Below are 66,250 nucleotides of genomic sequence, written 5' to 3' on the forward strand. Positions count from 1 at the left end.
ATTTACCTGCCCATATAAAAACCAGGGCTCAGCATCTCTTTCCTGGCCAAACGCATCATCCAAGCATTTGCTAGCTGCCATGCTGCTGCCTGGATATTAACAAGATTCCGGATTTGCTAAGGAGAGAAATGGGGAAATCATATACCAAAGGAATATGTGGGGGGGACATGGGCAGTGTTTCCTGTAGGCTCTGGGGGTTCTGGGACCCATCCTTCTTATGCTGCTATCAAGTGAGCCAAGAATGCAAAATTGGATATAGGAGCACTCACTGGCATAGAGCCTTGTCATGCTGCCTGGGATTAACACTGTCAAGGACCTGGAGATGATGCCAAGGACCTTGGCTCCTAGGAGCTTGGAGAAGGCAGTGGCCCATACTAAGTGAAGCAGAAAGAAGTACCAGAACTATCATGGATGGATCAAGGCACTGCCTGGGACAGAAGTCCCTCAAGGTGACAGTGGTTCACAGGAGCATCTGGGGACCATTCTCCTTACCCAGGTGATAAAGAACCACTCTTCTCAGTGAGAGGCTCCGCGAGGGCTGGGTGCAGATGCTGCAATGGACTCCTGTTCCTCGCACCGATGGGGTGATAGAATCCCGTGACACGGAGACCAGAGGACAGCACTTTCTTGACAGATGCAAGGCGGACGAGGTTCTCACAGGCCACAGCAGAAGGGCACGTGCAATCCACCAGTAGGCTCTGTCCCACAGAGAATCACAGCTGCTAACAGAAGAGGAACAAATTGAGGCTTGACTCATACAGGCAGAGAAAACCAGCAAGGAAGAGAAAAACTTTGGATACTCACTGCCAATGAAAAACTCTCAACTCTTATAGACTGGAGCCAGTGACCTTGGGCCAGTACCTATCTAACAGGTAGGTAAGATCTCAAAACAAACAAACAAACAAACAAACAAAACCCCCGAAAGATCCTGGGGCACCATTCATGGCAAACATATAGAGTGACCATTTCCCTTTATTTTTTCATAGCAGGACTTGCAGTCAAATATTCACCTAACGATATCCTGAGGGAAGGAAAATCGTGAGAACTTTCCAGGACTATTGGACACAGAGTCTGAGTTAACCCTGAAATAATAGACTCCGACCTTGTCGGTATAGGGTCGGATAATAACTGGGGCCTGGGCCAGGAAGGACTCTTGGTTTTTTGTTTTGTTTTGTTTTTCAAGACAGGGTTTCTTTGTATAGTCTTGACTATCCTGGACTCACTTTGTAGACCAGGCTGGCCTTGAACTCACGGAGGCCCTCCAACCTCTGCCTCCCAGAGTGCCAGGATCACAGGCATGCGCCACTGCGCCTGGCCAGAGGGACTCTTAGTGAGCCCACTGTGACCCATCCACATGATGGTCATCTCACTAATCTATGAGTGTGTAAAGGATATGGATATGCTGGACTGTTAGAACATGGTGAAAAACACCCAGAAACCTCAGAAACAGCTTCCTATGGCTGGACGAGTGAATAAAAGTTACCGTCATAGGGCCGATTGCCGATTGCCGCCCCTAAAATGAGAGGATGCAGAGAAGGAGTCGACCCCCCCACACACACTTAAGCTACATGTGTTTTGTAACCTAGAAGACAGTAAACTGTTGCCAGTACAATAGAAACAGAGGGTACAATTGATTTGCCTGAGGAGGTAACCATGTCCGTTCCTTGACACAGACTAACAGGGAATCAAGTACGCGCCTGCTCTCAAGCAGATGCCACTTCTGTAACTCGTTAGGAAGCCGAAAGGACGAAGTTACAACCATCACATCCTTTGCCCTCCTTTGCCCTGAGTCAGAACCCCAGGAGGCTCCGGTCAAAGAGAGCACAGCAGGGGCTTAGAGAAGAATTCAGACTCCTGAGAGCAAGCTTGGGTTAGGTTTTTGTTTTTGTATGTTTGCTTGTTTTGTTTTATCCCCCTTTTAATCTTGTGTCCTTAGGGACAACGAAACAACCATTAATGAACCATTTTCATCATCATCATCATCATCATCATCATCATCATCATCATTATTATTATTATTATTTATTATCTCTCTGTGTAGCCTTGGCTGTCCTGGACTCACTTCGTAGACCAGGCTGGCCTTGAACTCACAGAGATCCGCTTGCCTCTGCCTCCCAGGCATGAACAATTTCACCTGGCTAATGAACCCAAGGAACTGGATTCACTGGTGGCATGGTGAGCTGGGGATCCTTTCTAGAACACAAGCTCTGAGGGCTGTGGCACGTGAGCTGAAACAGGACATCCCGGACATGAAGAAGGTAGCTGACTAATTTTGTTCTCAGACTCTTGGGTCCACATACTTGCTGCCACAGTTCCCTGTGCTTCAGAAGAAGTGAAAAGACAGACGCTGATAAGGAAAATGAATTTATGTGGCACTTTAACCAAAAGGGAGAAAAAAACCTCCAAGTTTCTCTCTGCCTTCACTGCACAAGTGTTAAACATGTTTTGTTTTGTTTTGTTTTGTTTTGTTTTGTTTTGTTTTGTTTTGTTTAAAGACAAAACAGGTCAGCTGGGTGCAGTGGCACAGGCCTATGATCCCAGTATTCAAGGAGGCAGCGTAGACGGGTCTCTGTGAGTTCGAGGCCAGCCTGGTCTACAAAGTGAATCCAGGACAGCCAAGGCTCCACAGAGAAACCCTGTCTTGAAAACAAAACGAAAAGATAAAACAAGTCAAGCATGGTAGCACATGCTTTTAATCTAGCACCCGGGAGGCAGAGACAGGTAGATCACTGTGAGTTTAAAGCCAGCCTGGGCTACAGAGTGAGCGCTAGGACAGCTAAGAGACCCTGTCCCAAAGCAATAACAAAGATGAAACAAAAGGCAAAGATATGCATACGTGTAAACTGTGAGGTAAACTCTCCGGCCTATAGGGAACCTCCCTGCAAGGCTTCCTCTGGCTGGAGCGGGTGCTTTTGCCTTTCTCTTCCCCAGCACTAGACCCCCAGGAATATGCAATTCTTCAGGGTCCATGATACATGCTTTAGGGCCCCTGACATACCTCATAAGCCTTTCAGCTTCTCCTCCAAAACTCAACTACCTCTCTGCCATGAGACTGTTAAATATGAGGAGGAGGAGGAGGAGGAAAGGGAGATAGGGGGAGGGGGATGGGCAACCAGCCACATTGTTAAGAGCCCTACTAGTTCTTGGGATGATTCCAGTTCAGTTTCTGGGAACTTTACAACTGCCTGTAACTCCAACTCCAGGGGATCCGACCTGATCTCCTGGCCACCTTGGCCCCTGCACTCATGCACAAAGCCACACCCTACACACATCATTTGAAGAAGAGAGAAAGACTGACAGCCAATCCAGCTGAGAGGAGAAAGCATTAGAAGGGAAACAATACAATTACAGGAATCATCTTCACAGGGCCTTAAAGGGCAAGAGAGATTTCCCTTTAAATCCCAGACAGGTACTTCATTAAGTGTGAGAATAAGAAAGGTAGGGATGGATGGAGGAGGGGAGGGAGGGAAGACGGGGAGCGAGAGGGAGCACTGCCTGGTGGGCAGAGAAGCAGCTTTCCGAGGAACTCCCAGAGTGGAGAAACTACCTGACTTTTATCACCTTTCTGGGGTTGGTGGGAAGCTTTTCATCACACCATTTAGTTCAGAGTAGCCCATGTAACAAAGAGCACAAAAGAACTGTACTGGTTCGGAACATAGGAGCTGTTTCGACACAGCACAGAGGAGCTTTTTAACTCTCTGTCCCAGGGAGAAAACAGCAGAGGGTGGATCTAGATCTGGCTCTTTTTAAAACAATATTTCTTGTGTGTGTGTGTGTGTGTGTGTGTGTGTGTGTGTGTGTGTGTGTGTCAAGGTTTTGCTAAGTATTCTTTCCCTCTCAGGGAGACCTACCTGCCTCTACCTTTCCAATACTGGGCTTATAGGAGTGTACCACCACACCCACTGATCTGGCCCTTTAAAAGTGATCACTGATTTAAAGGCGCAGGTGTGTGTTCTAAAAGAGGCCTAATGTCACCCTTCAGCTATTTTCACTTAGTGTAGAGCTTTTCTCCGTCATGAATCTGCTCTGACTTTTCTGGAACTGTCAGAAGCCTTTTCCTGCACTTCCACCTGTAGGCTCTGAAAGCTGCTCCACAACCACCACCCACCTAGCCCTAACATCCCAGGAATCCTTGATCTCTACTCAGTCTCCAAGGCTCTTCTTACCTTTCACCTCCCCTGACGCATTCATGTGAGTCCGGCAGACACACACAGCTGGTTCGGGATTGCCTAACTTCTTTTAAAAGGCTGTACTAACCTTTCTTCCTGGGATAATGTAATGTTTTCTTTAATCTTTTTATGAGATAAGTTCTTGGCTCAATTTTATGCCTAAGTAAGCCTTCAGGCAGTCCTGGTCATGAGTTAGAGTGAGTCTCTGGTTATCTAACAATCTATGTGTATCTTTCTGTGTGCCATACAAAACAGCATTTTGGAAGGCCAGCGCTACAAACAATAAAAAGAATTTAACATGATACAAAAACTTTATTTTGAATAAATGCAATAAAAATATATATGTATCGAAATATACAGTAAGAGGGGTGATGGGCAAGTTCAGAAGAGGGGACCACCGCACTGAGGAGGGAGGGGTTCTTTTGCAATAGCGAAGGCTGGAACTGTCTCCTGTAGCGTTGGTAGACAGGCGCTGGAATCAAGCACCGAGTGATTGTAACTTGATTGTTAAAGTCTTGAGAATTAGTTGTTTTTTGTTTTTGTTTTTTTTTTTTTCTGTTGCTGTTTGTCTTTTGTATCTACACCATCTCCTCACCAACACACATATAACAGATCAACAAGGTCAAATCACTGACAAAGGGCAAATTAAGGTAGGCATTAGTGATTTATTGGTAAGTATGAAAATATATAAAATAGAGGCAGGAGGGTAAAATGTAATCAGTCAAAAGATTCAGATAAAAATAAAAATAGGAGAAAAATGTAGGTATATTGCAAAAGTAAAATGACCAAAACAAGTTATTTATTTTTTTTAATTTAATATTTTATTTAAATTTTACTTGGAGAAGGGAAATGGGAGAGGAGGACGAGGAGCATGACTTTTTCATGTCAGAAAAGAAACAAATTGTCAGAATAGATTATAGAAAATGCGATTTTATTTATATATAATATATAAATTTAAATATATACTATATTTATATAATTAGGCCATTCCAAAGCTTTATCTGAATAGCTGCTCCAGCCGAGATGACATATGAGATAAAATCAGTGGGTCTGTTTTAAGATATCCATTATTAAATCTCATCCATACTCAAATAACCTTTATTCTGAGTTGATACCATACAAGGATCTATGTTTAGAAACTACAAAGGAAGAAAATCGAGCTTCTGTAAGCTTTCACAGAGGAGCCAGGAAAGACATTGTAGGCAGTGAAGTTCATCTACTGTGGAGGAGATGCCAATTTTAGCATGAATCATTGTCCTCCCCTTGATAGAAGAGGCCATTAGAATCAATTTGTCACCAGAAGACTGGCTGGAAGCTCCTGGGATGGCGCCGTGCTGCATTGAGATGGCCCCACAGGTTGGCCGTTGGTTTAGATCAGCTTGGGAAAAGAAGGCAGGCTGTTGGACCACGCACACACTGCATCTCTGCCACCGTGGCCCCTCTTCCAAGCATCAGTAGAACAAGCTTGGGGTTCCAAGAGACGGAAGCGAGGTGATGTCTGCCAAGGAGTCCTCCTGTCTACATGGCTGTTGACTGCATGCTCTGAGGTGAATGCCCTCTGGCAGCCAATGACTTGAGACACAAAGATACCTACAACTTGTGCAAGTTCGTCCAAATGCTCCCCACTTAAGCCTCTTTATCTCCAGCTCTCTTATCCTGCACTTGGTACATGCTTTTATATCATATAAACACACAAAATGTTATAACTGGAGGTAGAGTCATCCAAAGGTCCAGACGAGACAGGCATGATCCCCAGGATGGTGCCTTTGGGAATAGTGGGAACTTTAAAAGGAGATGCCTAGTTGGTGGGCCTTGGGTTACTATGGCCATAATATTTGGGCTCTCAGAAGTTCTTGAGATCTCTGAAGTTCCCAAGAAAGAGTTGTCATGAAAGAAGCAAGCGCGGTCCCTACTGTTCTCCCTCAGCTACTAGTGCAAGATACAAATTGCTTGTTTCTTTATGCTCTCTGCCATCTATCATTCCTAGGAGGTCATCACTAGAAATGACCCTGTGTAAGCCATAAACCTCCAACACATAAGCTGCATAACCCTCCTTGCGTTTAGAAGTAGCCTTGTCGAGTATTTCAACAGGGCAATGAAAAGCTGCCTGACATCTATACAGCATGCCTCTTCTTCCTCCATACCAAGTTAGTCAAACACCCTGTTGTATGAGTTCATCTCTGTGACCGAATGCCTGATGAGAAGCAGCTGGAAGAAAGAAGCATCTATGTTGGCTCAGAGTTCAATAGAGAACAAGATGTGACGGCTGGGGCTGGGTCCAGGGTAGTGGGAGCTTCGGCAGCCTCAGCGTCTTGGCGGACCAGGAAGCAGAGATCTCAGCCTGGAATGGAGGTTGGCTACAACCTCTACAGCTGTGTGTCTTCCAATTAGACCCATACCTGAAAGGGTCCACAACCTCCTGACAGAGCCAAGTGCTGAACAGATGAGCCTGGTGGGGAGGGTGGGATTTCACACTCAAACCACAACACCGATTCACAGAGCTGGTCACTGGCAAGATGTTCCCATGCTACTGTTTGGGAGCCCAGTATGATGTGACTGAAGTTTATTCTAGATAATTCCAAGGTACGAGATTTTTCCTCCCCAGTTTATCATGCAAAGACGAGGCTATGACATGAGTTGAGAGACAGCTCTGATGCAGCAGGGGAGGGAGAGGCTGGGATCCCGGCCATATGTCTATTTAATTTCCTTGTGTTCTTTGGACTTACTCCCAGTGACCACTTCCATCATACTTGAAAGGCAGCTCCAGCTTCAAAGTCATTTGATGTTTCATGGTCAATTTTGAGATGTCCTTTAAGTGGCTATTTTTCAAATGACTAGTTAAGTCTCATTTGTTACCAAGGGAATACCCTTGTTCCAGGTTTTCACGGCCCTGTCCCAGTTCCAATAACAAACCTTCCATAGGCTCCACACAATAGCCTGCCTCCACAGAATAACTTGCCTGCATAAAGGGTGTTTTGACCTACAGCATAGATTTGCTACAAAGTCTCCCCTTATACTTGGCATTATTTGAACTACAAAATGGATGAATCACTGTTGTATTGTCAGCATGATATAGGATACTCCAAAACCCAAGGCTATGCTCATTTCTCAGCAAGAACGGGTAACTGAGACACAGCACCCTATCTCAGACCAGTGGATCCCCAAAACGTTTTTACCAATATGACAGACCTCTAAACATCAGGGGTAAGGGAGCCTTATCTCTCATCTACTTTACTGGCTATATTTTGTTTAGATCCAATTAGCAACGTGCTTGTAGATTGCCAGAATGATCAAAGACCCTGGAGGCTGTATTGTGGTAGGGGAGCTAGCACTACACAGGGCAAAGCAATAAATACACTTTGCTGTGTTTCCCATTCGTGAACAGAATAACTCTGAATTTCCTTACCTGGTGGAGGGGAAGCAAGACAAGGTTTCTCTATGTAACTTTGGCTGGCCTTGACCTCTAGGAGATCCACCGGCCTCTGCTTTCTGAGCACTGGGATTAAAGGTATGCGCCACCATACCTGGCCCTAATGGGGACGTAAGACTGTACTCACCAGCTCAGCAGCTTCACACCAAGTGTCAAAGCCGTATCCATCTGTTAATAGAGAGTGCCCCAGATGCATCTGGAGTTTGGCTTGGCCAAACTGATGGAAAGCCACTGTCATCCAGCAGAATCTTTGCAGTTCCTTATAACCATGAACCCGATGGCCATGTGATAGGGATTGACATGGTTGCACCTTTACCATTTGGTGGAGGAGCTGACCTCTGTAGTTCTTTACCCAGCATGGCTTTGCCTTTTAATTTATTGTCTTAGTATTTAATACTAGAACCCTCCTAATATAATTTGTGAGGTATCCAGCATGCCATTCTGCTACCTGTTAAATATAGTCATCCCAATGAGGAAACACACAGAAATTAACTGCAAAACAAATGTTTGGGCCCATTAGACCCATGGTGGAAGAAATGTGAGCAGGGCGCTTTCTTTACCTTGCCTTCATTGTCCTGAGCAGGGAGCCTTAACAGTTTTCAGGTCCTCTGGCATTGGTGTTAGGTCAGAAGTCAGTATCAAAGGCCCTTGACAAACTTAGACATTCCTTTCTCTGTGGTGAACACTGAGTCTAAAACATGGCCATGGGTTCCTAAAGGAAGAGCTAGAGGACCTTACACGCATATGCACGCACGAGATGCCCTTCTCCTCATGGGATCTGAGTCTGAGGACTGACGCAGATGTTAAAGTACACAAGGACTCCTGGTTCTCAGTGTGGTGGATGCCATCTGGCTTTGCTCCTCTTTTTTTCCAGTTATGCAACCACCTGCTACTTAGTCAGCTTTCTTCTTATCTCTCCCCGCAAAGGATGCAGTGATCTTTAGCCGTCACAGATACCTCTGTCAGGGCACCGTGGCTCCCACTCCAGGCTTGCTGTCTGCTCTGGGAAGTGTGACCCCTTATCTCTAAGTAAGTGCCTCCCCCTGCTGTTATGGAATCTTCACCCCCATTTACGCGAGGAGGTCCAGTTCAACGGCAGCATACCTTACTGTCACCCTTGGGCCGCGTGAACCCTCACCTCTCAGTTTCCTGCTGACTTCAGTGTCTCCCTCACTAGTGTGCTCTGCCTTGCATCCAGAGTAAAGGGTCATGGTGTGTTCTACATATTCTCAGATTGTTCAGGTAAGACAGATGCTGGGAGCAGAGAGAGACAAAAGGCAGAAGCAGAAACACATCAATAACAGGAAAATCTGAAGCAGTTTTCACTCTCAGAGAACAGAGCCACAGCACTAAATCTTCTGCTTATTTAACAGTGAATTTGAATCTTACTTACTCTTTCTTTTTTGTTGTTGCTTTTGTCTTTTGGTTCTTTGAGACAGGCTCCCCATATTTAGCTCAGAATGGCCTGAAACTTGAGATCCCCCTGCCTCAGCTGCCAGAATGCTGTGATCACAGGTGTGTACCGCCACACTTACCATTTAATTCTCTTCTACCGTTCATGGGCATCAGGGGCTCAGACTTGGACCAGGCAAAAGAAATCTTCTACAGTACAACTTGATTGTGGCCCACCCTCATTTTGTTGTACTTAAAATAACAACAACCACTCAGTAAAACATTTGTGTAGTCATTGCACAATGCCTGAACTAGAAACAAACTGTCACATCATGTGCAGTTACACTACTTCTTCAGTGGAACAACTTTGACCCAAACAAGTAAAGAAGTAAACATACTGTGATACTTAACCTTAGGTGCTTTTGTGACTGGTAACAGAAGGCAATTTGTCTCCATGCAAAACATCTTTGGCATTCCTTGTGCCAGTCCTTGTTCTGGGAGCCCCATGATTTAGCCTCAGTTCAGCTCCACAGTCTTTGGGTGCTTTGTTTACTTCATAAATGTCATAGAAATATAGTTACTGCACTGTTGTTTAGGGAATAATGACAAGAAAAATATTTGCATAAATATTCTTTTGTTCTAAATATTTTTGCTTTATGACTGGGTCCATGGATGGACTGAGACCTGTAAACATGTGGGACCAACTGTAATATCCTGTTAAGATCGTCTCACTGCCATGATTGCACTGTACTCTACAGAGATGTACCCAAACCCATTCAGCTAGTACTATGTTTTACACTAATGCTGTTACTTTCTTTCCCAGCCCACAGTTACGCTGAAGCCTTTGTAGCCAAATCTTTGCTGATTTTTAAAATATTCTTTCCTGAGCAAGATTAGGTGACACATGTGTGTAACCCTAGCACTTGGGAAGCTGAAGCAGGGATCATCAGTAGAGGGTGAGCAGGAACCTGTCAAGAAAGGGAGGGAAGGGAAGGAAGAGGAGGAAAAAGAAGGAAGAGCAGAAATTTGTTTCCTGATTTTGTTTTCCAGACTGAATTGCTAGGTTAGGATGCTAATATTTTTCCAGGTCTTTTAAGCCTTGCTGTTTCATTATCCAGAAATGCTTTCCTCGTTTACTTAATAGCTATTGTCTAAGCACAGTTCCCTACCCCTGAAGCAATACTGAACACAGTAATTTGCTAAATTAAACACCGCAACATTGTGTTTAAAATACAAGTTCATTTCTACCGATCATCATTTGACAATCAGGGGCAAGTAATTTATATTCTCCGAGCTTTAGTATAAATAACCTCAGCCTACTTCCAAGAAATATTATGAATAATTAAATGATGTAGAACACTTGAAAGTATTTTAGGAAAATCAAGAGCACTATAGAATTCAAGTTCTTAAAATATTGATAAAGGGCTGGCACTACGGTTTGTGGTCTCTTTCCAAAAGAAATAGGCAGCATTGGTGGTGTTTATGCTGTGTAGCAGGAAGAGTGTGAGGTGCTGGATGCCTGTAGTCTTTCCGTAGCCCTGCAGTGTTTAGATGGGTATTTTAGCTTCATTTGACAACTGAACAAACAGCCTCAGTGACATTAAAGAATGCTCTCTTCCCTTAAAGGGAAAACCAAAAAAAACAGAAAACCAGGATCATCTTTTTAACTATCTTACTGTTTTTTTTTTAGTGGGTTCTTTTTTTTTGGGGGGGGGGTGTTAAGGAGATGGCTCAGCAGTTAAGAGCACATACTTCTTTTTCAGCGGAATCCAAGTTACTGAACTCAAAGAGTCACTCCTCATCCATATCGGGTGGCATATAGCTGCCTGTGAGTCCAGCTCAACAAGAGCCAAACCCTCTTCTGGCATTCCTGGGCACAGGCACTCACGTGCACACACCGCACACCGATATAAGTACACATAACTAAAAAATAAAATACTACATTTATTTAGGCGTGTATGTGTTCACATGCACTCCTGGAGGACAACTCTCAGGAGTCAGTTCTCTCCCTCCACCGTCTGGGTCTCAGGGATTGAACTCAGGTTGTCAGGATTGGCAGCAGATACCCTTATCAATCAAGCCGTCTCGACAGCACATGGCTCATCTTTGTTTTGTCAAAGCCATGCTCATGCATTAGCGGTCACATCGTGGATTCTGAATCGTATGCACAGTGGAGAGCCGAAGTGCTTCCAGGGTCTACCGGAGAAAGATGGGGTGGCAGAGGTCAATAGATAGAGTCTGGGCCAGAGGCCCTCTCACAGTAGGTCAAGAGGAACCCCAGACTAATCCTGTGATTGTGCTTCATTCAGCCACATCTTGAGGCCAAAACATTGCGTGACTGGAAGGCGCTCCCTCCCCCCCACCTCTTCTCTGACCCTCAAATAACAGCTATTATGATGTGACAGGCCACATGGAAGCTCTAACTCTTCCACTGAGATGCCAACACACAGTTGTTCCCTGTCCCTGGGGAGTCCCTGTCCCTTTGGTGCTGTCACAGAAGATTTTAAAGGTTCAGACATAATGACTCTAATCGCATCGCCATTTGACTCTCATGCATGAACAAAACACAATGAGACACTTTTACAAACGCAGTCAGAGAGCAGTGGCACTGTTCAGTTGGGCCCATGGATAAGTGGATAGAACATATGTGGAAGAGGCCACGTGAGAGATGACCTGGCCATAGTGGACGCGATAGAGTCTGTGCGTGAGTGCGGCAGGATGGATGGCCTTCCCCTCACCAAGGCTGCTACGGACACAATCCTGAAGAATGTCCAACCCACTGTCAATAGAGGCCAATACCGAGCAACGGACTCCTTGGGAATGCAGGTCAGTCTAGCTAAGTTATGACACAACACAGTATCAGGCCCATTGGCCAAACTGCTTTACTAAGACAAATGGCCTGGAAGGAGCTGAGAGGGGACATTATAAAAGCTCTATAGTGTGTGTGTGTGTGTGTGTGTGTGTGTGTGTGTGTGTGTGTGTATGAGAGAGACAGACAGACACAGAGAGAGACAGAGAGAGAGACAGGCTTTTGCTCTGTAGCCACAGCTGACCTAAACTATGTAGACTACTCTGGTCTCCAGATCGCAGTGATCCTCCTGCCTTTGCCTTTGAGTTCTGGGATTACAGGTTAGTTGAATATCTCAACTCACAGTCTATTGCTCAGGATCTCGGTTTTATTTCAAAAGATACACCAATGCAAAGCTAGTAATGGTCCGGAAGGCAGGCATGCGATAGTTTAGTTTCAGGGGCCACAGCTGCGTGCCCAGAGTGAGTTGATAAGAACAGAACAACACTAGAACATGAAGAGAGGATGTCAAAGGCAAGACAGCATTGCTGCAAAAGTTGGCGGCCAAGGGCCCAGTGTGCTAAGTATGCCTGGGACTGGTGAAGCCAATGCCCCAGTTAAGAGACTTCTTTCCCTGTGTGACACACAGGAATTAACTCTTGGCAGAAGTCATAAGTCTGGCATTCAGTACAGTCCTCTGCAACAGGGTCATTTATTTTGTGCCCAGTGCATGATGGGAGAGACAGTATCCTGCTTAGTGGGATGACAGAGAGCACAGCTTGCTCAGGGCTTGGCTCTAACCAGTCTTCATTTTCTCTTCCAACCCATCACCTTCCCCAGGACAGAGATTTTGTCTGTTTTTGTAATTTCCAAACTTAAAATGGATAAATAGATGCTTTTGTTCATTTTCTGTTTTAACTTTTTTTTAACTAATAAAAAAAAAACCCATAAAATTTTATATATACTAACAGGGTACTAATGTAAAAAAATGTACATATATGTGTGTGTGTGTGTGTGTGTGTGTGTGTGTGTGTAGTGGAATATTTAAATAAGATTGAACATATCTGCCTCCTCAATGATTTATCATTGCTCTATGGCAAAAACTAAAATCTTGCTGTCTGGACTATTGAAATATAATATATTACTATGGGCTAGCACACCAAAATGTTTGCTACTGTCTAACTGTAGAGTGATACCCATCAGTCAGCCTTCCCTCATCCATGTTTAAATCTTTGAAGAACTGCCAGCTTGGTTTCAAAGCAGTAACACCAATCATCTTCTATTCCCAACAGCCAGATATGCCACTGCAGACACCATGGGCTCTTGACTGTTTCCCAGTTTCCAATACTGCCAAACGCCTACTTTCTCATTTTTTCACAGATTACAGGAAAGTCTTGATTTTCCAAAAAGTTAAGCGGTTTTGTTGAAACCAAGGGGAAAAGACCTTAATGAAATATATATTGTGAGTTCTATTGTGTTCATTTTAGAACTCATTCAACCATCACAAATCTCACAGACCTGAACAGCAAATGTTCAATGCAAACATTTTAATAAGTTGCCAATTTTTATCATATAAAAAGCTTTAGCTTAATACGTTTTTCAATTTTGTTCATGTGAAATTATATTTGTCACAGCAGGAGGGTAGCACTCGTTTCTCTTAGCAGCTTGTTAACGTATTACGTTGGAATATTGGATATGTTGGTGTGAGAGCTCTGTTTGCATTGAGGACTTGGCTGCAAAAGATGGGGCCCAGCTGGGAGCTGCTGTCTGTGCTTTGAGATCTAGGCAGCCAATCTAGGAATTTTTTCTTGCCAGACCTGATAGATATTGAAAAGAAAATGAATGTGATGAAGGAAATATGAGGGAGGACAGAGAGCTTTTCCCAAAGGAAGCTGGTGGGCCCAAGTCAGCACCTAATTGATGTGGACCTTTGTTGTCTGTCCAGGGCTATTGGATAGTACCAAGACAACCACTTTAATACGTTTAAAAGCAATAGGCAGGGGCTCAGTTTACACAGTGCTTGCTCATATGCACAAAGCCTGAGCTTGATTCCCAGCACTGCATGAAACCAGGTGCGAACGTATGCCCGAAATCCCAGCACCTGCGAGGTGGTGAACACACGATCAGAAGTTCCAGCTCATCCTAAGTCGTGCTGAGTTGAAGGCCAGGCTAAGATTTATGGGACCCTGTCTCAAAACAAAAACAAATACAAAAGGCAGACTTGCTCTTGCTGGGACTTGTCATGTAGCAACAGCACAAACCTTGTTTGGAGGGGATTCCATTTGGTGTCATTTATTTCTTCCATAAACAAACGTTAATACAAAGTGTCCCCCCTCTGAATGGAGCATCGCTCAAAGACTCTGATCATAGGAAAATGTGTACGACACAAACAGGGCTGGCTGAAGCTTCCACCCCTGATATGTTCCCAGTGTTAACCCTGGTGCCTAAGAAAGCCACGAGAAGCTTTCCCTGGGAGGGGAGAGCAAGCTCAGAAAGCCAGATCTCTCCCAGGAAGAGGAGCCACAGTTTTCTCCTGTGTACAATACAGATTCATATATTGTTATGGGATAGGAGACCATATCCTGCAGAAGGAGTCTGCAGGAGGACAGTAACAGAAACCAACAAAATGCATTGATCATCTCCAGTTTCTCAAGGAAAATGTAAGAAGCAAAACATACATGCTCATGGATGACTAGAAGATGAACATGTGGTCAGAAAAGTCAAAAGATGCAAGATTTTATTTTATTTGCTCATTGATTTTCTCTTTTTACCCTATCTTGCCTCATTTCCTATCTGGTGGAAGACAGGATCAAGATCAGGGGCTGCATACCTTAGGAGGTAGGAAGTAATTCCTTCAGAATGAAGATCCCGGGGCAGAAAACCACAGGGCCCGTGGGTGAGTCCTGAGATGCACACAAAGGCCTTTCCTTCGTCTACTGTACGGATGCAAGCGACAGGGCCACCACCTTACCAAATGGCTCAGTCTATGGAATTCAGCATTGACATGAAGGAGGAGAGCGAAAGTAAAGATCACTTCATCAGGGAAGAGGGACTGACAGCAAAATTGACTGAGATTGTTTCACGACTGCTGTAAAGTGAAAGCGTAACTGTATAGAGGGCCAGAGTTCAGATGCGAATCAGAGAGCTTTAGGGGGAAAACAGCAACAGCAATAAAGATGAACCTTATTTTCATTGTCTTTTTTTTTTTTTTTTCATCCATCCTGTGGCTGACCCTTGAATTTTTTTTTTCCACTTAAAAATGCATACTTGCTGGGAGCAGAATTATCCTCCCACTCTGTTTTAACGCCTTTCCTAAGGGGGAAAAGCCATATATTTTAATTAACTTATGGGTTTCCATAAGTCTTTCCATGCATCCTTAGTTTTTGTTAAACTTCCCTCCATCCCTTCCTCTCCTCCACTCCCCCATTGCCATCTCCCCATAAACCTTTTCAGCCCAGTATTCCCAGACTCTGCTTTCATGTGCTCCACCAGCCCCCTCTCCTCTCAACACCTTTTCCCTTTTGCCCTTTGCTCTTTCTAGATTCCTGATCTCTCCAGTTTGTAGAAAACACACAAATCTAAACATTTAAAGCTAGGATGTGTATATGAGAGAAAACATATTTCAGGGGCCTGGGTAACCACACTTACTATATTTCCAAATTCCACTGATTTTCCTGCAAATTTTATAATTCCATTTTCATGACAGCTGAACAAAATCCTATTGGAGTATGTGCAGCATTTCCATTATTCATTCATCATTCGGTGGACATCTCGCCTGATTCCATTTCCTGGCTTTTATAAATAGAGCAGCAATAAAATTGGCTAAGCAAGCATCTCTGTGACAGAGAACAGGTCCATCTGAGTGTGTGTCCAATAGTGGTATGGCTGTCGCATATCATATTAAAAAATCTATTTTTAGATTTTTAAGAAACCTCCAAACGGGTTTTCCCAGTGACTGTACCAGTCTGTACTCCCACCAGGGGTGCATGCGGGTACCCCTTTCCCACATTTGTGGCCATTTGTCGTCTTGATAGCCATCCTGAGTGGGATGAAATGGGGTCTCAAAGTCATTTTAGCTTGCATTTCCTTGATGGCTAAAAAATAATGGACACTTAAAATATTTATTTACTATTTGTATTTTGTCTTTTGGGAACTTTATTCACTGTCAGATCCCATCCTTTCACTGGGCTGTTTTCGGAGTTCTTTGCATATTCTAGGTATTAATCTTCAGTCTGATGTATAACTGGCAAAAGTTTTGTCCCGATCCTGTAGGCTGCCTCTTCAATTAATTGGCATGTTCTTCTTCTTTCAAATTTCTTGAGGTCCTGTTTGTCAGTTACCAGCCTTATCTCCTGAGTGAGTGGAAGTCCTATTCAGAAAGTCTGTGTTTCTTTGCCTCAATCTTAACGGTCCTGTGCCCAAATCTTTCCTCTAGCAGTTCCAGAGTTTCAGGTCTTGTATTGAAGGCCTAGATCCATTTGCAGTTGATTTATGCTCAGGGTAAGAAACAGTGATTTGGTTTCATTCTTCTACACGCAGCCATCCAGTTTCCCGGCACTGTTGAAGACGCTGTCTTTTCTCTAATGTATACCTCTGGCATCTTTGTCAAAAACCAGATGGCTGTGTTTGTGCATACATGTACATAGATGTGTTTGTAGATACATGAATACTAAGTATGGATATCTGTCCTCTTAGCATCTCTTTTTGTCTCTGTGTCCCTTTCCTCTCTATACAGAACTCTACAGACATTCACATTTTTCTTTTCTAAACTTTTAAAAATGAGTTGCATTTCTTATGAGTCTTTATTCCTAAACAATTCTATGTTGCTATGTTAATATTCATTTTTCTGTTATGGTTTAGGAATAGTCACATAAGCCTTTAGACATTGATTTCAGTCATATATGGATGGTTTATTGAATGTATACCCCAAGATTGATGGATCAGGGATGCAGTTCAGATGCGGAGCTGAGACTGTGAAATGGAATGTTCTTCAGAGTCAGCTTATAAAGGCAAAAACCAAAATTAGCTCATACAGGGTGGAAGTGGACAGTGGGACAGGGTGGTCAGCTCGGACTCAAGTTACTTTTGCTAACTAGACAAGCAGTTCTCGGTAACCTTGAAAGTGTGTCTCACAGCTGGGGCCAGCTGTGCTTATAGTTGGCGAATTTCCAGAAACAAGAGAGTTTCTCATTGAACATACTCATAATTTATAGTCAACCAGACTTTGCACAGAAATTTTTAATGTCAACAAGTGAGATGATAGGGCGGGTGGGCCTGAAACAAAAATGGCTACAGTTATGCTAAGGGAGCAGTGGGTCTGAACATGTCTGCTTGACAGGCTCCAGAATCTTTTCAGAGATAAGCTTCTGCGCTTGTCTGTGAGGGGTTGTCTATACTGGGGTAAGGTGGGAAGGCCCATCCTAAGTGTAAATGACAGCACTATGTGAGCTGGTGTCTCGATTAACAAGGGGAAGGAGAGAAGAGCACCAATACTCCTCACTTTCTGCTTCCTGCAAAATGCAATGTGACCCATTCTCCAGCCACAGTGCCTTTCCCACCGTGAATGACTAAACCCTCAAACTGTGAGCCACAACAAACCTTTAAAAAAAAAAAGTTTTATTTATTTAGTGTATGAGTGCTCTATCTGCATGTATACCACCTCCATGCCAGAAGAGGGCATCAGATCCCATTATAGATGATTGTAAGCCCCCTGTGGTTGCTAGGAATTGAACTCAGGATCTCTGGAAAAGCAGACAGTGCTCTTAACCACTGAGCCATCTCTCCAGCTCCCAAACCTTTCACTCTTATCAAGTATTTTGCCATAGCAATGAGAAAAGTAACTAATGCAAGTGTAAATCTTGAGAATGAAGACATGCGTTTAGATGAACAAATAGCATTCTCAAGCTAAAGACACTTAACACCGACCCATGACTACTGTCCACTACACAGTCCGTGCCATGCATCCCCAGGAGTCTCTCTTAGTTGAGGACTGTTCCCTGGGATTTCTCTGTCTTTCACGACACTGGCATTTTTCTTTTTTAAGATTATTTATTTATTATTTATACACTGTTCTGCCTGCATGTGCACCTGTGCACCAGCAGAGGGCACCAGATCTCATTATAGATGGTTGTGAGCCACCAAGTGGTTGCTGGGAATTGAACTCAGGACCTTTGGAAGAACAACCAGTGCTCTTAACCTCTGAGCCATCTCTCCAGCCTGACATTTTTTAAGAACCCACAACAGTCACTCACAGTGTCTTTCAATATTGCATTTCCTCATTCAAGTGGGACCCCAAGTGGAGAGTTTTTAGTACTGCTGTGAAAATATATACGAGTGAAAGCTTGGCCTCTGCAGTGATCAGGAAGGGAAGGATCTCAAAGGCGCTTTTCACTGCTCTGGGGACTGAGCAATGAAGCAGGACTTACCTGAGCACACTGTGTCGTTGAAAGCAGGAGCATTCCAGGCAAAGCCGTGGTGGTGAGAGACAGCCTGGCAGCCAGAAGGAAAGCTAAGCTAGGAAGAGAGTGGCTTCCATTCTGCTCTTTCTGTGAAATCCATGAAGATAACCTCATAGGCAGGTGGAGCTCAAGCCCTTGGCTAGGGGTGGCCACTCACAGGCCAATGCTTTGTTGGATAGTTCTTCATGGCAGAGCTCACTATTCTGAGAAGAGAAAAAGAAAAGGTTTGGCCACAGCCTTGAAAATCTCTACCATGTAATACCAGGGTGGAGGCAGTGGAGGAACGGCCTAATATGTGGAGTGTATGTAAACAAAACAACCAAAAACAAAAAACAAGCAGGAGCAAAAAAAGCTTCGGCGAACTCTAAGGGGTATTAAAGACAAATTGCTCTGAAATAGTAAAGAAGACTATTCAGGATAATTGAAACAGAAATACTATAGGAGGAGAGAGATGGGACTGTTACAACAGAAAGAGAAGGGACAGAGATTTAATAACCACTGGGCAAGATGAGAGGCAAATGGATGGGAAAGTCCTAAGGGGGGTTCAAAGCTGGGGTGAGCCTAACTTTACTAACCCAGCAAGGCAGGTGAAGGCCATAAATATCAAAGGTAGAGGAGGAGGAAGTTGATCAAGGGTTAGGAGATCTAACTATACTAAGCCTGGCATGGGCAAGCCAAAGAACACAGGCTGAGACTGAGGTCTAGCCTTAGAGGGGGCCCAGAGGAGCCTGCCTGAAGTTGGGTCTGTGAGTGACTCTCTTGTGGGTTGGTCTGGTGCTGTGTATTCTGGCTAATTGCTGCCCTGCCCCCCATTCTCCCATACATCTATCTTTGTTGTGTAAACTTTGCTCTGCCTAATTCAAAGTTAATTGGTTAATAAAGCTGTTGAAGCCTGTGATTTGGCAGAACACATTACGTTTGGGGTCAGAGAGACTACGAGACGGGGGAGGGAGCAGGAGGAGAGGAAGAAGTTGCCACGCGGCAATATGGACCATGAGCATGTGGCCATGAGGGCTGGCCTGAACAGCAGCAGCCCTGACAGAAACGATTAAGGCAAGTAACTTGGGGTGTATAGTTGGGAAACAGCAAAATAGCTTAGAGGGTTGATCCCTGCCCAGCTACTGTGCTTTAAAGCTTTTATAAATCCAAGAGGTCTCTGTCTTGATTATTTGGGAACTAGCCAGGGTAGAGGAGCCATTGAGAGTCTAATACCCATCTGGGGCAGGTATTGACCGGTGAAGAGCTACAGAGAGGAGAACTGAAAAGTGCAGCCACATGGAGGTCATTTGTGGATAAATGCTCAGAGTCTGAGGATATTTTCCATGTAAAACTGTGAATATACTAAAAGTACTAATTTTAGACATAATTCCTTTCCTGTACCTATATAAGGAATTATTATGTAGCCATAATGAGAATTACTTGTTTATATATAATGTGGAATGATTGCAAGTTAAACTTCTAGGTGAAAAAAAAGGAAAGGATAGAACAGTATATATAGTAAGGTAGCATTTTTATAAAAAGAAGGGCATAAAAATACGCATTTATATCTGTCTGCACACGCATGCATTTGCTGATATATGCATAAAATGTTTCTAAAAGGCTAAAAAAGAAACTGGTAACCTTGGTTACCTAAGAGAGAACATAGACCCAGAGCAGAGGTGAAAGCAATCTTTTCAACACAAACTTTCTGTACCTTTTAAGTTCTATGTTACATGCAGCTATCACTTATTTTTAAAATTGAAAGATGCATATGTAATTCTTTCTGAGATCACACACTCGTGGTTTACATCTTAGTGGGCATCTGTTCAAAACGGTAGTGTAAGAGTTCTCGTACTCTTTCAAACTGCTCTGTGCATCTCGTGTTATAGACCAAACATTGTGCAAGGTTTCCAGTTCCTCGCGTACTGCAGGAATTGCCCTTGGACAGTCTAGTCCACGCCCACATCAATTTCTGCAGCGTAACTTCCCACAAGTGGGGCAACACACACTTCTCCATTGCTTTCCACAGGGCTGTTCCAGGACACACCATGCTGCCTCACTCTCACTGGAGCTCAGGGCATCCCCCAAACTGTGGGGGTGTTCTACCTTCCTTCCTGTTGTGGTAAGTCACCCAGACCAAAGACAACCTGGGGAGGAATGGGTGCATTTGGCTTATACATACTCCCAGGTCACAGTCCATCACTGAGGGAAGTCAGGGCAGGAGCTCAGGGTGGAAACTGAAGCAGGCTGCTGCTTGCTGCCTCATTCTCTGCCTGGGTTGCTCATTCTTTCTCAGCTAGCTTTTTTTTTTTTTTTTTTTTTTTTCCAATACAGCCTCGGATGACTTGCCTAGGGATGATGATACAGTGAACCAGGCCCTCCTATATAAATTAATAATCAAGACAATCCTTTACAGATATGCTCACAGACCAATCTGATCTAGGCAACTCCATCTGATATTTCTCCTTCACTGCCAACCTGACAACTAAGGCTAACCAGTCTGTCTGTGGGTCATGAAAAGCATGGGACCAAGTGCTCTCCTGCATTCCCTCCAAAGATATAGCTGGGCTGCTTTTCCTCGCAAGCCTTCCAATGAGGTAGGGCTGAGCAATGAGGCAGGAGAGCAGCAGTGATGAGCTCCCAGAAGCACTTCTAGAACTAGCCCCAATAAATGTCCCCTGAGCTTTGAGCCCCACCTTCTCTTTTGTCTGCTTGATGTGTGAGGTGTGAGCACCGTGGCACCACAGAGCTTACTGATGCTTGGCCTAAGTCCTTGACCCTTCCTGCCATGGGCAACGAGCCCATTCTTGATGAACCTGCTGGTACTACTGGCAGAAAATGAGAGAAGGCAGAAGCTCACCATCAGGCCCCAGGCCCTCTGCCTATCTTCTTGCCCTACCCCAAGGCAGACCATGTTCCACATTGGGACCTGAAGAGGATGTGGTGATCACCTCCTTCACTCGTTCAAAATGTTTTCTGCCAAACATTTGGCAGAAATGTTAGGTTTGATGGTGCACACCTGTAATCCACGCACTCAGGAGGATGAAGCCAGAGAGTAAAGAGCTCAAGGCCAGCCTGGGTTACCTGGCAATACCTTGTCTCAAAACGCTAGGAGGAGGAGGAGGAGGAGGAGGAGGAGGAGGAGGAGGAGGAGGAGGAGGAGGAAGAAGAAGACGACTCTGAACACTTACTGGGACATACACTATTGTAAATGCCTTTAGTATACCGCCAAGCAAACAAACAAGAAAAAGATTCCTGCCCTGTGCCCCCTGCTGCTAGGGAAGATGGATAGTGAAGCTAATATTGTAAAATGTCGGAGGCATGAAGCAGGGTGAAGCCCAGCGTGTTCTAAGAGTCATGTGGCTGGGGAGCTTGGAAGAACATGAGAGGCATGAGAAGTAGGAACCCAGTTGTGTTGAATACCGGCGGATTTTATAAGAACTTTTGGGTTCGGCTTTGAGATCGTTGGTGAGATCGTTGGTGTGTTCGTGTGTGTGTGTGTGTGTGTGTGTGTGTGTGTGTGTGTGTGCTTACCCATGTCCATGCATGTGTGTGTACAGAGAGAGAACAAATGATCAAAGGACAATGTTTGAAGTCTCTCCTCTCACACTGGGGTCCAAGGATCTAATTAAGGTCCTTAGGCTTGCATGGCCAGCTCTTTCACTCTCTGAGCATTTCATTGGCCCAGTCAGTCCAGCAGGTGTTTGTTTGCCTCTGTGCACTTTTAGACAGAGAAGTAGTATATATTCCATATTCCACATGTCTTCCCAACTGGGCCTCCGGCTGTTCTTATCAAGAGAATCTAAAGAGTTCGGGCAAAGTAGAAACTGAGGGACAATGGTGAGACAATGAGACAATGGTGGTGACTCAGCTGGATCTGGTGACAAGGAAGCAGGGAGGAGGAGCTAGATTTCAGGTATTTTTTGTGGGAGGTGCAATGGTGATGAATGTGAGGGGGAAGGGAGGTTAGGGGCCTGAGGCCTTTGGCCTGAGCAGCTGGAAGAATAGATCTGCCTGCCTCAGGGAAGGGTGGGCATGGAACCAGCTCAAGTGTAAAGTCAAGGGATCAGCCCTGAACACAGCAAGACCAAGACGCTCTACCTCTTGCAGTCTAACACATCAGAGTGGAGTCCCTGAATTGGCAGTGATGTGTGAGTTTGGTAGAGGTTAAATTCCAGAAATTTGTTTCCTTCTGTAAGTCAGCACCGCTGTTTTTCTTCATGGCTCACAATATTGAACCATCCATTGCAGAGCCATTTTGAACACTGTGGCGCAAATATGACTTACTACCTTGGAGTTCTGTGTCAGCAGATCATCTCTGACCATAGGTTAACCATTGCATTCAGTGTTGAAACAATGGCATTAACTGTCATTTGAGCAATTGCTTAACTGTTCACCCCTGCAAATGTCATGATTTAAACAGCGAAGTGAGAACGCGGAGGAGACTGTGCCAGCATGACCTGGGCGCCACTGAAAACAAAGACTAAATGATGATGCTGCTGCTTGTATGACAAGTGGGAATAGGAGAGAGAACAATGGGTTAGGAGAGAGAACATCCAAAGAACTCATACTACGCAAGCACATGGGGTTGCATGGGCTCAAAATACACATGGCAGTGCAAATGGAGACTGAATCTTACAAATACACACCATAAATCTATCAAAAGTGCCATTTGACCAGCTGTGATATCCCAGCCTTGTTATAAAACTCAGAGACATCTCTTATGTTTTTTAGGGACTTCAGAATCAGTTGAACATCCTTTAGGACTACATTTCTAGGCAAGAACATATATACATATTTTCATATATATATGTATATATAAAATATATATATATATATATATATATATATATATATATATATATATATATATATATAATATGGGATTTTACCAGAGTGGTTCTCTGACTTGGCTGCATATTGAATCAATTTTAAGCTCTTACTATTTTTTTAAAGTGTAGGTCTCATCCCAAGAGATTTGGACTTAATTGGCATGAATACATCTGGCTTTTAAAAAGCAGCATGGGGTATGATAGAATCCAGCCTACTTTCTCTCAGGATTGATTTTCCTTAGAGAATCTAGCTTCTATTTGCACACATCCTCTCTCAATGCCTTTTTTTTTTTTATTGCTTTGTTTTTGAGACAAGGTCTTGCTATGTATCATCTCCACTGGCCTGTTAGGTAGATCAGGCTGGACTCAAATTTACTGTAATCTACCTACCTTAGTCTGTTAAGAGCTTGGGTTACAGGTGTGTACCACCACACCCTGTCTTTCTTTTCAAAGGTAGTTTTGATGGCACTAATTGGCTTACACCATGGGAGGTTGGTGCTGACAAATACTATCATTATAGTGATTATGATTTTCAGTAGGGTACATTGAATAGCACCACAAAACTCCATCTTGAAAGCCATCAAAGATAAAATGGAGGTTCTTGAAGACATGCTCTGCTTCCTGGTTGACATCTCCCACCTTTTCCCACCCATAGCCCATTGGCTGGAACATTTGCCCCCTTGGAATTCTGGGCGAGTCAGTTGTCTTAAAAACCGCATCAGCACCAGCCTATCTCCCCCAGCATTTCTATCTTACTCCAACAATGTGCCCAATCCACTCTTCATGCCCAGCACATCTTCTTGGCATTCTTTGTGAAGTGGGTCAGGATTTATCAAAAATATTTTCACCAGTGGTGGCCATGGTGGGATAGGGTGATTGGTGACAGCAGTGATGGGCAGGAAGGGTGAGTAAGATGATGATGGCCACCTGTGGCAGCTGTGACAGACCAAGGCAATGAACGGCAGCTGAGGCAATGCGTAGTAACCACGATGGTGGCTACAACTGAAATGAATTTAGTGGATAATGGCAACCAGATGAGGCAGCCATATTTGGCTGACTGACGGCCGTCTCTTTGCCTGCACGTATGGCAAGCAGGAAGTAGCAGTAAACAAAAACGAAAGCTCTCAACTAAATAGTCCTCAACCCAAGGGGTCCTGGACGTTGGTGTGCCTCCCCCCTGGAGTGGGAATGCCCTATCCCCCACAGTCCCCAGAGGACAAGGCTGTCTCCCACAGTGACAGTGTGCTTGGTGAGGGCTTTCCTTTCCTTGCCACACTTCTCACTGTTCTACTACCATGGCTTTCTTTTCATCATCTCCCAACCCCTTTCTCACATCCCTAAGATACCATGGTGCATCATGGGGAGTTATGATTCAAGCGCATATGGCACATTAACAAAACTGAGCCTCTGCCAAACCATAAAACTGTGACAAATTTCAAAAGACTGAAATGTAAAAGATGTTACCAAACTGACTTAATGAGGCAAGATAACTAGAAAAATTCCCATATGTTTAGAAATTAAGAAATATACCTCTAAATTTCTAAATAATCCATACCAATAAAGAAATAAAATTAGGAAAATATGCTGTATGACCGATGTAATGTATATATCTTAGTAATGGAAAAGAGTGAAACATTCATCTCAAAAAGATCCAGGTTGTGTGTGGTGGCACACACTTGTCCTCGGAGGTGAGAGAATTGGGAACTCAAGGTCAGTTTTTGCTACACAGTAAAATTAGGCCATCCTGGCCTACAGGAGACCCTGTCTCAATCAAATATGAGCCAAAATAATGATCAACAAAGTTAAAAACAAATTAGAAGAAAAGATTAATAAACTTGACATACTCCTGTCCATATTGATAATAAAAAAAAAAAAAGTAGGGAACAGGTACAGGGCCTGAAGGGAGACAGGCAGTACTATAGATGCTATGGACCTTAGGTTAACATGGTTTTTGTGAACAGATTTATGACAACCGATAATGTGATAAATTCCCAGAGAAAATACAATCACCAAGCCAGACACAGCTAAAGAAACAAAACACCATAAAATTGTTTTGTTTCCATAACCAAAGCACAGATTCTTTTTCTAAATTTTTTTTTTCTTTAAGACAAGGTTTCTCTCTGTGCAGCCCTGGCTATCCTAGGACCAGGCTGTCTTGAACACAGAGATCCGCCTGCCTCTGCCTCTCCAGTGCTAGGATTAAAGGTGTGGGCCACCAACCACCCAGCTAAGCACAGTCTTTACAGCCGAATGTCATCTGGAAGTGAAGTCTCCATTCTTCTAATTAGTGAAGTCTCAAGAATGCGTGGGCCACTGCGGAGTGGTGGCACATGCTTTTAATCCCAGCACTTGGAAGACGGAGGCAGATAGATCTGTGAGTTCGAGACCAGCCTGGTCTACAGAGTGAGTTCCAGGACAGCCAAGGCTACACAGAAAAACCCTGTCTTGGAAAAAAAAAAATAAAAGAACTCATGGGCTAATAGAAGATAATAGCATGATGCCTTTGAGGTCTCCCCTTTCACTCTATTGGACCCTGCATTCCAAAAAGAGGCCATATAAAAATGTTCTAGTCTCAACCTCCATTTTGCTTATTCTCATCACACTTTTAGGAGCATGAAGCAGAAACCACACTAAAAGAAAAAAAAAAAAAGCTGGGCTGAAAACATGCTTCAAAGTCTGAGGGCCCAACACACAGCCCAGGAAAATGAGCTGGGGGCAGAAAGTCATCAGGCCCTAGGTGGCACTTTCAATGCTATGAGACCAGCTGTTCATCCACTTCCGGTTCCCTTCAGTCTGTTAGCCCACGCAGCCAGCACCTGGGAGCTCCTCCTATGTTGACTCTAAAGGACTTCCACCTGGACTCCTAAGCTAACAAGTTTCTTTTGTTTTTGGAAGCAAATATTCAGAGGAAACTCCCATTGGGTCAGGCTGATTTCTAAGCCACGACACAAATCTTGGGATACAAATGGCTGGCTACTTTTGGAGTCACCTCAAAGGAGGAGAAACTTGTTGCAGTGGTTAATCTGTATGGAGGTTATGGGCATTGTTGAAGCAAAAAATTCTGGAGATGAAGGGATCTCTGAAATCCTGAAGCTGGCTGACAGGAGTAATTGTTACTGATCTGCGGTCTAGCTAGTTGGCAGAGTGTTTGCCGAGTGTGCGCAAAGCTCTGGGTTGGATTTTCAATACCACATAAACTGGGCATGGGAAACAGTCCTGTAATCCCAGACCTTGGGAGATAGAGACAGGAAGAACAGAAGTTCAAGTCTTCCTTGGCTACACAGCGAGTTCAAGGCCAGCTAGGGATAGATGAGGCCCTGTCACAAAATAAATACATTTTTAGAGATTGGTTGGTATTAACAATCCGGAAGGTTCACACAAAAATAACAATCCTCGGTAGTCTGCGTAATACAAGTTAAGATTTTAATATCCTTTCACCAACACAAAATGGCCTTTTCCACCTTATTCCTTGTTCCTGATCAGGCTTCTCCCACAGATCCTGCAGCCTCTGTTCCTTAGCAGTTAAATTTGTGAGAATTCAAGTCTGTACGGGAATGCTACCCCTGGGCTTTCTCTCTCTGTACCCTGGACCTGATCATGTCGGGGAGTCAGTGAGCAACCAAAGAGCTGTTGCTACGAACACAAGGAAGGCAGCACCATTCAGATCCGCACGGGCCAGCTCTCTTCTGTACTTGAACCCATTATCTCTGCATGCTGTCCTCTCCTAATGCTGGTCACATGACAGAGGTGCCAGGAAGGGTCAATCCCTGACAGTGGCCCTCCCTCACAGGCTGGGGGCTGGTAAAAACACTCATTTTCTAGACACAGGAGGTTCTTTGCCATCCTGGAGGCCCCGTTCCCCATGGTGGTAACCAGCTTGATAACACAGTCTTTAGAATTACATTTTATTCTGCTTTACTGGGGGTGGGAGGCAAGGGATGCCATGGAGCACAGTGAAGGCCAGGCCACTAGCGTGAGTCAGTTCTACCCTTCTAACACGCGGGCCCTGGGGATCAGGCTCAGCATCAGGCTTGGTGGCAAGCATGCTCACCCACTGATTCACCTTGCCACACTGAAAACTGTGGCTCGCGCTACTGTCTCGCCAGCAAGAACGACGCGGCACACACAGGATCCTTCTGCAGTAAAGCTTTAATGCGTCCTGAGAGGGAGAGCATAAGCTTACAACAAGTAGAAGCGGAGACCCCGAGTGGCAAAGACCCCTCCCTTATATAGGAAACTGTCCTTCGCCTAGGATGTGTCAGTCCCCGATTGGTGGTTGCTCATCGCGTGAGATGACACCACGGGAGAGGCAGAGCACACAGAGTGGAAAGTCCCTTTGCACATGCGCAGATTACTTGCTTGTCAGTTTAGAACACAGCGCCATCTTGTAACGGCGAAAGTGAGTGCGGATCCTCACAGAAAACACACTTTTATTGGCTACTTTCTTGCCTCCCTTCCCCACTCCCACCACTATTTCTGGATTCAGTCTGAGAATATACTATCAGTGCCTGTTCTGAGACTTGGCTTCTGGGAAACTGATAATCAATAGAAAACAAAAACCTAGGGAAAGAAGTTTCCAAGCCATGTCCTTCAACGTTTTTTTCAGTGTTTAAATATATTTAGGGAGATGGGACCTAGTCTGGCCTCAAACTATGTAGTAAAGGATGACCTTGAACTTCTGATTCTCATGCCTTGCTCCTGCCTCTACAGGGTTGTTTTCAATACGGTCAGTCTTTACATCCACTGCCCAAGGCCTGTGTCTACTGCTCAACTGGTTCTGATTCAGCAGTGGAAAAAAATGTGCTATTTATTGCTCCTCCTCCAAGCCTCAAGAAAACTGTATAAAGATGAATGTAGGCTGCGGGCACAGTTGTAGGTAGAATGCATTTGACTGGCATCTGTGAGGCTGTGGGTTGTCTCTATCTCTAATTCTGGAGAGAAGAAAGCTGGTGGCTCACACCTGTAACCCTAGCACTCAGAGAGACTGCTGTGAATCTGAATCCAGTTTAGTCCACATAATGAACTTCAGGATTGCTTAGACTTAAAACAAACGAAAAACAATCTGGTGACTGCGGGTGGGAGGGCAGCCTTTCCCCAACGTACACACAGCAAGGGACAGAATGGCTGAGTCATCTTAATCCTAAGCCTGGAGCAGGAGCAGCCTAGCTCTGCCTGGGCTCTTAGCAGACCAAGTAAAGCTGGGGCATGGATGACCAAGATTTCCTCCAGGTCACACAGTGGTCCTCTCATGCTAAAGGCTAGAATCAAAGCCCAGTACTCAGTCTTTATTTATTTATTTAGAGTCCTGATATCCAGGAAAACCAGACCCACAGCACAGCCCTCAAGACTCCAAAATGATAACTCTTCTGAATAAGGATGTCAAGTGGGATAGTCACTCATGTCAAGTTTTCTTAAAGTCCAAGGGGTCTTCAGGAGGCAGGAAGTGGCTGTGCCTGTGGAGAAAACATTTTGAAGTTTACTGGCCTGGAGACCACTGATGGGGAGATAATGTAGACACAGCAATGGCTGTCCTCATATTGTTCAGTCTGGAGGGAAAATGTGCCAAGAGGTGACCTTGGTTATTTGCCATGAGAACAAGTTGACCAGGGTAAGCTGAAACCTGGAACTGAAAGGTACTCTTCTGTTTCTATTTTTAATTTTTTACAGGAGGTTGAAAGAGAGGGTCTCACTCTAGCCCGGGTTGGCTTGGGCCTCACCAGTGACCCAGGCTGATACAGAACTCACTTAGGGAACTCAGGCTGGCTTGAATTCAAGACAACCTTCCTACCTCAGCTAGGATTACAGGCCAAGCGCCAGCATTGTTTCAGGTGCTAGGGACTCAGTGGGCAAAAGTCTTTCACTCTGGGAAACTCCCTTTCAAAACAGGAGGGAGAGACACCCAAAGAAGAAAATTAGTCACATGGTAGGAAATTCTATGCACCAGGCTAAAGAACAAAAGTCTGTGTGCAAAATCAGGAAGCATTTGGACTGTCAGCAACATAAATATGAGCCCTCCCACTAAGGCCTGTATATCACATGGTAGATGGGGACATTTTCATGTGAAGATCATAAAGGGAACAGATGAGCCCTAAATCTCACCGCCCCCAATTAGGAGGAGTTGAGGTTGTGATGGCGTCGGGCATGGAGGAGCAGGACAGTGGAAGGAACTGGGTGTTAGTCATCCTTAGAGCACTGAGAGCCAAGTGGGGGACAGGTGACTTAATTTCCATTTTGTCTCTCACTCTTACATTCATTAATTTTTGTTGTGGATGTCTACGAGTGGCTGTGCATGCACAGCAGAGGTCAACTTGTAGGAACAGGTGATAGAACTCGAGTTACCAGACCCGGCAGCCAAGCCACCTCCCTGCTGTAGTTTCCATTTCAAAGCTTTTCCTCTTCTAGCTGTGGGGAAGAGAAACTGTGGGGTTGAGGGAGACTCAGAAGAGATGGCTGCTTGTCTACAAAGAACTGCCAACCTTAAAGGAAGAGGTGGTGAAGAGATGGCTCAGCCCTTGTTACTCTTGCAAGAAACCTGGGTTCCATTTCTAGCACCCACATGGTGGTTCAGAGCCACCATAGTAACTCTACATCCAGAGGACTCCAGGAGAGCTGAAGCCCTACCCTTACCTCCATGAACACCAGGCCCACATGGCCCACATACATGCAGGAAAAACACGGATACACATAAGACAAAAAAGCAAAACTAAAATTAAAAGCAACAAAAAACCCAAACCAAAACAAAAAGGAATGAAAGGGCTTTATGGTCCAGATGCTGAAAACACTTGAAAGAAATACACATTCCTATGAGATGGCTGGGTAATTAGTACGGACAATATGCAATCATTCCTGAACACTTTTTGTAGAGAATTAAAACTTTTTTCCCCTTTTTTTTCGTGATAGGACTTCTCTCTGTAGCCTTGGCTGTCCTGAACTTACTGTGTAGACCAGGCTGGCCTCAAACTCACAAGAGATCTGCCTGCCTCTGCCTCCCAGAGTGGTAGGATCACAAGTGTGAGCCACCACCACCTGGCTTAAAAGTCCTTCTGGGCAGTTTCTACTCTTATAACCTAAATCTTTCATCTATCCCTGTTCTATATAAAGAACCAATGACTATCAGGCATAGTAAGAGGATAAACTTTAGCCAAGAACTCTCCTGAATCAAGGGAAACAGCAGGGTATGACCCAGGATGGGGAAGCTGGTGGAGATGCCCCCCCCCTTTTTTTTTTTTTTGGTTTTTCAAGACAGGATTTCTTGTGTAGCTTTGGTTGTCCTGGACTCACTTTGTAGACCAGGGTGGCCTTGAACTTACCTGCCTCTGCCTCCCTGAGTGCCAGGATTAAAGGTGTGCACCACTGTGCCTGGCTCTGGTGGAGCTTAAAAGCCAGCAAATAGGAAAAGAGGGACAGAGGAGGTTTTCTGAGAGAAGAACCATGTAAACAGGATAAGAACTAGACAGGAGATGGACTCTGGAGGGCAGTCAAGGCAGAGTGAAATATCTGGAAGAGACAAGGCAGATGTGCTCAGATGTGCTCTTGAGAACTGTTCATTTGTCCACTTAGGGTGGAGCATGGAGCTAGAGGTGGAAACTGGAGAGGGATAGGGGCAGAGTCACTGGGATCCAGGTTGCAGTGGAGAGAGAGCTGTTCCAGTAGAAGCAAAACCACACAGAGGTAGAATTTCTGGGCCTATCACAGAAGGATAGGAAAGGACAAGATGAACCAGATAGAAACCCAGAAGAAGATGAAAAAGAAAAGGCAAAGTTGCAGGGACAGAAGACCCAGGAGAGGTACTCAGAGCAGGGTGTTTAAAGGTATGTGTTTTCCCTTTGAAGTGGTCCAGCAAGAGAGGCAAAAAACATTGAAAGGAGTGTTCTGCATTCTTTCTTCCATTTCTGACAACTCCAGAGCATTTTAAGAGTTTTTCTAATTGCCTCTTCAATAACATTTTAATATCTCAGATATATTGTATATGTGTTTATCTACTATGTATATTAAAAACATCATTTTTTGTGCACCTATCCACCCTACTCCCTCACCTCTACCAGTACAGCTGAAAAGCCGTGAAAGATACAAAATGGACAGGGAAGGAAAGAACACAAGGGATGCAGCAAGAATCACGGACTTTGTTCCCAGTGTGACTGGGAAGCCACTAGAGAGTTTTAAGCCAGGGTCTGGAGTGACCAGAATTCAGGTCTCTATACGGAAGTAAGAGGTTCAGGCTAGCCGGGAAGAAGGCTAGGGCAGGTGCCCAGACAGAGGAAGAGTATGAAAGACAGCAGGACTAAAAAGCAAAGGCTGTGGGACAGGACAAGCTGAAGATAACCTCAAGAGGAGACAAGAAAGAGTACTGATTCAAGTCTGTGATTGGACTAGGGACCCAGGACGCATTGGGGAATTTTAGAGATCTTACGATAGGAGCAACGAACGAGGGGCGGATAAGAGCTGATCCAGAGCGTTGTGGAACACGGTGGGAGTTTCTGGGGATACGGCGGAAGTCCCAAGAGTTGGAAGCATGTTTCAGATTCTGAAAGCACAGCCAAGGCCATGAGTGGAATTGGAGGTGGGGCTAGGATAAGTGAAGGTATTTATTTTAAACCAGAAAATTCCGGAAGTTGTGAAGGGGAAAAGAGATGAGCTAGTGAGCCTGCTTTACCTCTCCAGCTGTGGGTGAACTTGGCGGTTGCACCTGCTCAGCACACTGCAGGAAGCGGCGCATGTGTTCAGAACAGTTGCCAACTGCTGCCTCATTCAAGCGAAGGCACTCCTCAAAGGCTTCAAAAGGCTCAGCACAGGCCTGTCGGATCTGACGGATGATGGGGCTGTGGGAGGAGGGCATTTCAGATCTGGAAGCATTCAGACCCCACTGCCTGGCAACCTCTAGTCCCCAGTCTGACACTCACTGGGAGGACGTGCAGCGAGCAATGCTCATCTTAAGGTGGTGACAATCCCGATGCCACGACTCAGGCTTGGCCGCCACACATTGGCCATACTGATCCAGCTCCCGGCCGCAGTATCGCGCAGTGACTTCCAGGGCAGCCTGCCTGTGGGACAGGACAAACTGAAGATAATCTCAAGAGCAGACAAGAAAGAGTTCTGACTTAACTCTGTGATTGGAGTGGGGATCCAGGGTGGATTTGGGGATTTTAAACATTTTATGATAGGAGCAACCAACGAGGCGCAGAAGTAAGAGCTGAGCCCTGGGCGCTGTGGAACAGGGTGGTAGTTTCTGGGGAGAGTGAAAGTCCTAAAACAAAGTCTGGCTACTGTGAGGCAGGACCGGAGTATCTCCCAAGAGTCTTGAGGGCAGTCATTCCCCGTTGGGGATCATGCAACCTGACAAGCATGATCTAGAGTTATACGGAGCCGTAACTCACATCTCCAAGCAATTCAGACGCCGATCAGTCAGGGAGCAGAGACCCGCCTATTCCGGTATCAGGTTGTCATGGAGGCGCCCTCTCTCAGACCTCCAGGCCTCACTCTTCCGGTCGCCGCCACTCACCCAACCTACGTTCAACCACCATGCCTGTGTCCTGCTTCGCCTTCCGACTCACTGCCTGTCCGGGAGGCGTCCCTTACAACTACTTCCGGTCCGTCGGCTATTCTGTTTCAGGTTGGTTTCTTTAGTTCCGGCTTGTGGTGGCGTCGCTTAGAGCTCGGGGAAAGTAGGACTTGGGAAGTTCTGCTGCAGCGGAGCACCGGAGCCGGTTACCTGCGGGTGTAATCTGCAGCCGCTTGCGCTGTCACTTTCCTCACGCTGCGGCAGCTGGGCCGCCCCTGCTGAGTTAGGAACGCGGGGACCGAGGTCTCAGGCCGAGCCGCCACCGTCGGCTTTATGCCGGTGCATACTCCCCTCCTGACTGTGGCGCTAACTTGGTGGGAAGGCATCACCCTAATAGCCACACTGGACCTCTTCTCCAGATATTCGCTCAGGCATGTCCTTTTCCTGCCATAGGTGGTAAAGGCAGGTTGAAAGTTTTCCTGCTTGCTTCTTGCAATCGAAGACAACTTCCTTCCTTTGTAATTCCCTTCGGTGTTGTTCCCACCCTCCACACTTGCTAGCCTTGGAAGTTCATTTCCCTGTTCAAAAGGCTAAATATTCCTTTTTCGGGAATTGAGGTCTGCTCACCCAGTATGGAGATCGAGACAGAAATGGCAATAGCCAGCGCAGTATGCTACTATAAAATAGGATGACGACTGCGGCGGCCTTCATACCAGATGGCAAGGGCTTTAGCCTGAACACAGCAGGTCTAGGTAAAGGCAGTGTTAACAGTTCTGTGGTAGGCAGTTGACAAGGGATGCCAGCTCCCTGGCCGTCTGTATGTGCTTCATATGACAGGAGCGAGACTGGAGCTACACCACTCAAGACACTTCCATCTTCGGGAAACATGCCTCTTAGACCTCCACACCTCCGGGTGCCTTTCGGCTGATGGCGCTGTCAAAAGTGCTACTATGAATCAAATGTGGAGAACTAGGTAACCGTAAGATTCGAAGTGAGGCAGATCCAAGAAATGAGGCTCTCATACAGAAGGCTTCTGTTACTAGGGTTCCCTTTTGGGGAGCTCATTAATGAAAGAATCTTACAATGTGCTCATTAGGAAGCTCAAAGGCAATTTTGTTAGCCAGGGCAGGCAAGCTGTGAACACCAGCAGCTGCAGAATAAGAAGCAGCTGAGCAGAGGGAAAGGAAACTGTGTGAATGGTGTGCAGGTCAGAGGTCAGCGGGAGGCGTCTTCCTCTGCTGCTTTACACCTTAAATTCTTTGGAGACAGGGTGTGTCGATAAACCTGGAATGCACCAATGTGGCTGGTCAGTGAGCACCCATGGTCCTGTATCCTCATCCCAGCACCGGTATCCCACGTGTGCCCTGCCAGGCCTTTTATGCAGGTGCTGGAGATCCAAAACTCAGGTGCTCAGGCTTGCACAGCAAGCACGTAACTTATTTAGCCACCTTCCCAGGCCCTTGACTATTTCTTATAAAATTAGGTAACTACCTTATGACTCAATAATTGCTCTCTTTAACATCTGTCCCAGATAAAAGAAATTTGTATTCACACAAACATGTATGTGGCTGTCCAGAGCAGCTTTATCTTTCTTAATGCCCCAAAGTGCAATCAAAATGTCCTTCAAAGTGGTTGGTTAAACTAGTCCACCCACACTGGAGTACTATACAGCAATACAAAGGCATGAATTAATATATACAACTTGGATGAATTTAAGGAGAATTTTAACTAAAACAAAACCCAAAATAACCCTGTCAATTTAAAAATACGACATTTTATGATTCTATTTACATGTATCTCTTGAACTTACAGAGAACAGGTTGAAGGGTTAAGAGGCAGAAGGCACAACAATGACAAGCTATGTGATATTGAGTCCTGTGTGTAACGGCAATCTACACAGAAGACAACAGTTCATGCAACTAACTATACATAAGCACACCTACAATGGGCAAAATCCGAGTAAGTTCTTGTGTTGTCTTAATGCCATGTCAATTTCTTGGTCAAAAATCTACAACTTAAGATCAAAAGTTAATTAAAAAAAATTTAGCTGGGTATTGTAGGATATATTGATAATTCTAACACTCTGGAGGCTGAGGCAGGAAAGTGACAAAGTTCACAGTCAGTCTTGGCTACCCTCAACCACACAACTATCTGTGACAATAGCAATCTGCACAGTACCGCCTGACACAGGACTGTGAAGGAGATGGACCAGGTGGCTGAGGCTAAAGCTGAGCGTCTATTAATAGCAAGGGGGAAGTATCAACCACCTCAGGGTGTTTTTCTTATGGAAGAACTCGTATATTAAAAGGGAATACAGCTGTATATTAAATACAAGCACACACACAAACTGCAACAAGTACTCTGGAAATTCATACAAAGGCTAAAAAGAAAGAAAAAACAAAGCAAAGGAACACAGTTACTCGCTAATCAAAGACATTCAGCCTTAAAGGAGGAGGAAGTCCTGTCATATTAGAAGACATGGCTGAACCATGAGGACATCATGCTAAGTGTAACATGCCAATCACGCAGGACAGGTGCCAAATCATCACACTATGAGTTACCGAAAAAGCCAAACACTTTGATGCAGAGTGGGCTTTTGCCAGAGGCCAGTTAAATCTTGGAGAGCTGCTTGTAGCTGATAATTGTGTCGCATTGGAACTGTGAGGAGGACAACTCAGATCACACACACACCACCCAAAGCTGCATAAGGAGATGACAGATCTGTTTATTCGCCTTGACTGTGATGATGACATCATAGACCATACCTATGTTCCAATTCATCCATCAAATTATGTACAAGAAATAGCTTTAGTTTACATGTATACAAAAATAAAAATTACACATATGGCTCCCATTTTCTGTTTAATATACCGCCCTGCCCTGGATGGTGACAGACAGTCTGCTACAGTGAGCAGGCAACAGTGAGCCGGGCCTGGAAAGGACGTGTCCCTGCCTTATCTATTATCAGTAAGTCATTTTTAAAAAGAAGACATATGAAAAAAATTTTGAACTAATGTACCAAAACCAATTTCAGTATGTTTCAGAGACATGGAAGCCTTGAATTCTCAGCTGCCCATTCTTGGCTTTAGTACTTGAAATTTCTGTATAGACCCAGAGTGAATAACCTCGCTGGATTAAACATAACAACCTCACTGGATTACAGTCACCCTTTGTTCTAATCTCCCAGCTCAGATGGCTGGGATCACGTTAAATGACATCCAGCTTCACTTTGATGTTCATGGCTGCCAGCTCGGCTACAAAGTACCGGAAAACGTAGGGCACGGAAACAGTGTCGATGGTGTCGCTGCGGCCACAGATAGTGCAGTTGTATTTTCTGTTTCGCATAGCAGACCAAGAAGGAGGAGGCTTCTCCAGCAGCGGGGAGAGCAAGCTGCCACATGCCACACACACGTGGGCCACTGAGCGGTCAGAGCAGTTGAAGAGCCGGTCATGAAGGAGAAAGGACGTGCCGTGTGCCAACAGAGCGTCCCGCTCCATCTCCCCAAAGCGGATTCCGCCCTGGACGTTCCTCCCCCCGACGGGCTGGTTGGTGACTTTGTCTCGGGCTCCGGTGGTCCTGACCTGAAATTTGTCTGACACCATGTGGCGCAGGCGCTGGTAGTACACTACACCAATGAAAATGTCTGCCTCCAGCTCCACCCCGCTGATGCCGCTGTACAACCTCTCCGTGCCGTAGAAGTTGTAGCCGGCAGCCTTTAACATCTCGCCGAAGTACCCTAAGGCTGAGTTTTCCTCAGAGAAGATGAAGGGTGTAGCATCATGGCAGAGGCCATGCAAAGCTGCAGACTTGCCAGCCATACTTTCAATTAACATCCCAATGGTCATACGGGAGGGAAACCCGTGAGGGTTAAACAGAATGTCTGGCACCATCCCACTCTCAGTAAAAGGCATGTCCTCAGCTGGCCACAATCTGCTCAGGATGCCCTTCTGTCCATGCCGGCTGGCGAATTTGTCCCCGATGGTTGGATTCCGAGGGACTCGTATTGTGATGCAGATACATTTGAACTTCCCACTGCCGGTGTCATTACTACACACTTTGATGTTGTCCACAACACAGGTCTCTTTACTCCTACGGGGAGAAAAATGCATGAAATGGTGATGATTTGTTTTCTAGAAGCAGGTTCTACCACTGCATAGAACATGCTGACCTGGAACTTGCAGTGATCCTCCTGTCTCTGTCTCCCACGTGCTAGGAGCAGAGGTGTGTGACACAAAGCCCACCCAAGCTTTGTTTGACCTTCAAACTTCTGCTGATCAATGTTCCTTAAAGAGGTGCGTCACCCGGCACCTCCTGCCAGGACAGACCATGTGTTCATGGCCGATCTTCCCAGCATCCGCATGGCAGCTCGAAAATGTCTGTAACTTCACTTCTAGGAGAGCTGACACCCTCACACCAATGCACATAAAAAAGTTTCTTCTGTTAAAAGACAACGTCACTGTGGCGGGTGTGGTGGCACAAGCCATTAATCCCAGCACTCAGGAGGCAGATGCAGGCAGATCTCTGAGTTTGAGACCCACCTGGTCTATAAAATGAACCCAGGACAGCCCGGCTGCGCTCTGTTACACAGAAAAACCAAAGACAACTTCACTGACCTCCAATAATTTCACTAAGAAACAGCCCATAAAAACCAGCAGAGGGGCCGGGTATGTCAGCATAGGACTATAATCCTAAGAGGCAAGGCGAATCACCCGTTACACTGGTACCAGGCTGGTCAACACAGTGTGCTCCACGCTAGTCAGGCTCCTAGTGACACGTCTCCACTAACAAATCACCCAGCAATCCAAGCCGCCCCGAACTTACTTATAGTAAACCACGAAGCCTTCCCCGGTGTTAAGGTTTAGGTAGCTGTAGTAAGGATCACCAAACTGCAGCCTTGCTCCTATGAATGGCAATCCGTCATCGTCCAACTTCTGCATAACCCGGGGGTCACCAGGCTTGACCCCGAACACCAGACTATCGTCCCCTTGCCTGTATTTCTCAGAAAGATCTATGAACTCAGACTTGTAGACACTTCCATGAGCAAAGCCACGTTCCCAAGAAGCCTTGTTCACGATCTGTGGAGTCAAAGAGTCAAATTAACTTAGGAGACTGAGGGCAAACAAAGACTTTCAAAATACAAGCCAGTTGAGGTTGTACTAATACTTGTTTTAGGTTAACTGGCATTTGATTTTAAACTACATTTCCAAATTACTTATACTATCAAGACCCAGACTCAGAAATGGCTTAAGTTGTAATGCAAGATAAACACAGAAGGAAAATCTGCCGAGACCTCACATCAACCTTGCCCTGTACTGTGTGTGCAGATACGGAAGATAAATGCACACTGGGTATCTCTCAGTGTCTCCGTTCATCTCAGACCAGGAATGAAGCACCTAAAGAACAACTGTATCTACTATTATGTCCTTGAGGACATCCCTTCAGTGATCTCACAGTAGGAAGGTTCACAAACAGTGATAAAAGGATGACAGTCACAACTAGAAACACTTACCATGGCATCTTCCATATCATAGCCAGTGTAGGAGATCACAGCTACAATGGCGTTTGTCCCGATCGGATAGTTATCCATGTCATAATGATCATACATGCATGGTCTCACTAAAGGGCTCTGAGGTGTCTGCAGACGATAGAGTTTATTATCCGATCGGTCTTGATAAGTGAGCAGTGGGAAGCCCATGGTCTGTTTACCTACAGGGAAAAAAAAGTCTTTGCATCTTGTTTTCAACCCTCAATTTTTAACATGCTTCATAAAACTGGAAATAAATACAAGCCACAGGATGAATGAGGCTAGAATGGTGACTCTGCTTATTACAGACTAACATCAGCTTTGAAAATGAAGAACCTTTATCAACACGCCTAGACTATGAAAATAACGCTGGCCAAGAGAAGTTCAGAACTGCATTCAACGATACTACTTAGACGCTTGTAACCCACAGGAAACAACACTATCATTTATGCACACAAATGTACAATATAATGGAAACACTGAGAGGCAGGAGGGTATACACAAGTATAGGACACATTGGCACACACAGAAATGTCAATATTCATAGAAACAAATCTCTGGACCTGTCTATTAGCAACTATTTGGTTAGGTGGACTGTGGTGAGAGACACCTTAAATGTGGGCTGGGATGGGGGCTGACTATGCAGGAGAGAGCAAAGACTCCCTGCTCTGTGGTTTCCGACTACAGATGCTATGTAGCCAGCTTCACCCGGCACCTCCTGCCGTGACAGACCATGTGTTCATTCCGTGTGGTGGTTTAAATAAGAATGGTGCCATAAGTCCATATGTCTGAATGCTTAGTCACCAGGAAGTGGCGCTACTGGGGAGATTAGGACATGTGGAAGTATGTGACTGTGTGGGTTTTGAGGTTCCAGAAGCCCAAGACAGGCCCATGTCACTCTTTCTCCCTGCTGCCTGTGGACTGGATGTAGAACTCTCAGCTCCTTCCCCAGCACCATGTCTGCTTGTGTGCTGCCATGCTTCCTACCATGATGATAACAACTGTAAACCAGCCCCAATTAAATGTTTTCCTTTATAAGAATTGTCATGAGCTGGGTGGTGGCGGCATACACCTTTAATCCCAGCACTCTGGAAGCACGGGCTGGCAGATCCCTGAGTTCAAGGCCAGTCTATGGAGAGCATTCCAGGACAGCCAGGGCTATAGAGAAACCCTGCTTGAAAAACAAAAACAAACAAACAAACAAACAAACAAACAAAAAAGAAAAGAGGAGAAGTGCTCTGGCCGAACAACAGCAACAGGACACTACCAATCCAGTCGCTGCTTTTGTTGAGCACTGTTGCAGCAACAGGACACTAGGAGTGAGCTCCCCGACAACACCACCCTCACACGCAGCTACAAGACTGAGGACGTGGAGGGCCCATCCGAGGCCACACACCGACTCAGTGCCCCAGGACCGAAGATCTGCTGGAAGTGCTCAGAAACTGAGAGGGCTTTATGTTTGAAACAAAGCAACCACTTTAGTGACAGAAAAAAAAAATTTTTTTTTTCAGTTTTTAATTGTTTTAGAAACCCATGGTTTACTGTCTTAAAGAATGAAGGAACAGAAGTCAGAGCATGGCAGCTACTGGAAAGCAGACAACTTTTTTAAAATACAGATTGCAGAGGGAGAGCCTTTACTCAGCACATTTGTTGAGTCTACACCTTTGGTAGTCACTGAATTGCTCATGATGCCTGAGACGGAGCCAAGACGCCTAACTGAGCCTAAGAACCCAGTTACGTAGCACTCAAGACTGGCAACAGCCCCTTCAGAGAGGCCTACACGGGGCCTGGCCCGGAGCCCTGTCAGTCATAGTATCCGAAACAGTAATTACTAGAGACCCAGACAGTAAACCTAAGCCACACTCAAGAAAAACTGCACTCAGGGGCTGGCAACCCCAGGACCCACAGGGCCACCCAGATGTTGAAAGAGGCACAAAGTAGCTTCCCAGCACCTCAGTGGGTGACCTTTCTCAAAGGAAGAAAGTGGTGAGCAACAGAGCAGGACATCGGATGTCTTCCTCTGGCCTGCACATGCACATGGTACATACAAACACCACACTCACCCAAAAACACACACAGGCACACTGTCCTCATGTTTCTATTGCTGTGAAAAGGTGCCATGATAGAGTCAACGCTTATTAAGACAAACAAACAAAAAAGCATTGAATTGGGGCTGGCTTACAGATTCATAGGTTTAGTCCATTGTCATCACGCGGGGAATGTGTTGGCACACAGGCGGACATGGTGCTGGAGAGGTAGCTGAGAGGTCTACATCTGGAGGGGCAAGCAGCAGGCTGGGCTTCAGCATCTGAGACCTCAAAGCCCATCCAAGTGATACACTTCTTCCAACAAGGCCACACCTACTCCAAAAGGCCAGCTCCTAACCACTCCCTATGAGCCTATGGGGGCCATTTCCAACAAGAGCACATGTGCGCGTGCACACACATACACACACACAAGCAAGTGTGCGCAGATAGAAGAAAGGACAAGAAAAATAGTTTAAGATAAATGATGCTCGGGGGGCTGACAAGGTGTCTCAGAGGGTAACGGCATTCAGTGCCTAAGCCTGGCAGCCTGATTTAACCCCAGAACCAGCATAAAGGCAGGAAGAGAGAACTACTCCACAGAATTGTCCTCTGACCTCCGCCCTCATGTGGCAGCATGTACACACACATAACTTATATACACAATAAGATAAATACATTTACTTACTTTATTAAACACATGACTAAGTCTTGGAAGAGGAAGAGAAATAAAGAGGCAGAGAAACAGTTTTGGAAGCCACTGAAAATGCTCCAAAGTTGATCAATTTTTTCTTAGAAAGACCAATAAATGTTATGAGAACATATACAAAGAGAATACTATCTAGACATACAACCAATCTCCTAAAAGCAAGAGTAAAGAACAAGTGTTTTTGTTTTGATTTTAAGACAGGGTTTCTCTGTGCAGCCCTGGCTCTACTGGGACTCGGCTCTGTAGACCAGGCTGGCCTTGAGCTCACAGAGGTGTCTGCCTTGGCCTCCCCAGTGCTGGGTTCATAGGTGTGCGGCACCTCTGCCCGGCTTAAGAACACATCTTAAAGAGAGGGAAAACAGTACTTTATAAGCCCTGCCTTCTAGTTACAGGTAACACACTAAAAGGAGACCATGTGGCAACTCTAGCACACTGAAATAAAAGCACCTGTCCACTCAGGAGCAAGCAGCCAGTATGAAGATTTTCTTCAAGTGAGTGTGAAAAAGAAATCTCAGAGTAATGGAAAAAAAGTCTTCAGAATAATGACAAGAGAACCTGTAGCCAGCAGCTTGTACTATAAACAACAAATAAACATGCTAAAACGATCTGGGGCGTGTACACCCCTTTTCCTAGCATTTGACCCCTTATCCACAGAGGCTGCTGGATATTCAGCTCAAGACCAGCTCAAGGAAGGTTGTGGGGGTCAAGAGACTGCAAATACTGACAGCTTGAATTTCAGATACAAGTGAGGCTCACTGAAAATAATAGTTATATAACTGTAATGGCGTGAGTCCCTCAATCAAGTCATTAGGTCTCAGACAAACTCAAGCCATTTTCTTTGAAAATGTGAATGTCAAGAATGACACAAACAAGCTACAGAGCTCTTCTGCATCAAAGGAGACAAATACACTGGTGGGACACAACAAATGACCTTGGATTGGGTCTTTGCTTCTCTACTTTGCTCCAATGGAATCAGAACTAAAATATGGAGTGTGTGCTGCTCTTGCAGAGGATCTACATTCCGTTCCCAGCACCACGTCAGGGCTCAGAACTGACTGTAACTCTAGCTCCTTAGGGCCTCACTGCCTCTGGCCTCTGCAGACACCTGCACACACATGCAGTACACTCATGCGTGACAGAGACACACAAGCGTACTGTAAATAAACTATTTTGGTAACTCTCCCTGACTCCCACCTTACCCATCTGGCACTGGTACATATTCCGAGGACTCTGGTTGTGATCGGAGAAGGGGATGAAGTTGGCGATCACACTCAGCAGGCTGTGTGGGAAGAGCTCCTGGTGTGTGGCAACTCCACTAAAAACCTCCTCCTCAAAGATAGCAACGTTCATGAAGAGCTGGAGCAGAGGGAGGACAAGGATAAGGCACAGGAGAACTTGGGGCTGCCAGGCTTGCACAGGGAAGGTCTCCCTGCCTCCCAGGGGCTAAAGCTGGAGGCCGCCAAGAGTGCGTTCCTCGCTCTGAGGGAAGCATGGGGAGCTTCCAGACATGTTCCCCTCAGCTTACACTTTCCCTTCGCAGCTATTAAGGTGCTGGCGGTAGAACCCAGAGTCTATGCATGCTGAGCACTCCACCACTGAGCTACCTCCCTAATGCTTCTCCCTTAGAGTTCATCCTCTATCTACTCTGTCCAATCGTGAAGGGCCAGAGAGGAAGACAAATATTCACTTATTTTGGAAAGGGTTTCTCTGTGTAGCCCCAGCTGTCCTGAACTCACTTTGTAGACCAGGCTGTCACTCAGAGATCCACCTGCTTCTGCCTCTCCAAGGCTGAGGTTAAAATGCACCACCACAATAGGCTTCATTTTTCTTTTAAGCAAACTTTTAAAGTAGACACAAACCCTCTTTGGCAGTGCCAAAGATGTAGGTGACAACTGAGACGGAGACAAAGGGGCCTTAGTCCCACCAACTGGGGCGGAGCCAGGTGCAAAGGAACCATGATCTTCACACTTGGCACTTAGTGCCATGAGCACCAAGCCTCCCTCGGGTCCCTGGCCGTGCGGCAAGACATCAAAACTACTTAGCGCTGGGCGAGGGCCAGAAAAATCACTTCCTTTACATGCTTCACAAAGTGACTGCCTCTGAAGGCTGTGTTCTTTGTAAGTGCACACTGCAGCGGGGACCTACCTGTTCCATTGTTCCAATGAGCTCTTCTTTGCCCAGTTCCAAGTTCTGCACAGGCCTCACCAGCCTGCAGGGAGTGGTAAAGAGGAACAACCCTGGGTACAGGCTTGGTTTTCCTGTCATGGGAACCAGGGCCACCTCCATCCAGGGAGGAATTCTTTTTTCTCTCAACACCTGTTTTAACAAAACAGAGTTTAGTGAAGAACAAATGTATGTCTAATCCCAGCCTCCCTGCCACAGGAGCCAGGCAGAATGGGAAAGAAAAAGCACCTAAGAAATGACATCTTCCTAAGTTATAAACCTTGTACCCCAAGCCACAGCTATCCATCCTGGTCTCAGCCACATACAAGGCCACTCAGCTCACACGGAAAATGGCAAAAGATGAAAAAAAAAAAAAAAGGCAAGTTTATGCTCTGATTCCTGAAATATGAACTAACGAATTTCCTTTCAAACAATTACATGAAAAGTGTTACATTTGGAAATTAAAAAACAAAACAGGTTTTCAGGGATGACTACACAGTTACAATCAGCAGGTGCTGTATTCACATGTGCAAACCCAAACACAGATACTCACATCATTATTATCATTTTTAATCATAAAACACAAGACAGGGTCGGAAAAACGGCTTAGTGGTTGAGAGCACTTACTGCTCTCACAGAGGACCAGGATTCAGTTCCCAGCACCCACGTCAGGTAGCTCATTACTGCCGAGAACTCCACTACCAGCCATCAAAGCTCTCCTCTGGCCTTCACAGGCACACCATACATGCATTAAAAAAAACCCAACAAATTTAAAACCTATTTTAAAGATTGCTACGTGAAGGAAGAAACCCAATCCTTAACTACAGTAATTTGAAAAAGATTATAAAACCTATATAGCCACTGCTGAACACATTTCAGTAGAAAATTATGATTAAAAGGGACGCCATTCCAGGCGCGGTGGCACTGAGTTCTGAAACCAGCTGAATTAATGCAGCCATAGCACATCTCTGATATCTGTGAAGAGGGCAGAGCTCAGCACACAGACACACCAAAAAAAGGCTCAAAAAAGGGAGAAGAGAATGAAAACCAAATTGATGACTATGGCTATCCTCCTGTCTCAGCCTCTCATTTGCTTGGGATTACAGGTTGTAAACCACCATGCCTGGACCGAACCGAATTCTTTGCTTATTTATTTATTTTTTTTTAAGATTTATTTTATTTTATGTGTATGAGTGTTTTGTCTGCATGTATGCATATGTACCATGTATGTGCCTGGTGCCCATGGAGTTCAGGAGTCAGATCTCCTGGAACTGGAGTTACTGACAGTTGTCAACTACCATATGAGTGCTGGGAATTGAACCCAGGTCTTCTGGAAGAGCAGCCAGTGCTCTTTACTGCTGAGCATCTCTCCCATCCTTGAATTCTTTGTTAGCAGATTCACTGGCGGCATGAGTGCCAAAGTGAGCCTGAAACAAAGGACAGTCTCAGAAGTCAGCACTTTCCAGTGTCCTTGTGGGCTCTGGGGATAAAACTCAGGCCACTACCGAGGCCTGGGAGCAAGTGCCTATGACCACTGAGCCATCTCACCAACTCACCAAAACAGATCTCAGCAGAGGCAGCAAGCTTAGCAAGAGCAGAAATAAAGAACTCTGACTGGGCTAAGGGTATGGGCTTATACGGCTGCCTGGGAAACTGATGCAGGAGGATGGCCAAGGCCTGTGTGGACTACAGAGCAAGCACAGGACAATCACCACAGTCACAATCAAGTTAGCAAAGAACTGTAGACGTGACCTCACTCACACTGTATTAAGCGTTTCTCTGTATATTCGATTGTTAATTGCTGAACCAGTAGCGAGCTAAATGCTAAGATTCCAGCATTGTCATTGCTATTGAGGAATCTCCTGTCTCAATGTTGTGTAAAAATTACTCTCCCACTGTCTGCTTGATTAATAAAGAAACTGAAGAGCCTACAACTGGGCAGAGCAGATAGTAGGTTGGACTTCTGTTCTTATTCTGGGGGTCCCAGGCTGAGAAGGAGAGGGAGAGTAAGAGGAGTGATGGGCCATGAGCAGCGAAGGGACCATGAGGACAGAGATAGAGCAGGAGTGGCCGTGGCAAGACTAGGCGGCGGGTAGCATGAGGCACATGGCTAGGAAGTAGCCAGATACTATAGATGGGTTAGAACAGATCAACATCTGCCCAGCCACGGTGCTCTGAAGCTTGTTAACAAATACAATAGGTCTCTGTCTCATTATTTGGGAGCTAGAGTGGGCAAAGAAAGAAAGCTTTAATTCCAACAAAGAACCAAGGGAACAGTGATAACTGAGCACAGAATAATCTATCAGTGGGTGAAGTTAGACAGGAAAGGAACCGAAACATGGCTTTCAACCATCTCTCCATAAATTACCCCTGAAAACCGTAACTACACAGTGACCAACCTAAGAGGTTCTGGTTAACACCTCTGGAGGACAGTTAACTGGGGAGTAGTCATGGTAACTGGTGGCACTCCTACAAAGTCCAACTAGTTAGATAAGGAGCCGGGGGGGGGGGGGGTCAATGACATGATCAATAAATGCTTACAGGTCACGTGTCTGTCACTGACCCCACACACAAGGCCACACACCATCAGTGGAAGCGTCAGGAACTTCTGGAATTAGCTTCCACCCCTGATCTCCTGACCATTCCAGACCCTCCTCAGAGACCTTGTCAACTAGGGAAGGACTGAAAACCAAAGGTCAGAAGAGAAGTAAGACGACCCAGAGAGACTGACGATCACCTTGAAGCGACGGAGAGTGTCTGCGACGTCAGGAGCAAGCTCCTTTTCCACCCAGCCCACCATGACGCCATCCAGCAGGACAGGGTAGCAGTCACTGTAGGGCCGAGGCGGCGATGCATCAATGGGAGTGACTCCTGGGAGGGACAAGCAGAATCATCAGGGTGCTCCATCACTGCTGTTCAGCTCAGCTGTCCAACTGTCCTATCTGTCCAACACAAACGCCTTCACACCGTTTGTACATCTCTAAGCTGCTTTACCCAGAATACACAAGCATCTAGTCATTCCTCTCCCGTGAGAAGATGGCTGGGCACATGGGGCTTTGCGCAGTACGCCTTTTCACACACTGAATATTTACCAAAGTCTGCACGTTGAAATACCCTTTTAATACTTCTAATACTCCTTATCTGCAGTTTCCATACTTGGGCATTTACCTACTTAGACATTTTATTCATAAGCAAAAAGTTCTATTACAGGCACTTTTGACATCACATGGCAGAAATGTGAGTTCCCTGGTGCACATACTCTGCCATCTTGTCTCTGTGCTCCAACTGCAAGCAAGTCTATTCCAGGCCAGGCAAACACTTACTGCCGAGTGCTGCCCAGTGTTCCTAAATGCAGCATGGCTGTCACAGGCCTCAGAGAACGTCAGATAAGCTTGGGACTGCTGGCTCAGAGTTCAAGGTTAGACCTGAGAAAGCTGGGCCTTACAGTTTCCTCAGAAGTAACGGTTCAGTATGGGATAACAGCACTGGCCATGAATTTAATACTATACGGGGCTGCAGATAATGAGAACCAACTACAGTTACGTGAGGAAGGACATTTACACACATCATAAAACAGCCAGTATTTTCCCAAGTGTAAAAGTTACGACTCAGTGCTTCATCTGTCACCACTTCCGCCCTCCAAGGGCAGTGTCTTTTATTTTACCAAATTCCTCAGAGCCAGAGCAAATGGCGTCCCTTCCTCCACAGTGGGAAAGATTATCTACTCTGTACTTTAACCTGCCATCTTAGCTTTCTTCTGGACTTTTACACAGGGTCTCATGAAACCCAGGCTGACCCCAAACTTCCTGCATAGCTGAGGATGACCTTGAACTCCTGATCCTCCTGCCTCCACCACCCAAGTTCTGGGGTGTATGCCACTATGCCTGGAGTGGTTTTAATTACTGATGGAACAAAATTATTCCTTGCCTTGTAGACAGAAAATGGACAGATTACTCTGCTTCTCTCTCCTGAGCCTTCACTACTTCCTTATTGCTTCCTCTGAAGACCCCTTCTCAATTCCTAGCTGGGTGACGACTTTACACAAGTTCTTGACCCTTTACTCAATGTCCTTCTGAATGCTTGAAGCACCTGCCCATCAACTGATCCTTGTGAGTCCTAAGCTGTACTTCATAAACCTCTATCCACTGGTGACCCTGCCCACATACCAGCAAAGACATTGTGCTGTGGTTTTAAAATCACAACTGGAAAATCCCCAGACTAACCAGTATAACATACTCAAAGAAAAAGACAGACATCTTTAACTGTGAAATGTGAAAGTAAATCCAAACCAGCTACCACACTGAGAAGAATAATATGACTGAGTTTCCCTTAAAGCAGAGACAGCAGCTGCAAGTTGCCAGGAGCAAAGGCCATGATCTATGGCATCAGCTATACAGGATAAGCTACTCTTTAACTCAATTCCCAAAACCACCACTGTTTTCTATTTAGAAATGCAAAGGTCCACCAGAGCCACAGGAGAATAACCCCAAAATTTACACAACATCATCTAAACTTTGAATACTGCTATCCTATTTCACATCTTTCCAATTTTTTAAACAAAACAAACAAACAAACAAACAAAAGGATAACACTGGTAACATTTAACTCATTTTAGCTTCAAAGAAGACATGTGAGAGAAGCTACGAATGTAGCTCAACTCATGCATGGAGGAGTGAAAAAATTTCTCTGCTGAATCCCAAAGAACAACTTCGCCACTGAAGTGTTCAGCACTGTAAAACCCAGCAAAACTGTTCACTGCCCATACCTAAGCCACACAGCAAGGCTGGAATAGACGCCGTGTACACAAATTTCGTGACGACCTCACATATGGCAGTCAGGTGGTTCAGCAGCCCACACGGCGCCCCATCTGGGGTGTGCACGGGGCAGAGGAACCCCCAGGACTCTGGCAGCAGCTTGCGCACTGTGGTAGTCCTCATCTTGGCAAAGTCGGCCCCTCTGTGCACACAGCGGAAATGGGAGAGATAGCGAATGAAGTTCAGCTTGTCAGCCACGACACACAGGCCAGAATCTTGCAGGAAGCCGAGACCTTAATTAAAAAAAAGTCAATCAACATAGGCCAAACTTTTTTTAAAAACCCAAACTGTTTCTGAAGTTTTAATAAAATGACAAAACTTTAGGGCTGGGACATAGCTCAGTGATAGAAGCCACACACACACACACACACACACACACACACACACACACAGGCAGGTTACTGTGGCATATGTAGTATTAGTTCAGGGGAACAGAGAGAACTGAGTTAGACTGATCTGATAGCCTGGAGTTAAACAAGCACTCGCTGGCAGGCTTACAAGAGGAGTGGCATCTGTGAGAAACATGAAAGCAGATTTCTGGATTTATTTTCCCAGTTCGCTGCAATACAACTGGCTTAAGGAGGGGCAGGTATCCAAACCCTTCAATTGGCAATCCGGCCCCAAACATAAGTGGTCATCCTAGGACTCATGGAATGTTTGTTCTCTAGCACAACATTCACACAGGTAAAGACACCTAGCTGAGCCCTTCAAGTTGGCAGACATTTGCCAAAACTTACCAAAACATGAAATCTGACTGAGGGTGTCTAAAATTCCCCAGCAACATATTTTTATACCAAGCAGATAATTTGAAAAAAATAAAATATAAAAGGCCTACCTCTTTAATGTTACCTGTTTTCGAACGCAGATTCCCAGTAGCAAGAAGATATTCAAATGGTCTTGTGAGTTCTGTTCCCATACTAAAAATCCTCATCAAATTTTCATTGTTTATGGACACATTGGTCTTCTGAGCCTTCTTATCTAAAGCTATTTTAATAGACACTAGCCAATTTTCCATTTTTTCCTAAAAGAAGAAAATGAAAACTTTAAAGCAGTGCATGCTTTAATGATCTCAAACACTCTTTCTACCCACAGCCTGCAGTGCAGTGAGGGCCTACTGTTTACACATCCGACAAAGGATACATATAGCACAACCCTGACAGACAGCCCTTCAGTGGACAACCGAGGCTCGGGAATTTCTAAAGACAGAGGCAGGAAATCTAGATCGGGGGCTGGAAACACTGCTCCACGGTCAAGGGCACGCACTGCTCTTGCAGAGGCCACAAAACCAGTTCCCAGCATCCATGTTCTGTAGGAATGGGATCCGGCCAGTGGACGCAGACAATCAGGAGCTGGCCTGCTCCCTATTTCAGGTTCCCACACTATATCCAGAACCCCTTCTCCACTGTGAACCCTCTCTGCCTTGAGTTAGCATCTGTCAGGCATTTTGGCAAAGCAACAAAAAAAAGTAACTAATGAAGTACTGCAAATAAATTTTTTAGCAAGTAGATGAACTTGAAGATATGGAACAAAAAAACCCAAACACTAACTGTATCTAAGGATACACTTTTACGCTTGGTCATCAGTGCTATGACCAAGGTTTGATGTTACCTTTAGATTTTATAAAGATATTAACTAGAACTAGGCATGGCTGTACATAACTAATCTCAGTATTTGGAGGGCAGACAGGCGGATTTTAATTAGAGTGCAGCCTGAGTTCATGGAGAGGGACCTTGTCGAAACACTGAATAACAAGAAATCAAGCAGAGGCTAAGGAGATGGCTCAGCTGGTAACACGCCTGCCTTGCAACCATCAAGATCCCTAGTACCTGTAAAAAGCAGAACATAGCAGCACACGCCTGCTACTAGTGATTCCAGCACTGGTGAGGCAGAAACAGGTAGATCCCTGGACTTGCTGGCCACCCAGCCTGACCAAACCAATGAGCTCTAGAAAAAAAAATGCCCAGGGGCTGGAGAGGTGGCTCAGCAGTGAAAAGCACTGTTTGCTCTTAAGAAGGTCCTGAGTTCAATTCCTAGCAACCACATAATGGCTCAAACCATCTATACTAGGATATGATGCCCTCTTCTGGCATGCAGGTGTACATGCAGATAAAGTTCTCATCTACATAAAATAAATAAATCTTAAAAAAAAAAAAAAACAAATGCACACATGCACACAAAAACAGGTTCACACATATAACTCCCCCTAAAACATCAAACAATCTAAACAATAAATGAGCTAAAGAAATGAAGAGACAGTTCTCAGAAAATGAAGTACGGATGGGTAATAAACATATTAAGAAACGTTCAACATCCCCAGTCATCAGGGAAATGCAAACAGAAACAAGAGAGACATTCTAAGTCAGCCCATCAAAGAGCAGTCATCAAGAACATGATGGAGAGGATGCAGACAGAGGGAACCCTGCGACATTGCTGGTGGGAACATTCTGCCACCATGATGGTTCCTCAAGACACTACAAAGAGGCCTAGTACTCCTGGGTGGTCCTGAAGGATTTCCAGTCCGAGTATCAAACAGATTTTTGCACACCCATGTTTACTGCAGCACTACTCACAAGAGCTAAGCTACAAACCAGCCCAGGTGTCCAAGAGCAGAGGAATGCATAGGGAAATATGGTGTAAACATTTGTAAAAGAGGGGTTTTAACTATCAGAAATGAAGTTTATCATTTGGAGAAAACAGATTTGGTTGAAGAAACCCATTAACTAAGCCAGCCAGGCAGTGGTGGCACATGCCTTTAATCTCAGCACTTGGGAGACAGAGAACAGCCTGGTATACAGTACGAATTCCAGGACAGCCAGCGCTACACAGAAAAAAAAAAAACCTGCCTTTAAAAAAATAATAATGGAAAAAAAATGAAAGAAAAAAGGAAAAGAAAAGAAAACTAGGTCAGTCTCAGAAAAATACCTCATATTTGGGAACCCCAGATTTACATGGAAACAGAGTCACATACATACAGGTGACACTCAGAGATACCTGGGCCTGGTATAAGCCAGAGTTCTGATTATGTCCCTTACTGCTAAACAAAAAGGAGGCCAAACTAGGAATTATCCACATGCAGGAAATACTTGTGTCCAACCACACTGCACAAGTGGCTCAAGGACATGCACTTACCTTCAGAAACATCAGGAAGAGCTGGCCAGGGGTGAGGACCTCTTGATTTACTAAACTATCAGGGTTGTCCTCCATGCACTCTCCTCTGGCTAAGGCAAACAGCTTCCGGGTCATGAGACAAAGCAGGTAAAACTTCTCAGTATTGGATTTCAAGTGGATACAGATGCACTGACTGAAAAAGAAACAATCTTGAAGCAATTCACTCCTGTTTCATTCCCTACCAACCAAGGCACCTAGTTCAGGCTCACTTAACATTTCTCACTCCTCTTTACTGGCAACTTTAACAGAATATGGCCACAAAGTCTGGAGCTGTGGCACCAAATAACCACCTGTAGCTACTCCAGTTCAGTTAAAATTAAGACTTCATTTTCTTAGCTGCAACTGACACATCTCAATTGCTCGGCTCCTACAGTGGTGGTCTGGAACCAGGCTCCTTTAAACCAGTGGTTAGTAAGACAAAGCCACTGCTACAGAGAAAAAACAGCCTCACGTTGCCTACAACTTTCAAAGGTACAGAGAGGAAATGTTTATGTAGAGACAAAGTGACCACCATAAATGTTACAAAATGTCAATTCCAGTGACCTCCAGGGACACTGTTGCAAATCCGAATTTATAGCAGAACAAAAGAAGCAAAGCTGCCTTCCTGTCTAGAACCTCCTTCCTACCAGGCATTAACCACCACCCACCATCCACCCCAAAGCACACATACTTAAACAGGAATTCGGCAGCTTCCTCGTTAGGGTACCAGTCAGGAAGGCTGAGCTTCACTCGGAAGCGTTCACCCAGATAGTTAAGGACCTGCTTCTGGGTGTAACAGCCCTCTTCCATGACCACCCTCAACATCTGAGAAACGGAGTTCTTAAAGAATGAGTCCTCCTCTTTGCCTTTGATAAGCTCCTGGAAAATCTGGTAATCAGAAAAGCTCACAAGTGCCTGAAATAGGAAAACAAAATTTTTTTTAAATAAAGCTTTTTTTAAAAAACAATAACCAAAGGTTTAATTCACTTAGTTATAATTCCCTCTAACAACGTTTAATGCCCAAGCAAAACTAGCCCTCTAAAATTAAGCATTTTCACTCCACAAACATCAAAGTCCAATGATCCTACTTCTGAGTAATTAAAGATGAAACCGTTTCCTCCCACTCTGGGTTAGGGCTGTTCTACAAGAGCAAGAAAATATGGCAAAAAAGGAGATGCCAGATTTCGAAGGCTGGGTCCTACACAGATTGCTTTCGACCCCATTCTCTGGACCAACTCTCCACAGGGACAAGCAACTGAGATCTCCTTCCAACAGCCACCAAGTGAGTCAGCTAACAGGGCACTGGGTTCTGGAAGTCTGGTCAATCCAAGTGACTGCAGCACTTCATTTATTTTAAAATTTGAATTCTTTGAGAGAAAGAGAGAATGAATGTGGATGTAGGGGTACACAAGCCACAGCACATGTACAAGGTAAGAGGAGCCAGGTCTCTCCTTGCGCTGTGGGTTCTGGGGACTGGGTTCAGGCTGTCAGAACTGTACAGCAGGTGGTTCTTCCTGGGGAGCTGCCTCTCCAGCGCCGCAGCACCTCAAACACTTCACTGTAGCCTATGTAATTAGGCTGTTTCCAAATTCTACATCTCTAGAAACTCTGAGAAAAAATGCTTATTGACATGTCAAGCTACCGATTTTAAAAGTAAAGCGGGGGCCAATGAATATAGAATGTATGGTTTGGCTTGGTTTTTGGTGGAAGTGAGGCAGATTGTTGCCCTATCTGGCCTAGAATTTGCAACTTCCAGCCTTAGACTCCCAAAAAGCTTGGGTAACATGCATGCACATGTATGTTTTAACAATGAGAAACTACTCCCCACGTGCAGGACAGAACTCCCAATGAACCCGTTCATAGCAGAAGACAGATATTCATTTCATCTCACCTTGAGTGCAAATCCCAAAGGAAGGAAAAACAGCTCTTTTCGGTAAATAAAATTTAACATAACCATGCCATTCTCCACATAGTGAAGGTTCATGTTGACAGCAGAATGCTCTTCTCTCACACAGTGCATCGAAACCCCTATCAAAGATACAGGAAGGAAGCATGGGATGACTACTTTATTTTTCCTCTGATTATTTTACTACCATAATCAAAGCCAAATCACTTGTGAAGATTAGCCATGGCCCAGTGCATGCCTTTAGTCCCAGCAATTAGGAGGCAGAGGCAGGCAGATCACTTGCTGGGTATATTTCAGGTTTTCTTAGTTAATAAATACTGTACATTAACCATGATCCACTCGCAATCTTTCAGTTTCACCATGGTGCACAAGCCATGTCTATTCCGCAGAAATTGCATTTCACTTTTTGAACTGAGACCCGTTCCTAGGCTGACAATGCTGTTTATTTTCTCACAAACTGGACAGTAACAGTGAGCCACAGTTCCCGGCCAGCCCAGAGATCAAAAAAGAAAACAACTCATAATCTTCAGCATTCTGGGTTGCCAATGTTCTGAACAGCATTTTCATATCTCATCATGTGTACAAAAAGCCAATCTGTGTGTGAACACAGATGATCAACACTTGCTCATAAAACAGGCTTTGTTGTAGGTGATTTTTCCAAAGTGTATGCTACTGTATTAATAAATGTTCTGAGCACACTTGGGCTTGCCAAGCTGCGCTCCTACGTGTGTAGGCTAGAGCACTGAGCGCATTACTACGTGTCTGGTGTCACGCAACGAACCCAGACCCTCTGCAGTTAGACAGGCTCTCTACCACAGGCCGGTTCCCACCTCCACGCACTTCTTGTTTTTAGGCTAGGGTCCATTATGCGGCACCTGACTGTCTTGTCCTGGAACTCTCAGTGTAGACCCGGCAGAGATTCAGCTCTCGCTACCTCCTGAGCGTTGGGGTTAAAGGCCTACAATGCTATGCCTGGCTCTACATGCACTTTTTTTTTTTAATTAAAAAATATATATATTATACATGTAAAATATTGAGAGCTGCCCAGCATGGATGCTGTGAACTGAACAGAGGTTCTCTGGAAGATTAGTGCATGTTCTTAAACCTCTAAGCAATCCCTCCTGCCCCTTTACGTGCATTTTAAATGCACAATCCTCTCAATTTAGGTATATTAGGACAGAACCCTATTAGGTGAGAACATCAAAACAATTACCATCATCAACTTGACTAAAACATCCATCACCACAGTTATCAACTGTGCATGTAGATACACAAAGGGTCTCTCACTGAGCCTGGAACTTTCTATGTTGGCTAAACCAGCTGGAGCCCCTGCCTGGGATCCACCTGTCACTTCCCCTCCAGTGGGAGGATTACAGACAGGCACTGCCTCACCCCCCTGTTGTCTTTAAATGTGGGTGAGGGGGCCCAACTCAATTCCTCATTCTTACACAGAAAGTTCCTTCCCATTGAACCACCCCTAGCCCTGTACATAGCCTGTAACATAAAGTTTATACTTTGATCAACATTTCTCCCCTCCATCCTGCATCTCACAGAAATGCTTAATGGAAAAAAAATAACGTAAGAGAAACACATTAAACATTTTGTACAGTTGTATCTATTTTACAAAATGGTCTTCAGGCTGGCTAAACAACATGTGGGTGTTCACTCAAGCTTACCGAACTGAGTGTAGCCAACTCCTCTGCTTTTCCACTTTGGTCTTACCATCGCAATGGGGAAATTTCTCCGAGGCATAATCAGCATGCGGATGACTTTCTCAATGCCATTGATTATAAAGTAACCACCCATTTCCTGCCAAAGACACAGTTTATCAGCAATTAAACATGCATATGAACACAAAGCTAGTTCTAGCCACATGAAGTGCAGTCCCCGGAAGAGGCACACACTGGTGAAAGGGACACCCGGTTTCCACAAACACCTCAGGCTCTAGAATAAGTCTCAAGCGTAGTCCAAGAGACATAGGGAACAGGATGTCAAAGAAAAACAAAACAAAACAAAACAAAAAAAACAGGGCCATCCTGTCTGACTAGACAGGCTCAGTCAGACTTCTCTTTCTGTCCCAAATTATTTCAATTTCCATGTACCATTTAAACAAATAAAACTTCCTCCAAAATCTAAAGATAAAAATAGCAACGATTTTTTTTTCCCCAAATGAGTTCCCGGTAAGTTAAGAAATAATAATAATAAAGGAAATAACAATAAATAATAATAAAGGAAGACTACACAAAAGCTTTGCTAACTAGAAATCTGGGCTGGACAAATACAGGAACATATGTTTAATGACCAAGAGCATTTACTAGCTGTCTGCTACCGAACAGGCACGCCATGCTGCATGTTCTGCTAATGAAGTCCTGAGGCCTCCTACTGATGGCGAGGCCTGTGTTCACCAGAGAAAACCAAGGCTTGGGGTGACTTAAATTCTCCAAAGCTCCCACAACGGATCAACAGAATGGCTGAGTGTCACATCCTGATTTGACACAAATACCTTCTTCCCAAGGCATAACAGTCCCCCCAAAATGGGCAGAGTTTGCACATCCTCATAACTTCAACCCAGTAGTGCAGAGCCACCCCATATGGCTGAAGAAACAAAGGAAAGCAGATATGAATCATTTAATAAGCTCAGGGAATTTTACTGTCAGTAAAAACAGCCAGTTCCTATAATACTTTTGTGGGTAAGTATACTTCTAAATGTGTATAATTCAGAAAACTAGGCTCACCAGGTAAAGGAATTGGCTGTAGTGCCTGAAGGCCTGAGTTTAAGCCCAGACATGTTGTTCTCTGACCGACCTCTGTTTGTGGTCAGAGGACACCAAGGTACTAAGGTGCTCCCTCTCCTCCCCTGCCCACCCACAAGAAAGATGCAGCCAGGCCTGATGGTATATACCTCTAATCCTGGGGTGGGAGTGGGGTACAGATTAAGGTGAATGTCTGTGGGATGAGGGACAGCCTGACTGCTCTCCACAGTGAGTTTAAGGGCAGCCAAGGCTACACAGCAAGGCCCATCCCACTACACCCCACCTCGCAAAATAAAAAAAGGTAATAAAAGAGGAAAGAAAATTTGGGTTGGGACTGTAGCCTGGGAGCAGGCAAACTTAGGTTTTACATGTGCGAAGCCGTGGGTTCAATGCTCAGGAAGAAGGAAGAAGGGAAGGAGGGAAAGGAAGGAGGAGAGGGGAGAAGAAAAAGATTTTTAGGGGAAATCCTCCTTGTACACTGCCCAAAACAATAACATTCTTTAACGTATGGCTGCTATTCACACTGCCTCAACAGACAGTATAATAAGAGCCACACACAGTAGACATGAAACCAATGCTCCGTATGACATATCCAGAAATCAGAAGACACAGAAAAAGGGGCTTTCACTGGAAGCTTCGATTCCTCACGCCCAGCCCCCGCCTTCACTGCCCTCCCCCCCACCTAGACCCTGCACTCACCTCTGCCTCCTCATGGTGCTCAATGAGGCCCTGGGGAGGAAGGTTGTACAAGTTGCAAAGCTTGGATTTTACCATGATAGGAACATAGCCAAGAAACTGCTTAATGATTCCTTTGGGGACTCCATTCACTGCCCAGCTGATATCAGCCTACACAAAAACAAAAGGAAAAGACATGAAATATCTAGACCTGCAAGAACAAATGAATGTTAAGAGAAAGTTTTAGATGTGTTTGTTTTTATTTTGTATGTATGTTTGCCTGCATGCATGCATGCGTGCCAGATGTGTATCTGATGCCAGTGGAGGACAGAAGAGGGCATTAGATCTGCTGGAACTGGAGCTACTGGCAGTTGTGAGCCACCACATGGAGCTGGGAACAAAACTCTGGTCCTCTAGAGGAACAGGCAGTACTCTTAACCACTGAGGCACCACAAATGAGTATTTTAAAGGGAAGAAGGCCACAGTGAATTGACTTCTTGTTTCAGATGATACACAGTCCCTTTAGATGAAGATACAACCCCTTCAGCGGCAACACTAAGGAAGCAGATCTTTCCTAGAACCTTATTGGGCGCCATCCCCCGTCTCAAAATCTGTGCGGCCACGGCTGCTCACCGTCAGCTTCCCACGGTAGGTGCTCCTCCGGCCGCGGCACTCAGCTGGATAAACGCTGAGATCTTTACAGATGGTCCCCTTGGGCACCGAGGGCGGACTGATGACAGCATCCACGATAGTAAGCGATATGCGCTCATCTTTGAAAGCAAATTCAAAGGGAGGTATGGCCTGAAATACAACGCATGCTTCTAAATCACCTGCATTCTTCAAGGCACTCTCGACAACATGATCTACCTCACTGATGTCTATCATGACGATGCCACAAATCTAAAAGGGACAACTAAAGCTACAACTAACTGGTAGCTTCACCACCTACTTAGCTCTCACCCGTTCACTAGGGGCTTTCTTGGTGGTACGTTATGTATCTGATTCTGTAGCAGGCTCTACAAAGAAAAAGCCGAGCCAAGCGTCTAGCCTCTCTGTGCACTGTGAGACAAAGAGAACTCCTTTTCACCGGCAAGTATAGAGAAACTCTTCTGATCTGCTCAGCTTGGTACAATGTAGTCTCTCAGACTGAAGAATTCAGAGACTTATAAGGGGCTCCCATGTTTTCAAGTTTCAGCCCGGCAGCCAAAGCTCTCCATCCCTATCTCTCACAACACAAGTGCTTGGCAACAAAACCTCACGGTTGTGTCTCTCCGTGTACCTGCCCTGCCCCTGGAGGGGACGGACTATCCTCCCCCCCCCCCATCTAATGTAGAGCTCTCTAAACACCTGGCTTCCCTCCAGCCCCTGACTCACTCAGTAAGCTCACATCTTAGAGCAATCCTCAAGAGTACTGGCACTGACTGCTTGTTTATGTCCAGCTAGCTCTACACAGCCAACACTCAAACCTGAGAGGTCTCTAACCCAGAAACCAACTAAAGACGCTAACAAACAGAGGCCTTCCACCATCGTCCTTACCTGAACTCTGATACCGCTGTTAGAATGATCCCTAGGTCTTTTTATCTTCCTCAACATGCCCAACTCAGCACAGGTGCCTAGTTTTTCTCTTTAAAACTCTAGGTTGGGCGTAGCGGCGAACACCTTTAATCCAAGCACTCAGGGGGCAGAGGCAGGAGGTTCTCTGGGAGTACGAGGCCAGCGCTGGTCCAGGACAACAAAGGCTACACAGAATAACCCTGTCGCGAACAGTCCCCAACCCCGCCCTCTCCCACGCCCGCCAAAATAAAACTCTAAGGGAAGCAAACTGAAGGATGGCCTTGCTGAAGTCGGCAGTCTGTCTGAATTAGCTTGGAACTTTCTGAAGAAGTTTTAGAACCTAAAACTCCAGGCAGGAAAAGGAGTGAGCGCTATGTGAATAAGCGGAAAATACAGTCCCTTGCTCTCATTTCACACACCCCAAACCAGGGCTCGTGCTCACATATAAATCCAGAAATCACACATAAATCTTTTCCTACAAGTCGCTTTTTTTTTTCTCTGAACATTGCACGGTGAGTGAGAGTCACTATTTGAGGTCATACTTTGGCCTCCTGGCCACCTCCTCCAACCGCTGGGAACCCCCGACCTTCCCCCCGGAGTCCCACTCCGGCCGAGGATAGGGCTCCGGGGCAGAGGGCGCCCTGCTCACCTGCACCGCGTGGCTCAGCCCCTCCAGCACCGCGTAGTTGAAGGAGTCCACGTGCGCCCGCGTCAGGTCCTGCAACGCCGCCTTTTGCTGCTCCGGAGGAACCGCGTACGAGGGGTCGGTCAAGTGCTTTAGGCTGGGCGCGCTGGGGAGGTTCCGCCACCGGCCTTCGAGATCCATGCTTCTACCAAGCGGGGACCGGAGACAGGAACTGCGATTCCACTCGCGGCCGGCCGGAACGGCCAAAGAAATCCTACAGCCACCCTACCCCGCGGCCTGATGGGAAATGTAGTTCCTCTTGTTTTGTTTGCCCCCATCCTGGTCCTTCCATTTTGCATGGTCGACTAGGAACCAAAACCCTGGCGTGATTGGACCGGTTAAAACTACACTGCGCTGTTTTGTATCCTCTATGTGGTCCATAGTCGCTTAATCAGTCAGTTAGGACCTGATAGAAAAACTATCTTCAAAGGTTCCCTTCTACCCCTTTGGGGAGCTTTTCCAATGCATCTTCATTGCTGATCTTAGGAGACTCTGGATTCTACTGAAGTGCGCATGTTGGCCACCAGCCTCTGTCCTCTCTACCCAACTTTTAAAATTGTTTATAGTAATAATAACAAAAAGATAATATTTATTGTTTTTTTGTTCGTTTGTTTGTTTGTTTTGAGGCAGGGTCTTTCTATGTAGTCCTGGCTGTCCTAGAATTCTCTTTGTAGAGGAGGCTGGTCTGGAACTCACAGAGGTCCTCTGCCGGGGTTCTGGCTTTAAAGGAGTGCCTGGGCTACCACCCACTGCCCCATCTCTACTCTTTTCTCCCCCTCCCTCATAACATTACATTCCGACTGCAGTTTCCCCTCCTTCCATTCCTCGCAATCTGCCCCACTCCCACCTCTCCTCCTCCCCATATCTACTCCTCCTCCGTTTCCCTTCAGAAAAGAGCAAACCTCCCAGGTATATCAACCGAACACGGCATGATAAAGTTACAGTTAAACTAGGCATACACCCTATTAGCAAGGTTGGACAAGGCAAACTAATAAGAGGAAAAGGGTCCCAAGAGCAGGCAAGAAAGGCAGAGACAGCCCCTGCTCTCACTGTTAGAAGTCCCACGGAACACGAAGATACACAACCATTACTCACATGAAGAGGATCTAGCTCAGACCCATACAGGCTCTGCAATTGTCGCTTCAGTCTCTGTGAGCCCCTATGAGCCCTGCTTACTTGATTCTGTGGGTCGTGTTCTCATGGTCTACTCAACTCTTAATTCGTGAAGTTCATCAATGGGACAACCAGCAGGAATGAGGCCATGCTACCAAACTGCCTACACCAAAAGAAAAGAAGCCACCCCAAACCTACTTCTGGATAGAAATCCTAGGGTAAGAGATAGAAAGGTGGTTGGATAATGTCAGTTCCGTGAAGCTACTAAAGTGAGCTGTACAATTTCACTTCCCTGCTAGCAACGTCATTACTAGCACTGGATACTATAATCTGATTATAGCAATCTTATTACTTGCACAGCAGTACTTATTTGTGGATTTTGATTAACATTTCCCTAGACTCTAGGGCCTAGAGGATGATAGCGTCAAACATCATTCCATGTGTTTATTGGTTGATGGTATATTTTCTCTGGAAAATATAAAGGGACTCTGGACAGTTTGAGTGTGGACAGCATGGCTCTGACAGGCCTTGCTCTTCTCCCCAGTCCCTCTGCCTTGCTAATAAAGCATTAGATTACATTCATAAAACTAGCCCCCAAGGTCTACTCCCTTATTTGGCCAATTCCTCCCCCTGAGGCTGACTAGAAAAGGTCAGCTATTGAAGTATTGAAGTCCAGCAATCAAAATTTGGCTCACCTAATTTTCATGCCCAATTAAAATTAAACATCTCATTTTACCATTACAAACCACCATTTGCCTATGTGCCAGATCTGTCTCCTCTCTATCTAGAGGCAGTCCTTTGTTCCACTCAAGGACAAATACCCTTTAACCCCAGCTTGACTTTAATCCCAGGACAAATACCCTTTGACTTTAATCCCAGCATTTGGGAGGCAGAAGCAGACAGATCTCTGTGAATTTCAGGCCGGCTTGGTCTACATATGAGTTCTGGGACAGCCAGGACTATATAGAAAGACCCTGTCTCAAAAGAAAAAAAAAATTGTTTTGTGAATCTGCGTGCCAGGTGTGATGGCCCACACCTTTCATCTCAGCACTGGGGAGGTAGAGGCAAGCAGATCTGTGTGAGTTCAAAACCAGACTGGTCTACAGAGTAAATTCTAAGACAACCAAGGCTATAATACAGGGAGACCCTATCTCAAAACAACAATAATAATGAATCTGTGTTAATTCCTTTGTCATTGTTTTTGGTGTTGAGAAAAGTAGAATTGCTTTCTGGTTTCATTTCAAATTATTCATCTGCAGTGCTCAGAAATGCAACTGAGCTTTATTTTTTAACAAATATTTTTTAAATTTATTTTTTATTTTATGTGCATTGGTGTTTTGCCTACCCATCTGTGTGAGGATGATGGATCACCTAGAACTGAAGTTACAGACAGTTGTGAGCTGCCATGTGGATGCTGGGAATTGAACATGTTTCTTCTGGTAGAGCAGTGAGTGCTCTTAACCAATTGGCAATTGAGTTTTATGTGTTCATATTGTACCTAGGAGTCTTGCTAAAGGTTTTTCTCTATGCACAGTCCTGTCATTTGCAAAGAGATATACTTACACTTCCTTCCAATCTGGATGTCTCTTTTTCCTTTTGGCCAATTGCACTGTCTGGAGCAGTGATTCTCAACCCGTGAGTCTCCACCCATTCACAGGGCTACACGTACCATATCCTGCATAGCAGGTCTTCGCAATCCCAAACGGTAGCAAAGTTACAGTTATGAAGTAGCAATGAAAAGTTGTAGTTGGGGGTCATTACAACATAAGGAACTTATTAAAGCACATTTAACTGTATTAAACTGCATTAGGAAGGTTGAGAGTCACTGTGGTTATGAATCATAATGTCAGTATCTGTGTTTTTTGAGATTGTCTTAGGTGAGTCCTACGAGAGGGCTGTTTGACCTTTGAGAACCACTGCCTTACACCTACGGTGGCTTGTTTGATACCTTAGCACATCATCTACAGCAGAGAAGGGTCCACACGCACTTGAGAAGAATGTGTGTTATTAAACGACTGCTGGGTGAAATGTATAGTAGGTGGGTTTTAGTTTACAATGTTTCTGTCTCCTTGATGCTTTTCAATATAGCTGATTCAGCCATTACTGAGGGTAGTATATTCAAGGGTCCCAAGTCTTATTGCCCAATTGTCTTTTCCACTCAAATCCACTAGGATTTTGCTTCATGGACTTTGGGCTCTCTTGCTAGATGCTTATGTTTATAATTGTTGTGTCTTCCCAATGAATTGGTCCTTCACTATGGTAAAATACCCTTCTAGGTAATAGACTTTTAAAGTCTATTTTGTCTAATAGTAGTATAGCCATTTCCGCTCTTGGATTAATGTTTACATGGTATGTCTTTTTTTTTTTTCATCCTCATACTCTCACTTATTTATGGTTCTTAATCTAAAATGTGTGTCCTATAGATAGTATATAGTTAGGTCTTTTTTTTTTCTTTATAATCCATTTCGCCAATCTTTGCCTTTTGATTGGATGTGTTTGATTCATTTACATTTAATGAAATTACTGATATAGTAGGATCTACCTGCCAATTTGCTCTTGGTTTTTGACCCATCTCTTTCTATTGTGTATATGTTGGTATGCTTAATGGCATCTGGTAGGTCTCTGAAACACTGTTTAGTCTTGTTTCCTTCCTATTCTTCAAACTGTATGATACATGTTTCTATTTCCAACTCTTCCCCACTTCACTGACTGTATCTTTTTTTCTTTGTAAAAATCAAGATTTCTAAATATAATTGAGCAACTTTGGGAACAAAATACTTCTAGATTCATTTCTTCCTTCCCTGTGTCTCTCCGTGTTCTTCCCTCTTCCAACTCCCTTTGGAGACAAGGTCTTACTATGTACCTTAAGCCAGCTTCAAAGTTTTAAAATAATATTTGTGTGTATGTGTTTGTGAGTATAGGTACAAGCCTGTGGGGAGGGCAGAGAACACTAGGGTTGGCTCTCTCCCTCATGCAAGTACCTCAGCCTGCTGGGTCATCACTGAATGGGTCTTGAAGTCTTATCTTTTTGCTTCAACCTCCTGAGGGCTAGAATTACATGTTTTATTTCTTCATCTTCACAATTTTTCTTAGCTGTTTGTGCCTGTCAGTTTTGCTTTTTGAGTCTATCCCTGTATCAGTTTATTGAGCTTTTAGATGCATTTTGTGCGTTTTCATGTTGTGTGTACAGGTGTATATACACGTAGGCAGTTTAGACCTACGTGTGAAGCCCAGGAGAGCTCACACCCTGTCCATCTTTATTTTGAGACAAGGCCCCTCAATGGCTTAGAGCTCACTGAATAGGTTAGGCTGGCCAACAAACCCCAGGGACCTGCCTGCCTCCACCTCCCCAGTGCTAGGATTAAAGTTGTGCACCACCACTACCAGCTTTAAAATAGTGAATTCTGGGGATTAAACAGGTCCCCAGGCTTCAAGGCAAGTGCTTTCCGGCCTCTCTTAGATACACTTTATTGGTGTTTGTTCTGTTTTATAAAGCAAGGTTGTTGTTGATCACTGGTTTTTTAAGAAGAAAATATCTTATTTTTCATTTATGTGTATGTGTGAGTGTTTCAAGAGGCCAGATGTTGGATCCTTTGGAGCTGGAGTTACAGGCATTTTTCAGACTTCCCATCATTGGTGTTTGGGATCTGAACTCCAGACATCATGATCTAAGCAGCACCCACTTTTAACCAGTGAGCTCTCTCCAGAGCCTTGGTCACTGTTTCTTCCAATACGTGTTCCTAACCCTTTGTCTCTCCTCTTTCTTCAACTAATTCTGCTGGGCGTGTTGAAATGTTTACGGTCTATGAAACACTGCTTACCTTTAAAAATTTATTCTACTCTTCACCAGACTGTAAAATCTTAATTGACTTCACATTCAGATTCTCTCTTTACCCAGCTTAAACATGCCCAGTCCCTTCTAGTGAATTTTTCACTGTGTTAGTGACCTTCTCACCTCCAACATTTCCACTTGACTTTATTCAAAATTCTGTTCTGTCTCCCAATAGTCTCCCTGGTTTCACATCATTCTCAGTCTCCTTCAGTTCTCTACACCCACGTGAAACAGGTGAATTAAATCTTTGGTTAGTAGGCCTTGCACCTGGGCCTCTTCAGGGATACTGTCCATTCTCCACCCATTTCCCATGGAGGTCCTTATCTCTTTTTTGCATACTCCATACTAAGTATTTAAAAATTAGGAAATCTTAATTTTGGAAACTAGAGACTCTGCTCTCTCTAGGGTTTGTCGTTGGTTATTGCTCCGAATAATCGCTACAAAGCCCATGTTCTGTGTGTTTCTGCTCAATTAGCTAAATGCTCAACTGATGATTGACCAAGATTTCCTTAAATACCTACACTCACACCTTTGCTGAGGGCCCCATTCATGTTTCGTGGTGATGACTGCAATGCCTGTGTAGGAATTTTACAGTTCTGCCTTGATACTGACTTCCTGTTGTACAAAGCCTGAACATCAGTGATAAAAATAGAGGGTTCCCTGCTCACTACCCAGGGGCATGGCCTCCTATGGTCTCATGAATATACTGGAGTCTTTCAAAGCCTTCTGTGCATATCTAATGCTCTGTGTCATATCAAATAAAAACAATCCCTGGGAGCAGAGGCTTACTAGGAGCAGGCAGGTGCTGGGCAGATTGGCTACTTAGCAGTCCCCAAAGAGTTAGAGTTCAATGACAATGACGGTCTTCTCTCAGGCTGGGCCATGTGTCATCAGAAGCTCTCCTTTCTCCTGATGAAGGTGTTCAGGGCGTGGCAGGGCACACCTGTAACACTAAGAATGCTCTTCTCTCTGAAGGGCAGAGGTGGAACCCCTGAAAATCCTGTCCCACAAAACCACAGAGAACACCAGGAGCATGGTCTGTGTGTTGAGCTTAGGCTTGCAGCAGTCTAGAAAACAGTCACATCTCAATAACAACCGGAGCTTGCTTTCTTTCTTTCTTTCTTTCTTTCTTTCTTTCTTTCTTTCTTTCTTTCTTTTTTCAAGACAGGGTTTCTAGTCTTGGCTGTCCTGGACTCCCTTTGTAGAGCAGGCTGGCCTAGAACTCACAGAGATTCACCTGCCTCTGCCTCCCCACCTGCTGGGATTACAGGCGTGTGCAACCATGCCTGGCTGCTTTCCAGTGTTTTAACTTGTCCTGCTCCCATCCCTGCCTTCCCAGCTTCATGGTAGTCCTAGAAACAAACAGCCACAAAACCATAGTGAAGTCCAACAGCCTAACAGCCACTGTAAGGCTCAGAAATGGGGTGCAGGCAGCCCCAGAAGGCAGGCAAGCTTACAGAGGAGTTTGAAGCAAACAGGCTCACAGCCCAAGAAATGACAAGCTGCCATGTGGAGCTGTTTTCATGTACACGCTTAAGTGCTGTGCTGTCTAGACATCTTCCTGAGATTTTCAGGTATCTAAACACTCAGCCCGAGTCAGATGACTGGCAAGGAGATCCCAGCAAATAGCTTCATCTTAGACCCTATCCGACTCTGCCCCATGCTAGAAGCACACACAGTTCTCTTTCACAGCCATCCTGTGTCATTGTGCCATTGTGCCATGATTCAGGTGGGTACAAGACACTGGAGGAGGGAGAAACGGGAATTTGGCAGCTGAGATTGTCTTCTGACTTCTGTAATAATTAACATTTGGTTAGGAAACTTTGGTCATATCTGACTTGGCTCTTGGTGGCAGGTGAGTTGAGATGTTCTTCCATTTTCAGAGTTTAGGGAATAACAAGGAATATGTAACAGAGACTCCAGATGGCTCACAAGAGGCCAGGACACTTGCCATCTTGCTGTTTACAGGAAAATCCTGCCTTCCTCTGGGTGGTGTCACAGATTGAAACAACCAGTGATGGCTAGCCAACCCCCACAGCAAGATGACCAAACCCAAGGACACAAAAACACTTGAAATATCTTTACTTTAATGCTCCAGGCATTTAAAACATTCATATAGTTGCCTTATTTCAGACATTTCCTCTTAGGTGCAGGTTCTGTGTCCAGGATTGGAGGCACATACATCAACCACGGAATCCTCAGGGCAGGCAGGACCCACCTGCCACATGCAGCTGACTTTGGCACCTTGTCATCTGGATCATGGATCCCCACTCTGCCACACCCATGACAGGACTGAGCTCACCCATGAACTCAACCACTACTGATCACAAAAACACTTCAGAGCATCACTAATGCTGGCTTGGTCTAGGGATCACAGCCCATTTCCAGCACTTCCCAATGTCCTGTGCGTGTGAGTGTCACCCCAAAGAGCTACTGAAACACACTGCCAGGTGGTGTGCATGCCAGCTCCAGCTCCACGCCATTTCATAACACAGAGGCACTTAAATATTCTTGGCAAAATGGACTTTATAATTGCCATTGAAGTCAAGTGTAAGGGGAAGGGCTTTTCTCCCATAATTAATGAATAACTCTAATAAGTATTATTAGATTTATAGATTTGTGTCTTTTGTACATTTGCTATCAAGGACTTGATACACCGCTTATGTTAGTGAAAGCATGTTTGATTTTTCCAGACACTTGGATGAGAAGCAAACTGAGAAGCTGCTTGGACAATACTTATACTATGAATATATATATATATATATATATATATATATATATATATATATATATATATATATAT

The 66,250-nt window shown here is 45.0% G+C and overlaps 2 protein-coding genes across 2 annotated transcripts; both read right to left on the reverse strand.

Moving 5' to 3' along the window:
- Nucleotides 1-28,326: 28,326 nt before the first annotated feature.
- Chchd5 (coiled-coil-helix-coiled-coil-helix domain containing 5) lies at nucleotides 28,327-32,609 on the reverse strand. Its single transcript, XM_055614580.1, has 4 exons — nucleotides 32,423-32,609; nucleotides 31,949-32,089; nucleotides 31,702-31,867; nucleotides 28,327-28,501 (listed from the first exon to the last, which is right to left on the reverse strand). Coding segments are annotated over exons 1-4 (333 nt in total). The 5' UTR covers nucleotides 32,425-32,609; the 3' UTR covers nucleotides 28,327-28,477.
- Nucleotides 32,610-35,248: 2,639 nt separating this feature from the next.
- On the reverse strand, nucleotides 35,249-58,703 carry Polr1b (RNA polymerase I subunit B). Its single transcript, XM_055614479.1, has 15 exons — nucleotides 58,467-58,703; nucleotides 56,897-57,064; nucleotides 56,288-56,434; nucleotides 54,512-54,644; nucleotides 52,821-52,957; nucleotides 51,621-51,844; nucleotides 50,912-51,083; nucleotides 48,632-48,803; nucleotides 47,734-48,015; nucleotides 45,706-45,839; nucleotides 42,951-43,121; nucleotides 42,005-42,161; nucleotides 38,058-38,254; nucleotides 37,370-37,623; nucleotides 35,249-36,637 (listed from the first exon to the last, which is right to left on the reverse strand). Exons 1-15 carry the CDS (start codon nucleotides 58,641-58,643, stop codon nucleotides 35,755-35,757), a joined length of 3,408 nt encoding a protein of 1,135 aa, XP_055470454.1. The 5' UTR covers nucleotides 58,644-58,703; the 3' UTR covers nucleotides 35,249-35,754.
- Nucleotides 58,704-66,250: the final 7,547 nt, after the last annotated feature.

This window comes from Psammomys obesus, unplaced genomic scaffold (genome assembly GCF_907164565.1).
Source record: "Psammomys obesus unplaced genomic scaffold, mPsaObe1.curated_primary_1811, whole genome shotgun sequence".
NCBI classification, from domain to species: domain Eukaryota; kingdom Metazoa; phylum Chordata; class Mammalia; order Rodentia; family Muridae; genus Psammomys; species Psammomys obesus.

Bases quoted from the DNA above. Each gene is read 5' to 3' on its own strand.
- Polr1b (XM_055614479.1), bottom strand. From the start codon at position 58,643: ATGGATCTCGAAGGCCGGTGGCGGAACCTCCCCAGCGCGCCCAGCCTA. The intron at 51,084-51,620 runs GTATGTGTGCTT...TTTCTTTTTCAG, and splicing joins GCTGCCGAATTCCTGTTTAA to TCAGTGCATCTGTATCCACT. The intron at 45,840-47,733 runs GTATGGGCAGTG...TGTCCCTCCCAG, and splicing joins AGCCTTGCTGTGTGGCTTAG to GAGTCACTCCCATTGATGCA.
- Chchd5 (XM_055614580.1), bottom strand. The intron at 31,868-31,948 runs GTGAGTGTCAGA...CTCCTCCCACAG, and splicing joins GCTCGCTGCACGTCCTCCCA to CCCCATCATCCGTCAGATCC. The intron at 28,502-31,701 runs GTAAAGCAGGCT...TTTTCTCCACAG, and splicing joins GTTCACCCACAGCTGGAGAG to GCACAGCCACTTCCTGCCTC.